Raw genomic sequence first — 72,089 nt, 5'->3', positions numbered from 1 at the left:
AGGAATCTGACAAGGTTACTTGTACCCTTTTAGGAGTTTGTGCTGACGTGCTGGATTGTAACAGTTAATTCAGCCTATTCTCTTTGATCGCAGGTATGCTGTGCAGTTACTGACACCAGCTAACCTGCTAGCCAAGATTAATGGGAAAGACAGCATTGAGAAGGAGCACATTGAAGAAATAAATGAACTTTTCTATGATGCCAAATCATCTGCAAAAATCTTGGCTGATCAACAAGAAAAGTACATGAAGTAAAGCAGCTTGTTGCACATCATGTGCTTTGGAGTAACTTTTAACCCTTCCAAGGGTTGGCTTAATTATTGAAAGAGAAATAGGCAAGAGAAACGTTAATGGTTAATCGCCATTGGGACTGAAAAGTATTTAAATGGTAAGATGCTTCAAGACATGAAGCATAACAGCCCAATCTTCCTACTTTGCTGGCAAGCAATAAGATGCTCCCTAATGCCTGTAACATTTTATTGTCCCTTCTATTGAGTGTACATGAAATGGATACACGGACCCATCATTTTGCTTGTCCTTTAGATTTGGTTACAAAAATGCTCTAGGCTCAGGAAAAGCCTCTTGATTTCTTTGAAGCTGATGCTTAAGAATAGTCTGTTTTCTTTATGAACTTTGTTTGAATTTGTCAGAACAAGAGTTCTTCCTTCTAAAAATTTTGCAGTGATGTTTGTCTGAAGTGCTTTTTAATAAAATATTTCAAATAATGCCTCTTGTGCTGCTTTCATTCTGCATGCTGATCTGCCTGAAGAAATGGCCTCTCGTTTCTTCTGACTGCAGAGCCATTGGCCATTATCTCTGAAAACTCATGGTGATCGGGGGAAGTCCCGGACGACTGGAAAAAGGCTAATGTAGTGCCCATCTTTAAAAAATGGAAGGAGGAGGATCCAGGGAACTACAGGCCAGTCAACCTCACCTCAGTCCCTGGAAAAATCATGGAGCAGGTCCTCAAGGAATCAATTCTGAAGCACTTAGAGGAGAGGAAAGTGATCAGGTACAGTCAGCATGGATTCACCAAGGGCAAGTCATGCCTGACTAATCTAATTGCCTTCTATGACGAGATAACTGGCTCTGTGGATGAGGGGAAAGCACTGGACGTGTTGTTCCTTGAGGCTTTTGACACTGTCTCCCACAGTATTCTTGCTAGTAAGTTAAAGAAGTATGGGCTGGATGAATGGACTATAAGGTGGATAGAAAGCTGTCTAGATTGTCGGGCTCAACCGGTAGCGATCAATGGCTCCATATCTAGTTGGCAGCCGGTATCAAGCGGAGTGCCCCAAGGGTTGGTCCTGGGGCCAGTTTTGGTCACTATCTTCATTAATGATCTGGAGGATGGTGTGGATTGCACCCTCAGCAAGTTTGCAGATGACACTAAACTGGGAGGCGTGGTAGATACGCTGGAGGATACAGAGGGACCTAGACAAATTAGAGGATTGGGCCAAAAGAAATCTGATGAGATTCAACAAGGACAAGTGCAGAGTCCTGCACTTAGGACGGAAGAATCCCATGAACCGCTACAGACTAGGGACCGAGTGGCTCGACAGCAGTTCTGCAGAAAAGGATCTAGGGGTTACAGTGGACGAGAAGCTGAATATGAGTCAACAGTGTGCCCTTGTTGCCAAGAAGGCTAATGGCAATTTGGGCTGTATAAGTAGGGGCATTGCCAGCAGATCAACGGATGTGATCATTCCCCTCTATTCGACATTGGTGAGGCCTCATCTGGAGTACTGGGTCCAGTTTTGGGCCCCACACTACAAGAAGGATATGGAAAAATTGGAAAGCGTCCAGTGGAGGGCAACAAAAATGATTAGGGGACTGGAACACATGATTTATGAGGAGAGGCTGAGGGAACTGGGATTGTTTAGTCTGCAGAAGAGAAGAATGAGGGGGATTTGATAGCTGCTTTCAACTACCTGAAAGGGGGTTCCAAAGAGGATGGATCTAGACTGTTCTCAGTTATAGCAGCTGACAGAACAAGGAGTAATGGTCTCAAGTTGTAGTAGGGGAGGTTAAGGTTGGATTTTAGGAACAAAAACTTTTTCACTAGCAGGGTGGTGAAGCTCTGGAATGGGTTACCTAGGGAGGTGGTGGAATCTCCTTCCTTTGAGGTTTTTAAGGTCAGGCTTGACAAAGCCCTGGCTGGGATGATTTAGTTGGGTATGGGTCTTGCTTTGAGCAGGGGGTTGGACTAGATCAGTGCTTCTCAAGCTACCTGATGTGGGGGACTGGCAATTCCGCCCCTCAAATGTGTGTGCAGACCAGCAGCTGGTGGCTCGTGGACCAGCACTGGTCCGTGGACAACCACTTTGAGTAGCACTGGACTAGAGGACCTCCTGAGGTCCCTTCCAACCCGGATATTCTATGACGACTTTTAAAGGTAAGGATGAGTGAAAGAGAATTTATATCTTGTTTGCTGCTTCATGACATAATTGTTTATCAGGATCTGATGTCTCTTTGCGGGGATGGGGGTGTTACTGCTTTGGGGGAACCAGAGATGTGGAGTGGAAGCTCTCTCAGTCCTGTCCAAAACCCTGGATCCTGTGAAGAGGCAGGGTATAATCTCTTTAACAAAGAACTCTTATTCTAGTTGTTAGGGGGTTTTTTTGGTTGTAACTCAATTGTTTTAAAACATCCTGATTAAAAATCACTTCCCTTACCAAGGAATACTTTGATGTGTCATCCTACTAGTTCTCTAGTCAACCATATTTTCTCCCAGGAATATAAGGGTACACAAGACACTAAATTTCTAACAAGAGGAAGAATTATCCAGTGGCTCGGGTGCTAACTTGAAACTCAGTGGACCTGTGTTTAATTCTCTGCTCTGTCTTAAAACTTCCTGACTGATTATAGGCAAGTCACTGACTCTCTGCCACTGTGTTAAGTGCAGATAACACTTAAGGGTGTTGTGAGGGCAAATGCAGTAAAGATCAAAGCTCAAGTATTATGGTAATGGAGGCCAGATAAGTACTTAAGATAAATAGAATGGGGAAAAAATTTAGAAAATTGTAAAAGCAAGCAAAAAGCAGTATTTTTTTTGCAAGTTGCCCTTTAAAATAATGGATTTGGCCACTTCATGTGCATTTGTTCAAATGTGTGGTTTACTCTGACACAAAGGAAGCTTGCTCAGCACAGAACATGTCAGCTACTGCACCTCATTTGAGCCTTTAAGCAGAGATTACTGGTTGTGCTATACATGTAATAGTTTCATAGTGAAAAAATAGGCCAAGTCAACCAGACTTCTTAGATTTCACCTAATTCAAACTTAAACCCACAGTTCTGAAAGTGAGAAACTGTTTTACTTCCAACCATCCAACAAATACCCCACTAATAAATCCTATATTAACCCTTGGCTGAAAGTCAAAGGATTTCCCTGTACAATTGTCAAATATAATACCAGTGGGATTCTTCCTGAATATGGCAATTCCCAAGGCCCTATTTTTAAAAAACAAAATGCAAAAAACAAACCAACTCATTAGTCTAGCTTCCTTGAGAATTTCTTCTATTTTAAGTGTTCTAGGTCTTGCAGGAGAACCTAAGATTAGTGGTGCCTTTAGAACAGTTGGAGTTTCCTGTTCAAGTCCATACAGACTAATACAATACATATAGTAGTTCAGTAGCACTGTGGGTAATAGGAACTTTTACATAGATTAGAACTTAATCCATAGGTGACAGTCTGGTATTGTGCACTGCCAATTCCTGAAGAGATTTAAACTAGTTTCTAAACAAAAAGTAACCTACCATCGTTATCAAAGTCATGTACTTTGGTTTTGTCGAAACAAAATTATTGTTCCTCTTTCCATTTTTCCTATGTGCACATGTATGCATTTTGTTCACAGCTTACAGTTGCAAGGGCAGGGTCAGAAGCTTCCTTGTAAAGTTACCTTGCACTTTAAATCTAAAACAGTCAGGCATTGCCTCACTCTTCTCTCTTCTGGCAAGGAATTCCATAGCTAGACTCCTGCCACTGGGAAGCCTCTGCCGCCAGCACCTGATATTATAGAAGATGCATCTTCTATAATCTCATCCCTGTGGTGAAGCACTGTTGTGGAAGATGAAGGATCTTTGGCGTAGTCATGTCCCCATCTATTAAGGGGCTTTGCAGCTCAAGCCTAGGACTTAGAATTCTGTTCTGTCTCTGCTACAAAGAGTGGACAAGCATTCACTGAAGACAAGTTGCTCAGGGTGAAGAGACGCTGAATGGTTTGGATTTAATACTTCTAACAAATGGTGCATGGCTTTACTAATGAATTTCCTGTACTATAGGCCCTATGGAAAATTCTAGCAAATTAAACTGCCTTGTGGTCAAAAGTACACTTGACCGTTTGCCCCGATTGGGAAGTCCCTCTTTATGGCAGTGGTAAACAACTATTTTGTAGGAATAAAGGTGTTGTTTGTCAGATATTTCTGAAAACTTTATGATGTTTCCTTGTGTGAACAGGTCAAGGACTGGCTAAAACCAGTCCTGAATAACCCTGAACTTCAAGGATGTTCTAAATTCACATCAGAACTTGATGGCAGGCAACCGTGACTGATAAATTTTGCTGTCCCCTCAACATGGCATCAAGAGCCCTACAGATGTATCAGAGATTGATGCCTAATGGGAATACTAACGCCGTCTCCCGTGTTATATTTCTAGGAAACGGCTCAGGAATTCACCTGGTCTTGCAGACTGATTATTTTTAACTTATAAAATGCCCCTTTCTATAAAATATTCAAGCTGCAAAACTGGGAAGAAAAATAGTTTACTACAACTTTTAAAAACAGGCATTCTCTCAGCCTGAATTAATAGTCCACCAGTCCTTAAACATCAGGCAAAAACCCTGAAAAGAGAAGACAAACCTTTGTACCACACCCTAAAAATCAACAGCTTCACGCTCTGTTGGACTAGCAGAAGAATTTAGCTTCACGGCTGATTTCTACTGCTGGTGGTACATCATTGGTGATTGACTCCTTAAAAAATTGGCACAAATAAAGCTTTTTAGATCTGGTTTTCTTGCAAATGTCCTTAAATATGTAAGTGGGAGAAGAAAGCAGCAGCTTTGGGAGAAATAGGAATCATTACCGTATCACAGAAGATCATCACCAGACCTGACAAGTGATCTATGTAGTCCAGTATCCTGTCTGACTAGATACATCAGAGGAAGAAGATGCAAGAATCCTTGTAATGGATAGTTATGGGATTGCCTACACAACCTTTTCAGTAAAGCTCTTATTACCAATTGCTACATAGCCAGTAAAGTCCCTCAGTTACAAATAAAACCTGGATATATTCTGCATCTGATAATGACATTAAACAGTAGAATGACATCAAATAAGCATGTACCTTTTCTCTTATTATGCACAAATTCTGGAAAACTATCTCAATACAGTGGCATCTCTCTTATGGCCAGAAAGTGTTCGAGAAAGACATAAGCCGGAGATAAAAGGGAAGATCTTTGCACACTAAACGATAAGTGAATGTTTATCTGGCCTATTAAGTGATGTCCACCAGACTTAGTGGTGTCAAAGCTTTGCTCATGAAAATAGTCTTCATATTACTGATAAAAACAGTTCTGTTGAAAGAATAATTGTAGCAGATACAAAGACGTTGAAGAGTTTAACAAAATAAAAAAATCAATAATCAAAACAAGATTGTTTTGTATTAGAGAGGAGGGATGATCTAGCAAAAAATACTCCCCCCACAGCAGGTTGGGTTTTGTTATTAAATGTGGAAAAAACAAAACATTATTTTAATTCTATTCTTCCCATTTCCCAGAAGGGCTGCACTTACTGCATTAATCTTCCGAGCGAAGTTTTTACGACCGATTGCCTGCAGACTATGAGAAGTTTCTCCATCCATTACACACAGGGAAACGGGTCCTGCTGGGTAGGAAAATATTTGTTACATCTTATCAGGGTGACACATAATCTAACAACAATTACAGCAGGCCCATATTTTGTCCTATTTCGGTTTCAATGTGAAAAATAGTTCTATATTAAACCTAGGATGGGGGGTGGGGTGGTTATAGTAACCTGTTGAATATTATAAGCTCTGCAGCTGTGATTTCCTTTGACACAGAATAGTGCCACAATGGGATCCTGCTCTGAGCAAGCGAATACACATAAATCCAGCATACGTGCCTCCTCTGCAAATGACACAATGTGTATGTCACTGGGAAGGGAACTTGAAAGATGATCCCCTCCTTGCACATACTGAGTTTTGAAATTACCTTCTTCCCATGTCTTATATTTTCTTTAATGTAAATGCTCCCCTGGCCAGGTCAGGTCAGCCTCCTTCAGATTTACTTGCTTCCCCCTACTTCCCCCCCCCCCACCCCAAGGTCAACTGCATCTGAGCAGCGAACAGCAGAGAGGCTAACAGAGGGAGTTTGGCTGGGATCTGTCTGAGAGGAGGTACGCTAAGGGCTGCATTAGGGAGGTTGTGTTGGTGAGTATCTGAGTGTCTGTTGTGGGGACAGTTTGACTGTGTGCTTGATTGGTTGTTTGAAAAGTGTGAATTGGGAGTGCTTTGTTCCAGGTGAGCCTTGAGTGGGCCTGACTGACTGTTATAAAAGTCCAGTCAGCTGAGAACTAGCTGAGCGGCGAACAGCAGAGAGGCTAACAGAGGGAGTTCGCCTTGGGGGAGCCCACTGAGGCTTACATCTTGCCGACCTCTCTGAGTAGTCCCTACAACTCCTGAGGAAGCTCACAGAAGGAAGGTAATATGGATGGTAAAGGTTCAGCTGTTGTGACCTGCACTGGATGTGCCATGTTTGTCTTTCTTCCACAGGACAGAAGCGACTTTGTCTGTACAAAGTGAAAGCTGGTCTCCATACCGGAAGAGAAGGTTCAAGGTCTGGAGAAACAAGTATCGACCCTGCGTTGCATAAGAGAAACTGAAGATTTCCTGGACAGATGTCAGGATATGCTTTTACGGACACAATGTTCTGAAGATTCAGAGCAGGCTGCGCAGCGGGGACAGGAGGACGGTGAAGAAATTTGGCAGCATGTGACCTCCAGAAGAAGAAAGGGGAGCGTCCATGTACCAGCAACGCAGATACAGGTAAGCAACCATTTTCATGTTCTCTCCACGGGTACTAATGCGGAGAGTGGACTAGATGATACCTCTGAGGGAAGGGAACAGAAGGAGACTCCACCGATTGGAAGGCATGAGATGCACTGTCTTAAGGATGGGGGTTCCATGACCACCACTCCCAAGAGAAGGAGGCAGGTGGTGGTGGTCGGGAACTCTCTCCTCAGGGGGACTGAGTCATCTATCTGCTGCCCTGACCGGGAAAACCGAGAAGTCTGCTGCTTGCCAGGAGCTAGGATTCACGATGTGATGGAGAGACTGCCGAGACTCATCAAGCCCTTGGATCGCTACCCCTTCCTGCTTCTCCACGTGGGCACCAGTGATACTGCCAAGAATGACCTTGAGCGGATCACTGCAGACTACGTGGCTCTGGGAAGAAGGATAAAGGAGTTTGAGGCGCAAGTGGTGTTCTCATCCATCCTCCCCGTGGAAGGAAAAGGCCTGGGTAGAGACCGTCGAATTGTAGAAGTCAATGAATGGCTACTCAGGTGGTGTCAGAGAGAAGGTTTTGGATTCTTTGACCATGGGATGGTGCTCCAAGAAGGAGTGCTAGGCAGAGATGGGCTCCACCTAATGAAGAGAGGGAAGAGCATCTTTGCAAGCAGGCTGGCTAACCTAGTGAGGAGGGCTTTAAACTAGGTTCACTGGGGGAAGGAAAGCAAAGCCCTGAGGTAAGTGGGGAAGCGGGATACTGGGAGGAAGCACAAGCAGAAGAGCGCGAGAGGGGAGGGCTCCTGCCTCATACTAAGAAAGCAGGACAAACAGCAAGTTATCTCAAGTGCCTATACACTAATGCAAGAAGTCTGGGAAACAAGCAGGGAGAAATGGAAGTCCTCACACAGTCAAGGAATTATGATGTGATTGGAACAACAGAGACTTGGCGGGATAACTCACATGACTGGAGTACTGTCATGGATGGATATAAACTCTTCAGGAAGGACAGGTAGGGCAGAAAAGGTGAGGGAGTTGCATTGTATGTAAGGGAGCAGTATGACTGCTCAGACCTCCGGTATGAAACTGCAGAAAAACCTGAGAGTCTCTGGATTAAGTTTAGAAGCATGAGCAACAAGGGTGATGTCATGGTGGGAGTCTGCTATAGATCACCAGACCAGGGGGATGAGGTGGACAAGGCTTTCTTCCAGCAACTCATGGAAGTTACTAGATCACAGGCCCTGGTTCTCATGGGAGACTTCAATCACTCAGATATCTGCTGGGATAGCAATACAGCAGTGCACAGACAATCCAGGAAGTTTTTGGAAAGTGTAGGGGACAATTTCCAGGTGCAAGTGCTGGAGGAACCAATTAGGGGCAGAGCTCTTCCTGACCTGCTGCTCACAAACCAGGAAGAATTAGTAGGGGAAGCTAAAGTGGATGGGAATCTGGGAGTCAGTGACCATGAGACGGTCGAGTTCAGGATCCTGACACAGGAAAGAAAGGAGAGCAGCAGAATACGGACCCTGGACTTCAGAAAAGCAGACTTTGACAACCTCAGGGAACTGATGGGCAGGATCCCCTGGGAGAATAACATGAGGGGGAAAGGAGTCTAGGAGAGCTGACTGTATTTTAAAGAATCCTTATTGAGGTTACAGGAACAAACCATCCCGATGTGTAGAAAGAATAGTAAATATGGCAGGCTACCAGCTGGATTAACAGTGAAATCCTTGCTGATCTTAAACACAAAAAAGAAGCTTACAAGAAGTGGAAGATTGGACAAATGACCAGTGAGGAGTATAAAAATACTGCTCAGGCATGCAGGAGTGAAATCGGGAAGGCCAAATTACACCTGGAGTTGCAGCTAGCAAGAGATGTTAAGAGTAACAAGAAGAGTTTCTTCAGGTATGTGAGCAACAAGAAGAAAGTCAAGGAAAGTGTGGGCCCCTTACTGAATAAGGGAGGCAACCTAGTGACAGAGGATGTGGAAAAAGCTAATGTACTCTATGCTTTTTTTGCCTCTGTCTTCACGAACAAGGTCAGCTCCCAAGCTACTGCACTGGGCAGCACAGCATGGGGAGGAGGTGACCAGCCCTCTGTGGAGAAAGAAGTGGCTCGGGACTATTTAGAAAAGCTGGACGAGCACAAGTCCATGGGGCCGGATGTGCTGCATCCGAGAGTGCTAAAGGAGTTGGCGGATGCGATTGCAGAGCCATTGGCCATTATCTTTGAAAACTCATGGCGATCAGGGGAGGTCCCGGATGACTGGAAAAAGGCTAACGTAGTGCCCATCTTTAAAAAAGGAAAGGAGGAGGATCCTGGGAACTACAGGCCAGTCAGCCTCACCTCAGTCCCTGGAAAAATCATGGAGCAGGTCCTCAAGGAATCAATTCTGAAGCACTTAGAGGAGAGGAAAGTGATCAGGTACAGTCAGCATGGATTCACCAAGGGCAAGTCATGCCTGACTAATCTAATTGCCTTCTGTGACGAGATAACTGGCTCTGTGGATGAGGGGAAAGCACTGGACGTGTTGTTCCTTGAGGCTTTTGACACTGTCTCTCACAGTATTCTTGCCAGTAAGTTAAAGAAGTATGGGCTGGACGAATGGACTATAAGGTGGATAGAAAGCTGTCTAGATTGTCGGGCTCAACGGGTAACGATCAATGGCTCCATATCTAGTTGGCAGCCGGTATCAAGCGGAGTGCCCCAAGGGTCGGTCCTGGGGCCAGTTTTGGTCAATATCTTCATTAATGATCTGGAGGATGGTGTGGACTGCACCCTCAGAAAGTTTGCAGATGACACTAAACTGGGAGGAGTGGTAGATACGCTGGAGGGTAGGGATAGGATACAGAGGGACCTAGACAAATTAGAGGATTGGGCCAAAAGAAATCTGATGAGGTTCAACAAGGACAAGTGCAGAGTCCTGCATTTAGGATGGAAGAATCCCATGCACCGCTACAGACTAGAGACCGAGTGGCTAGGCAGCAGTTCTGCAGAAAAGGACCTAGGGGTTACAGTGGACGAGAAGCTGAATATGAGTCAACAGTGTGCCCTTGTTGCCAAGAAGGCTAATGGCATTTTGGGATGTATAAATAGGGACATTGCCAGCAGATCGAGGGACGTGATCGTTCCCCTCTATTCAACATTGGTGAGGCCTCATCTGGAGTACTGGGTCCAGTTTTGGGCCCCACACTACAAGAAGGAGGTGGAAAAATTAGAAAGTGTCCAGCAGAGGGCAACAAAAATGATTAGGGGACTGGAAAACATGACTTATGAGGAGAGGCTGAGGGAACTGGGATTGTTTAGTCTGCAGAAGAGAAGAATTAGGGGGATTTGATAGCTGCTTTCAACTACCTGAAAGGGGGTTCCAAAGAGGATGGATCTAGACTGTTCTCAGTGGTGGCAGATGATGGAACAAGAAGCAATGGTCTCAAGTTGTAGTGGGGGAGGTTTAGGTTGGATTTTAGGAACAAAAACTTTTTCACTAGGAGGGTGGTGAAGCACTGGACTGCGTTACCTAGGGAGGTGGTGGAATCTCCTTCCTTGGAGGTTTTTAAGGTCAGGCTTCACAAAGCCCTGACTGGGATCATTTAGTTGGGGATTAGTCCTGCTTTGAGCAGGGGGTTGGACTAGATGACCTCCTGAAGTCCCTTCCAACCTTGATATTCTATGATTAGCCACTTTAAATAAAAAAGCCTTTTAAAAAGTGCACTTTGCCATTCCCAAGGAGCTTTGTTGTGCCTTAAAAAGACAAATTTTGCTCAATATTCCCTATTTGGTACAGAATAGGTTATAAAAATGTGAACAGATTACAATAGTATTTCATTCCAGCCTTTCTACAGGATTATTTTATATCACACTTCAAAACACTTTACGGACATTAATTCATTTTCATTTCACTCTGGTAAGGTAGATCAGTAACATCCCTGTTTTATGTGATGGGGAAAGCTTTGGAGTAGAGAGGTGAAATTAATTGGGCACAGCCACGCACAAAATCATTATCAGAAGCAGAATTAGAACTCAGGAGTTCCTGACTCACAGCCCTGTGGCTCAGATGTGATAATGCGGATAAATGCAAAGTAGTACACATTGGAAAAACAATCCCAACTGTACATATAAAATGATGGAGTCTAAATTCACTGTTACCACTCAGGAAAGAGATCGTGGAGTCATTGTGGATAGTTCTCTGAAAACATCTGCTCAATGTGCAGCGGTGGTCAAAAAAGCTAATAATGTTAGGAACCATTAGGGAAGGGATAGATAATAAGACAGAAAATATCATAATGCCCCTACAGAAATTCATGGTACGCCCACACATGCAATTCTGGTCACCCCATCTCACAAATAGACGTATTAGACCTGGAAAAAGTGCAGAGAAATGCCTAATCCTATTTTGTTGCCTATGGAACAGCTTCCAGAGGAGAAGAGATTAAAAAGACTGGGAACGTTCATCTCAGACAAGAGACAACTTGGGGAGATACGATCGAGGTCTATAAAATCAGGACTGGTGTGGAGAAAGCAAATAAGGGAGTGTTATTTACCCCTTCACATAACACTTGAACCGGGGGTCACCCAATGAAATTAATAGGCAGCAGGATACTGGCCTAGATGGACAATTGGCCTGACCCAGTGTAACTATTCTTATGTGACCCATATGAAATGTGTTTTACTTCAGTTTTCTAAAATATCTTCTGCTCTGAGCATCTATTCCAAACATTAAAAAAAAAAAATCACAAAATAAAGCACTGCCCATAAATACACCACCTCAAACCATTCCTTCCTCAACAGCATTAGAGAACACAGAAGAAAAAATTCTATAGAAAAGAAGGAGGGGAGGGGGAATACACCTGTTCCCATTGCTTGTATGCACATACACACCAGTCCACTGTGAAGAATATTATATTTGCATGAAGGGCACTATATAAATAATGAGGTATACAGCATTTCCTTAGGGACCTGCTATGCTGATGATGACATGGGATTGTTACTTCAATCCCATCTTATGGTTACTGTGTCCTCACCGGCTCTGGCAAAATAGACTACTTTCTTTTGGAAAATATGCATCTACAATTACCCCTACCTATAGTGTGCAAAACTCATTGGGATCCTTCAGGTTGAAAGCCACTCTATAAAAGGCTTAAGATGGTGATGTTATTCATTCCACCTGCTGACAAATTTTTCCTTAAGTTCAAAGCCATTACTAGCTGTGGCTAACTTCATTTTAAACTTAAGCAGGACTTTGCCCCCGTGAGCACTTTGACAATCACACATTCTGTGTTGAATTTCTCAAATATTCCCCCCGCTTCCACATCTCCAGGTGCATTTACATCCCTTTGGCAAGAAATCCCAAACATTTTTCTATTTGGTTTTTTACAAAAATGGAAAAATAAATCCAGGTTTACAGAAAAAAACAGACTGGAAACAAGGTCTTCAAGCCAACTCCAGATAATTAAAGCTGATGCTAAACTAATTAATTTCAAAGCCTGTTGGCAGTGTGTACAGTTTATATTTTGTCACTGGAGAAGTTTATAGGAGGGGGAACATTTAGAAATATAGAACCATGCCTCTCCCATTTCCTGCTGTGATAAACTTGTTAGTTACTCTTAGCGGGAAGGCTGGTGTAGACCACAGGCCTCTACCTTGCCCTGGTAACTCCTGGCAATTCAAAACACCCTCTTGCACACCACACATATCTAGCCTGGGGGAGCTTCAAGCAAGCAAACTTTTCTCCTGTCTGTGTGTAATATTTCTATACATTTAAGTGGAACAAATGGATGAGATTGGCTCCATGTTGGTTCTAGAAGTCAGCTATAAAGAGACACTTTGGGCTCAGTGCATCATCCCTATTGCCTTAGCTGATTGATAGCCGGGGAGCCTATGCATTATTTTATGTGTTTTAATCATGCATGTCCAAGCGAATGACTAGCCCCTTGCAAAGAGGGAGCACTAACATTCCAGGAGTGGATGAGGTTATTAAGCAAGATACACCCCACCCCAAATAGCATCAGCTAGCTCTTGGAATAATGCAGGTTTCACCCCCACACAGCTCTGATGATGCACCTCAGTCGTGACTGACAGGCCCATTTTCTACAGTGTTCATTGTTCCATCTTTTTAAAAGTGGTGGCAAATGTCAGTTATCAATAAACATGTTCTCTTTTGATTCTGTTGGATACATGCAATAAAAGTGTTTCTGCTTCCACCGAGATCAATGACTTCCACAGGAGCATGACTGGATCCAACACAGTGGTTGAGATTGTGTCTAACATTAGTAGAGGACAAAATATTCTAGACCCACTTGGGAAACTGCGAACATTGTAGTTCCCCCTGGATCAAAACAAAACCAGAAGCTTAAGAACAAAGATAATTGAACTTTATCCTCCAAACTACTGCAGGAAAGCACGTGTTTATGCCAACATTTTCAAAACTGTCCACTAGTTTTGTATGACTCAATTTTTGGGTAACTAGCTTGGGCCCGATTTTCAGAGGTGCCAAGCACTCGTTAATATTTTAGTTTGTATTACACTAGCACCTTGAGCCCCCAAATCAAGATTAGGGCCCCATTATGGCAGGCACTGGACACATTCGTAACAGGAGACAATTGCTCCCCTGAAACATTTCCAGTCTAAATAACCAAGACAGTTCCTACTTATTTCAGCCGGCGTTCTGGGTGCTTAGCACTTCTTGGGCCTGACCTTCCAGTTCCAAGTTGGGCACTCACAATCTGAGGGATTCAAAATGAAAAGCCATCTTTGACTTGGGCTACGTTGTCTGAAGCATCTAGGTCCCAAGTTTTCAGACAGCAATGTTTCCCCAACGCCAGGCCTAGGTGCTGGAACTAGGGGTGCTGCCGCACCCCCAGCTTGAAGTGGTTTCTACCATATACAGGGTTTACAGTTTGGTTCAATGGATCTCAGTACCCCCACCATAAAAATTGTTCCAGCACCCCTGACTCCAGCTGCATGTCCCGGAACTGGTACTTCAGGCTTTTTTAAATGGAGCTTACCAATAAGTCAGTCAGTCACTCACTCTTTTTATATTTATATGTATTTGCTCTAACCCAGGATGGCATTTGGGCTGCTCTTCTGACATGAATCCTTGGGGTTTGGAGCAGTTTAAGCTCTATGCTAAGTTAGTTGACCTCCCATGGAATGGCAGGCAGGGGACACGTACAGCTATGCTCTTAATCTGGTAAACTGCTACAGTTGCACTAAAAGTTGGGCACAAATTTCTTGCTAGCAGAGGTAGCTCAGACATCTATAGTGTTGGAGGAAAACAGCAAATAGAGCTGCTTCCTTTTCAGTCTCATGAAAACCATGGAGGGCAGGCACCACTGCACAACTCCGCCGTTAATGGCAATTTCAGTCTGTGGAGCACAGCCCACAACAGTCCTGGGGCTGCAGCTGCTCCACTTTTCGGGTCACAATTTGTGCACATGCATGCTCTTAGGCACCAGGGCTACAGCAAGAGGGGAAGGAGTTCTTTTCTTGCCTACCTAGTGTAGTGCTGCCATGCGCCGTACAAACTGCGAGGAAGTTGATAAGTGGGAGAAGAGGGGGAATCTTATTAGATTATGCAAACTCATAGCTCAGACCCAAAACTCTGCTTCCCCTGGGGAAGCACTGAGCCTCTTTTGCTTCCAAAGTCCATCCTGAGAGCGCAGAGCAGAAAGCTTGTTAGTCTAGCAGTGCTGTTGAACCAGAGAGGGATCCATTAGACTCCAGATGGTTCCTGGTGCAGTGTGCGGTATAAGACTTATGAGTTACCTTTTCCCAGCATTTGAAACCACCTCTGTTATCCTGTATATCCTCAGGTCCCTAAACTGCAGCCTGGGACAGTTCCTACTTCTGGTTTTCAAAGCTATAGATAATATGCAATCTACATCCTCCATCCACCCTCCCTCTCTGCCACACAGTGCAGTAGCTGCGGTGTTTGTGGACAGCTCCAGCAATCAAAAAAAGTCCAGGTTGTGGGGGAGAAATCATGTAACAGGTTGTTTTCACATGGGATGTCATTTTGCATCTTTGGTGCTTTCTGTAAAATGTCATAGGAGCTTATATATTAAGAATATACTCTGGCCATTAGAGCAGGGGACTGGAGTCAGGCTTCCTAGGTCCTATATCCAGCTATGCCCCATAGGTTTTGTTTACACTGCAAATTCTGTCATGCTGCTTTGTCCCCCCACTGTTTTAGAACAGGTTTCAATCTCTGGGAAATCAGACCAAGTTAGTTATACCATGTTAATGGAATGGTGCTCCAGCCTTCAGTCTTACAACACAATTCCTGTGGCAGGGTGTCATCCCAGAGCAAACTCCCTCATGGCCTGGGGTGGTCCTGTGGGCACCCTGTCTTAATTTCCTTTCTGGTTCTCCCAATAACTTAGTCACAGCCCAGAATACTTACAGTAACATTCCCCTTCCTGGGGTCTCATGTATTATGTTTTGTTATATAATTTCCTTTGTCCCTTCAGGCCCAACCCCTTCCCTCTTGTGGCTTCCAAATCACCCTTGTTCCAGGGCTTCAGTTTCCTGCTTCCCCTCCATTTTCCTCTGAGCCAGGGAGCTTTGTCAGTACCACTGCAGCCCTTGGCCTCTCTGCAGAACCTGTCCTACAGGTCACCTCCTGCCCTGATCCTTGGGCTCACAACTCTTCCCCTTGGTTAAGAGATTCCTTCATGGGGCTGTGCCATGATTCAGGCAGGCTGCCCCTGCTCACTAGTATCTCGGTTCCAGCCCTGCTCCACAGAGCATCCCTTGCTCCTTCGGCTCGCAAACGTCTTCCCTTTAGTTCCACAACCCTCCTTCTGAGGAATGGGCTGTAATTCAGGCAGGCTTCTGTAGCCCACCAATCTCTCTTCTAGTTGTGGGTTCCCCTCCCAGGGACCCTTCCTTCATACTCAATGCTCCCCTGAAATTCTCCTCTCCCCTCTGGGCAGTCACCTTATCGCTGGTTTTAATCGTGTTCAGGAGGTAGCTACCTGATTAACATCTCTCCCCCACCCTCCCAGTCCCTGGCCTTTCTGCTGCTCCGTTGAATGCCTGTTTCCTTAAAAGGGCCACAGCAGGGAACAGGGGTTGGCTGTTCCCAGTCCCCACTACTCCTTAAAGGGGGCAGAGCACCCTATTACAAATCTTTTAACATGAGTTCAGTGTGATTTGGTCCCATCTATGCAGGAAAAATATATATATATATATCCAGCTGCATTATAGCATGCTTGTGCCCCAAGACTGTTGTAGGGTAGATGAGAAGTGACCATGGGCAAGACATACCCAGGAAAGGTAGGATGTGTAACAGTATGTCTACACTGCAGCTGGAATTGTGCCTCCCAGCCTGGGTAGACAGACTCATACTAGCTTTGCTCAGGCTAGCACCCTAAAAATAGCAGTGTGGACGTTGGGGCATCGGGTCAGGTTATCTGCCCCAGTCTAAGTCTAGGCCCCAGGTCCAAGCTTGGGTGGCTACACTGCTATTTTTAAGTGTACTAGCTCAAGGGAAGCCAGCATGAATCTGTCTACCTGGGCTGGGAAGCACACTCCCAGCTGCAGTGTAGTTAGAACCTCTGTGTCTAAATTTAGACTTTTATGATACAGGGATTATAGTTGGGTCACACCTGGTGTGAAGTTCATTCAGGGTTTACAAAGCACTTTGAGACTGAGTCTTGCACTGCAGGAGCCCCAGAGCATTGCCTTTATTAAAAGGTTCAAACCCACACAACTCAAATCCTCACGCTTTTTAAAACAATGTTCACTGAGGAAAGGAGTTTCCCTCTTCCAAGGAAACCAGACACTGTGCATGTAAGCCCCAGCCCCATGTTAAAAGGACCATGGTGATTCTGTAGTAACAGACATTATGTCATGCCCAGTAATCACAGCACAAGGAGGCTGCCAATGGTGCTTCAGGCTAAATGTAGACCTGCTGACCATATATCTTCATTTAGCAACCTCGCTTCTCCTGAACAGAATTACTTCACATTGCTAGAGGAGTGAAAATTGCTATCGCTCCTTTCCCCTTCCGACGGCATGATAAAGATGTGATTGCTAAATGAGGGTGACTTCTGAATGAAGATTTAACATACTTGGAACAAAATGCATGCACATTACACCAAAATAACGCATGCTAGATGGGACAGACCACCACACCCAGGAGGTATGTGGGTTACATGATCATTCCTCTGAGGTCACTGAGGAGACAATCAAACATGACAGTGGTTTCTGGGATGTGCACATTTCCATATCAGAGACATGATTCAACTATAAAAGGGCAACCTCCTTTCCTCCCTGTACATCCCCCTCAGCTGCCAGGCACTCTCCTTTCAATGCAGGTCATCCAAGAGGATGCTCTGAACTGTGTCGAAGGCCAGCAAGGTTCAATGAGACCACCTCTAAGCCTGTCCGTCTGGTACAATGGCATGGAAGTTTTCGTAGATGCCAAGACCAGAAGGATCCACTGTGATAAACTAGTCTAATCTCCTGTATAGCACAGGCCAAAGAACTTCCCCCCCAAAAAATTCCTGGAGCAGATCTGTTAGAAAAACATCCAATCTTGCTTTGTAAATGGCCAGCAATGAAGAATCCACCACAACCCTGGGTAAATTGTTCCAATGGTTAATTACCCTCACTTAAAAATGTACATCTTATCTCCAGTCTGAATTCGTCTAGCTTCATCTTCATGTTATACCCCTCTCTGCTAGATTGACAAGGCTATTATCAAATATTTGTTCCCCATGTAGGTAGACTATAATCAAATCACCCCTTAACACTTTTGGTAAACTAAATAGACTTAAGGAGCTCAGTGTATCCTATAAGTCGTTTTCTAATCCTTGATATTCTCATAGCTCTTCTCTAAACCCTCTCCAATTTATCAACATCTCTTTTGAATTGTGGACACCAGCACTGGATGTGGAATTGCAGCAGGAGTCACACCCGTGACAAACACAGAGGTAAAATAATCTCTTTACTCCTACTCAAGACTCCCATTTATGCATCCAAAGATTGCATAAGTTCTTTCAGCCACAGCATTGTATTGTGAGCTCATCTTCATCTGATTATCCACCATGATCCCCAAATCTTTGTCAGACTCACTGCTTCCCATGATCAAATCTCCCATCCTGTAAGTATGGGTACATTCTTTTGTTCTCAGATGTATAAATATATTAAAACACATTGTTTACTTGCACCCATCTTACCAAACAGTCCAGACCTCTCTCTCTGAGTGACCTGCCCTCTTCCTTATTTACCACTCCCCCAATTTGTGTGTCATCTGAAAACTTTATCAGTGATGATTTTGTTTTCTTCCAGGGCATTGATAAAATTATTAAATATCAGAGCCAAGAACCACTCCCTGTGTGAGCCCACTAGAAACACATTCACCTAACAATGATTGCTCATTTACAATTACAGTTTGACACCTGTCAGTTAGCCAGCTTTTAATCCATTTAATGAGTGCTATGTTAATTTTATATTGTTCACAGGGGCAGGGGTGGCATTAATTGGCCTGGTCCTTTCGCTCAAGAAATTAAAGCCCAGGCACTAAGACTGGAGAGTGGAACAGGCCAGTTTTACATCTGTAATGAAGCTTTCAGAGCTGGCATTGCCAGCTCAGGGACAGGGATGAGAGAGCTCCCCCAATGGAGAATCAGATGGATACATGATGGAAATCTGTTATAACAGCTTGGGGACTGGAGAGGGTCAGGTACTTGTTTTCTGGGCTAACTCCTGGTTTGAATGGAAAGTCAAACTGGAATACATTCATGTGATGGAGCTCTGTTGCTAGTCATTTTCTCCTCCCCTAGGAGCTGCCCTATCACATGGGAGTCTCTATATACAAGGGGGCAGCCTGGGACATATTAATGCTAAAGATCAGCTGATTCTTCATGAAAAAAGCTTCCATAAAATGTTTAGCCTGGAAGCATTTGAGTTCCTATCTTGTTCATATTCTGTACTTCTACAAAGAGTGTGGTCTAGGGGTAACAGCCAGTGACCAGGAATCAGGACAGAACTGCTAGATTCAATTCTTCCACTGACTTTTAGTGTGGTTTTGAACAAGTACGTCACCCAGGCCAAAGTTTTTATGAGCATCCACTACACTGGGGCATTCAGTCGGATTTTCAGAAACACTGGGTTCTTTGTGACTTCAGAGTTGTAGGTGCTCAGCACCTCCAAAAAAAATCAAGCCCCATCTGTCGCAAGTTGGACACCCCTAAGCTGAGGCACCCGAAAGTCATGGAAACCTGAAAAACTAAATGGAACTTAGGAGCCTAAGGGCCAGAGAGCCTCAAAAGGTATCTAAGTGCTTGTAAAAGAGTGACTCACCAGCTGATGAGACCCATCATGCCTGGGCACAGTCTTGCACAACCTTCCCTTCAATCACTGCCTTCTGAGGGCCATTCAGGCCCTGTAGTGGTCAGGTTCTTTTAGTGATTCAGCCCTTCAGACTAGTCACATGTAGTCAGTAGGATTAGTATCCCAAAGTCCATCACAGTACTAGTCATCAGTACAGCATCTTCCACCATCTGGGTTCTCCCCAGCTCTCTTTTCCTCTTCCAGAACACCAGCCCTTAGAATTACTTCCCAGGAGCCTCACCCCTAATGTCAGGGCCACCACAGGACAAGCTGTGCTTCTGGAGCTTCCTTATGGTTCCTTTTCCAGCAACAGAAAAGAGGGACCTAAATTTCTTCTGAATCTCTTCCTATCTTTCTGACCTCACTCCTTTATGAAGGCCATCCAGCTGGTTCTGATAACTACTTGGCCCTAACACATCCTCCAGGTGCAACCAAGTAGACTAATTGAGCTCTGAAGCTTCTGTTAATCTTTTAGTTAACCAATGTGGGGTTTATGCACCCATCATAGTAACTCCCATTCAATGAGACTTAGGTGCCTAAATACCTTTGAGGATCTTGGCTTAAGTCACTTTTGAAAATGGAAGTTTGACCCCTTAGGCACTTGCACATTTTATTCTTAAAATTAGGGTAGAGATAGTCTATCTACTCAGCAAAATTGGTATATACTGCCTTCAAACTGGTGTGTAAATATTCATTCATTTATGTTCATGAAATGCCTGGATGGAAAGCACTGGAGAATTTCCCAGGATTATTGGCTCCTTCTCTTATGCTTTATTACCAAGGACATTTGCATGGAAACAGGATCTTCATTTCTCTGCCTTTGCCATTTTTCCTGTTTCTCCTTTTTCTATATGCATCTGTGGCTCTTTAAGGAGTATCTTCTCCACCAACCCTTATTCCTGATATATGGTGTAAGTAACTCCCATTACTGTCTTCAGAAGTTATGTATGTTCATGGGAGGTGGATGAAAGTAATCCCCCTCTTATGTTTGGAAACAGCACACAACAGAATAGCTTCTAAGCATATTCCACGTAACCCCCTGTCACTAGAGCTCCTTCCCTAGGGCATCCCCTAGGCTCTAGGCAGGGCCCCAGCACTCACCCAGGCTGCTGCACTGTGATGGTCATTTGGTTTTCCCACTCCACTTCCAATCCTAAGAGGCTCAGCCCTCTGGCTAGGCCCTAGGTAGTCCACCCCTTCCCTGAAGGTCAGTGAATAGATAAAGGGAAATCAACATAAATGAATCATCCCGAAGTTGGGTTAGGCTCTCCTCCCTCAGAAGAGCACTCATCAGTCTATGGCTGTAAATTGAATCCACACATAGTAGAGAGGAACAGTCCCCTCTCAAAGTGAGTCAGGATCAGACCCTTCCCTCCTTCCTTCAAGGAGGGAACTATCAAGCAGTAGTGAACCAAGGAGCAGCCCTCTCTTCAGGTGCTGAAGGCCAGCTCTCCTGCCTGGTTTGCTATGAACCAAGCTGGGTTTCTCCCTCTTAAGCTCCTCCCTCCAATTCCAACATCACTCAAAGGTGTGATGGGTCAGGGCCACCTGAGCTCATGTTAGCTTGTTAACCCTGTGGTGTGATGAGGCAGGGCCACTTGAGCTCATGTGGGCTTGTTAACCCTGTGTTGCCCAGTGTGGCATTGGTATACCCCATCACACATCCCCTTCTGTCCTCATGAGCCTACAATATTTGAAACAATGAGCTAAAGGGTCTGGCTTCTCCAGCCTTTGTAGACAAACTTACTTAAACCAGATCCACTTGCAATCCCCTCTTTTGTTGGGATTAAAACAAAAATAGATGCAGCTGAACAAATCAGCAGTAGGTACAAGACCAAGAATGAATAGAATAAGGGATTAGGCTGCCATACAGTGAAGCTAAAGAAATCCAGCCCGGGGGGTTCTTCTGAGGGCACCATTAACCACATGAGCAGATCTGGGTACAGTGGAATGCTGTTAAAACCACAGGAAAGAATTCTCTGCCAGGGTACTGTCACTTATTCACCTTCTGTCCTCCTCTAGCACTTCCTGGCGCAAGTGCTAGAGGAGCCAACTAGGGGGGGGGTGCTTTTCTTGACCTGCTGCTCACAAACCAGGTAGAATTAGTAGGGGAAGCAAAAGTGGATGGGAATCTGGGAGGCAGTGACCATGAGTTGGTTGAGTTCAGGATCCTGACGCAGGGAAGAAAGGTAAGCAGCAGGATACGGACCCTGGACTTCAGGAAAGCAGACTTCGACTCCCTCAGGGAACGGATGGCCAGGATCCCCTGGGGGACTAACTTGAAGGGGAAAGGAGTCCAGGAGAGCTGGCTGTATTTCAAGGAATCCCTGTTGAGGTTACAGGGACAAACCATCCCGATGAGTCGAAAGAATAGTAAATATGGCAGGCGACCAGCTTGGCTTAATGGTGAAATCCTAGCGGATCTTAAACATAAAAAAGAAGCTTACAAGAAGTGGAAGTTTGGACATATGACCAGAGAAGAGTATAAAAATATTGCTCGGGCATGTAGGAATGATATCAGGAGGGCCAAATCGCACCTGGAGCTGCAGCTAGCCAGAGATGTTAAGAGTAACAAGAAGGGTTTCTTCAGGTATGTTGGCAACAAGAAGAAAGCCAAGGAATGTGTGGGCCCCTTACTGAACGAGGGAGGCAACCTAGTGACAGAGGATGTGGAAAAAGCAAATGTACTCAATGCTTTTTTTGCCTCTGTTTTCACTAACAAGGTCAGCTCCCAGACTGCTGCGCTGGGCATCACAAAATGGGGAAGAGATGGCCAGCCCTCTGTGGAGATAGAGGTGGTTAGGGACTATTTAGAAAAGCTGGACGTGCACAACTCCATGGGGCCGGACGAGTTGCATCCGAGAGTGCTGAAGGAATTGGCGGCTGTGATTGCAGAGCCATTGGCCATTATCTTTGAAAACTCGTGGTGAACCGGGGAAGTCCCGGATGACTGGTAAAAGGCTAATGTAGTGCCCATCTTTAAAAAAGGGAAGAAGGAGGATCCTGGGAACTACAGGCCAGTCAGCCTCACCTCAGTCCCTGGAAAAATCATGGAGCAGATCCTCAAAGAATCAATCCTGAAGCACTTGCATGAGAGGAAAGTGATCAGGAACAGCCAGCATGGATTCACCAAGGGAAGGTCATGCCTGACTAATCTAATTGCCTTTTATGATGAGATTACTGGTTCTGTGGATGAAGGGAAAGCAGTGGATGTATTGTTTCTTGACTTTAGCAAAGCTTTTGACACGGTCTCCCACAGTATTCTTGTCAGCAAGTTAAGGAAGTATGGGCTGGATGAATGCACTATAAGGTGGGTAGAAAGCTGGCTAGATTGTCGGGCTCAACGGGTAGTGATCAATGGCTCCATGTCTAGTTGGCAGCCGGTATCAAGTGGAGTGCCCCAAGGGTCAGTCCTGGGGCCGGTTTTGTTCAATATCTTCATAAATGATCTGGAGGATGGTGTGGATTGCACTCTCAGCAAATTTGCGGATGGTACTAAACTGGGAGGAGTGGTAGATACGCTGGAGGGGAGGGATAGGATACAGAAGGACCTAGACAAATTGGAGGATTGGGCCAAAAGAAATCTGATGAGGTTCAATAAGGATAAGTGCAGGGTCCTGCACTTAGGACGGAAGAACCCAATGCACAGCTACAGACTAGGGACCGAATGGCTAGGCAGCAGTTCTGCGGAAAAGGACCTAGGGGTGACAGTGGACGAGAAGCTGGATATGAGTCAGCAGTGTGCCCTTGTTGCCAAGAAGGCCAATGGCATTTTGGGATGTATAAGTAGGGGCATAGCGAGCAGATCGAGGGACGTGATCGTTCCCCTCTATTCGACATTGGTGAGGCCTCATCTGGAGTACTGTGTCCAGTTTTGGGCCCCACACTACAAGAAGGATGTGGATAAATTGGAGAGAGTCCAGTGAAGGGCAACAAAAATTATTAGGGGACTGGAACACATGAGTTATGAGGAGAGGCTGAGGGAGCTGGGATTGTTTAGCCTGCAGAAGAGAAGAATGAGGGGGGATTTGATAGCTGCTTTCAACTACCTGAAAGGGGGTTCCAAAGAGGATGGCTCTAGACTGTTCTCAATGGTAGCAGATGACAGAACGAGGAGTAATGGTCTCAAGTTGCAGTGGGGGAGGTTTAGATTGGATATTAGGAAAAACTTTTTCACTAAGAGGGTGGTGAAACACTGGAATGCGTTACCTAGGGAGGTGGTAGAATCTCCTTCCTTTGAGGTTTTTAAGGTCAGGCTTGACAAAGCCCTGGCTGGGATGATTTAACTGGGAATTGGTCCTGCTTTGAGCAGGGGGTTGGACTAGATGACCTTCTGGGGTCCCTTCCAACCCTGATATTCTATGATTCTATGATTCTTAAATAAGGCAGAGATGTTTTTCCCCTGGTCCCTTCTCTGTCCCCATGCAGACCTGAACTCTGGCTTTTCTTTTAGACCTCAGTTTGAACATGTTGAATCTGAACTTTCCTGGTTTACCTTTCCTGCACCCCATCCAGAGGAGCAGTCATATATGTAGTTATACTGCAGCAGGCTGGATAATTGTGAACCAGTTTTATAAGGATGCACAGGTGCTTTAGGATGTAAGGTAGATGTGCTAGAGAGTCTAAACAATACATGCTCTAGGAGCCTCATAAAACTCTAAAACCAGGATTAAGCAGTGCTGTCTGGTGTCCAAGCACAAGAAGATAAAATGTTAATAATAGGACAAATCCTGAAGACTTAATTTAGTTCACTTCAATGAGAGCATGGATGGAGTAAGGGTTTCAAAATGTAGCCTAATCCACAATACCTTTCTCCTGAAGGATCCCAACTACATTACAGACCAGGCCGCAGATACATCCAACACCAGAGATGTATGGATCACCCACCTCCCCACTGGAAGGCAGCCACTTCCTTGGTGAAATATGGCAGCCACCACACAGCCGTTCTTAGAAGGGAGGATGGTGAGACTAACTCTGGCTACATCTGCAGGATAGAATTATTACCCAGAGCAAGTTATGGTTATCTGAACCACAAGGAAATCTGTGGACTCACAGTCCCAGAGTTTCCTGGGACAGTGGGAAAAGGGTACAGGTTCCGCCATCACTTACACGGGTGTGAATCCATTGAGTACAGTGGAGCTGCTCTGGTTTTACACTACTATAAGAGCAAATCTGGCCCGTTTCCTGTTGGGATGTTTCCCAGTCACTCCAGGCGCGACCCTCTCTTAGTGGTGCAGAAGGAAGAAGGTTTCCAAAGTTGATACTCCTTGGGGGTGGGAGGAGAGACCAGCTGCCCCCACTGTGGGTGCATGGAAATGCTGAAGAGTCAGGAACATGACAGGATATTTAAGGCCAAAGCGCCCCCTCTCCTGGCTGCGTATTGATAGCACTGTCACTCCGAGCAGCCAGCATCACCTCCAGCTTCACTTTTTGATTAATGTTCTTCCAAACTTTCCTTGGCTCCCCGCGCTCCCACTTTCTGTCACACTTCTCATTACGGATGTATCTTTGCATCAAGGAAAGCGGGAGGAAAAATTGTTCTTTCAGGGTGACAGCTGAGCGAGGGCTATATTATTAAAGGTACCAATCATAGGTGCCGAGCTATCATCGCACGATGAATGCACTTGTCAGGAGACCGAGGCAGCCGGGGGAGAGAGGGAGGGAGGTGGCGGGACACCAGCACTCGCTTTCTCTCTTTTTTTCTCCTCTCCTCACCCCCACTCTCTCGCTTTCTCTCTCTCTCCTTTAACGTTGGCCACCTCTGCTTGCCTGAACTTGGACCTTCAGCGGCGACAATTTCTCTGGCCTCGACAGCACGATTAATTTCTCCTGCCCTCTGCGGGGCCTCTGAGTGCTGTGGAAGTCCAGCTGGCCTGCTGCTGATAAGATGTACCTTTTGATTTGTTTTGTCTTTGATTGCCTTTTCTGTCACCTACAATGGCTGGCCGCCTAGAGACCTCCACATTGCCTGACTGACGGATCTATTTATCTATAGGCTGCTCCCCAGCTTCTCCTCCCCCCCCCCTTCCCACCCCCACTCCCCCCTTTTGCAAACCACCACCTTGTACCACTGAAGTCCCAGCCTAATAGAAGCCGTGAAGGCTCATCCACCATAAAATACATCTGCCATCCTCCTTCTCTCCAAGATAAAAGCCTGTCAGTGTTACTTTCCAATTCCAGGCAGCTTGATTAATGGTGAAAAGCCACTGCAAGATCGACTTCTGGTTTTTACAAGCGCTGTCAGTCGGCCCAGGGTTATGCGAAACACACACTCGTACAAAACAAAACAAAATGAGAAACGGTTGGGTAGGGAGGAGGGGGGCAAGTGTAACCAAATCATATTAGGCTCAAGACTAAATAAAATAGGAACCTGGAGCCATCAAATTGCTGTCACCCGGGTGCAGAAATACGTGCTGCAGCTCATTGTACCAAGGCAAATTATGGCAATAATAAATCATTGTTGAAGGAAGATTGTTGATAATTTTTTTTTTTGGATGGTGGCATTCAATAGGGGCACTGGGACACCTGCCACTGGGCTCGGAGCAAGAGCTGGAGCACGTTATTACTCTGTCATTCACACCACCCCCCCTGTAGGAATCACAGGGAGTGGGACTAGAATAAAAAAAGTCTGGAGAGAGAGACATTCAGAATTATTTGATTAAATAGTGAAAGTGTTCTGAACCGAAAAAGGGGCCGATGAAAAGAATCTCAGCATCGTTTGCAATATTTATTTTTAATTAATAATATTTTATAGCCATACTGTGTCTTCCATCTCAGTATTGCTTCACTAGACACAGGGGATCACATAACCAGCCACTGTAATGTAGCTAAGTCTGGAGCGGACCGTAGCAACAGTTTAACAGGGCACAGCAATGCTGCACAACAGTTTAGAAAAGGAAGCGAAGAACCCTATCTCCATCTGAAACCACAGGGGGATTTAGAGAGGAAGAATGAAATTATCTAGACTGGAATTTCAGCAGCATATCCATGCTGCTGCGACTCACCCTCTTAGAACAAGTGACATAGGTGCTTTAACAGCCACAAGTGATCAGGGCTCTGGTTTTGTATCTTAGGTGAAAGATGGCACCTCCAGCAATATAGTCCCCTGACCAACATGCTGGGGCCTTGGTTCAGTTCTGACACAGAGGGAAGAGTGAACTCTACTAAACCACTTACTAAGGCACCTAGAGCTTTGTTGGAAGTCTCCTTTCCAAGTGCTGACCAAGCCAAACCTACTTAGCTTATGAGATCTGACTGCATCACACTCAAAGGTGGAATGACTGCAAACCACCTACCACCTCCTCTATCCCCTTCAACGCTCAGTATTCAGAACATTAAAAGGGGCTTCTCCTAGGCCAGGAATAGTCAAACATGGACTGAAGAGCTAACAAATGCGACCAGTGGCTACCTTCTCCCAGTAACCAGAGTGAGGAGAAAGCTGGTCAATTACAGATTTTATTGCTGGTGACCTAGCACAGTCAAAGGCTATTTCTGTGCAAGTGTCAAGGATAATAAAAGAACCAAAAAATTAAGGGTGGTTCTCAGGAACCTAGCAAGTTGTCAGTTCAGCTCCCAGGGGTGGGGCCCGGGCCAGGGACCACGCTAATCTATCTGCTGTATTGGCATAGTCCTGGAGACAGAATGCCACTGTCACAATGCTTTATGCTGTATCTACTATCTGGTGGCAAAATGCCAGCATGGACTTGTCCAAGAATTAGCTCACTCCCTCAGTCTCTGGCTAGGCGCAACTCATGTGTATTCCATGTGTTACTACAGCCACAATGGATCTCTTCTCAGCCATAGGCAACAGCTCTGCTAGTTGAGCCCAAGGGAATCCTCCTGCCCAACGAGCTGGACATTGCTCTTTGCAGATCTCAGAGGCCTAGATTCCGTTGTCTCTTCCACTCATGCAGCCCCATCGACTTCAGGGGAGTTGCCCACAACAGGATTTGCCCTGTAGAATCATCAAAGCCAAATGTACATTCTGCTCCATGTCTCAGTTCCTGGGGGCTACATGCTGCCAGGAAGGAGCACCATCCGAGAGAGTGGACTTGGCAGTCTGGCAGGAGTGCGGAGGTTCTCAAAATGGGAAGGTCATTGTGAGGCTCCATGTGTCTAGAACCCAGGCCTGCTGAGCTGTCACCCAGCAGCAGCTGTAACCAGCCTGCACTCCACTGCCCATGCCTTGCTGTGGCCACCAGACCATGAGAAGTCACACCTCAAGGGGTCTGACAGGCAGCAGCCTCATGGCTCCTGATTGGGTCCCCACCCTATATAAAACTAAGGGGCATTCCAGGAACTGTCCAGGCAACAGTATGGATCTCCTGTAGCTACCATGACCATTCCTGGCTTGATTTGGACTTCACCTTCTGATTCTGACCCTCTGGCCTGGATCCTGACTACAAACTCCTCTGCTACTCCCAAGCCTCAGGTTTGCCCCTGCTCTGACCCTTGGTCCCGACTGCCCTTGTTGAGATCCTGACAGTCATCATACCTCTCTCAGGTTGTTGTGCACTGTGTGAGTAGCATGTTGGTCTTGCTCTTCAATATGGGTGTGAAGGAGATAAAGCAGAGAAGACCTACAATAACGAAACACAAGGAAGTTATTCTGGGCTTGCTCACCCATAGTCTTTCCTCAGTTATCCTCACTTCATTACAATGGTGCTGAAGATATGGGAGAGAATGGAGGGCTTGGTGTGACGAAGCAGGACTGTTCTTAACGTTTCCTCTGAATATTGTGGGGGTGCCTCAGTTTCTCCTATGCAGTTCTTAAGTATCTAGGTGGTGGGATAAGGGTGTATGATCGTTGCAGAGCCTTAGGGGGCAGGTGTGTGCAGGGGTCTGGACACAGAGAATGGCCAACACCCTGTTTCCTGGCAACTGATGGCCTGGCCCTTCCCCCCCTGCAAGGTGAGAGCTAAAGGGTTGGAGAACAAAGGAATCAGGTGCCCTCCTGGCCTGGGAAAGGGACAAAGCCCAGAGGAGGAGGGGCTGGAGAGAGTCAGTTTGGGGCGGGCTAGGGATATTGAGTGAAGTGCAGACATGGTTGTCTGGCTCACTGCCCCCCAAAATGGACCCAGCTGAGGGGTCCTGTTCTCTGCACCTACAAGCTCTGTGTTAGACCATGTTCCTGTCGTCTAAGAAACCATCTGTTTTACTTGTTGGCTGAGAGTCACGTCTGACTGCGTAGTTGGGGTGCAGGACCCTCTGGCTTCCCCAGGAGCCCCGCCTGAGCGGACTCGCTATGGGAAGCGCACCGAGGGGCAGAGGATGCTGAATGCTCCGAGGTCAGACCCAGGAAGGTGGAAGTTGTGTGAGCTGTGTGTCCTGAAGACAGTCTGCTCGCAGAAAGGAGACTTCCCCAGAGTCCTGACTGGCTTTGTAGGGAGCAGTTCCAGAGCATTGCCCAGGGATTCCTTGACACTTGGGAAGAAGGTAAATGGAAGGAGAGAGTGAGAGAACAGTGAAATTAAGTTGTAGGGGGTAGAATTAAGAGAATGCAGGTAGCTAATGAGAAAAGGGAGAGATGGGGTGGGGAAGGAGGGGTTGAAGAAAGATTCAGATGGAAGGAGAGAATACAGGAAAGGGGAAAGAAAATCTAGAGAACACAGAAGAAAGAGGGAGAGGAGGGAACTAGGTTAACAAAAGGGAAGGCAGGGGGGAAACCAAAAGGGAAGTAGTGACAGTGTATTGGACATGATACCACAAAGGAGCAAGCAACTAGTGTGGAGAGAAAACAGAACAGGAATATTTCAAACATGATTGAATATTATAGGAAATCCAAGAGGGGAAGAGACACAGGAGGTAAAGGAGAGGAAAGATGGGATGGAGAAGAGGGCAAGAGAAGGAACAACATTGCTAAGGAAGACACAGCTGATATTCTTTCCTAGAAAGTTCGAGGCCTGTAAAACACAGTGAAGTGTTTGACTAGGAGACAATCAAGAAAGAGAGCAGATGGAGGCTGCTCGTGGAGCTATGCGTTAGATCTACATTCATTTTACAGATCTGCACACACACACACGCTTACCAACCCATTTCGGAAACGTGCACATAGGGCCCCAATCCCTGCACTCTCTGCTATCATTTTACAGTTGGCTTCAGCTGCTTTGTATCCTGCAATAATCCCAACTGGTGAAAACACTGTGACAGTTACTCTGAATGCCTTTTACATTTTATATTCATGGCTGTGACATCATGAATCCAGCCTGCTGGGATACAGGGACTCTCTCACTAGCTGGCAATGCGGGGGAGGGGTGGTCTCGCTACTCTGTAGACCAGACAGTACATACAGAAACCTTGACATAATGTCCCCATTGTCAGAGAACGCCTTGATCTTCCTGATTCACATACCAACGATGAGAGAGTCTCAGCAACAGCCATCCAACTGGGACCGTGCCGTACCCTGAAGCCTGCACAGATGTAAAGGAGCTTAAATGAGAAATGACAGAGGAGTCCAGTGGAGCAAGGGAGAACAGAAATGAGAGGAAGGAGCCAGAGGGCCAACAAAAGGGAGCAGGGCAAAGCCACCACTGCATGTGTTCTCCATGCAGAGGAAATAATCAGAGTCAGCCCCTTCCGGAGCAGGAGCACAAGCAATTTTTCATTGGGGGGAAAATTAACAAATTCCACACATAAGGGGGTGGAGAAGAGCAGCTTGGGACCACCGGCCTGCAGAGATCCCACAGGGAAAAGTTCCCCAATCCATTCTTCCTTTCTCCAGTCCCATGCACTAGAAGCTAGACATGGATCCAAATTTCACATCCTCTCTGAAGCTCAGGGTTGCTTGGATCCAGAACATGATTCACATTTTCCCAGATTCAGCCTGAAATACTCACTTGAAGGTTTTTAACTCTCTTGGGTGTGTGCAGCCAGAGCTCCTACATCCAGGTGGAGAAGGGAAGCATTTCACTATAAACTTGTGGTGTCAGAGCTGAGCTCAGAACCCGCTGAGCCTCTCACTTGGCCACCTCCAACTCCAGGGTGCGAATGTGACACAATCACCCTTGCAGCGCTGGAATTTAGCATGCAATCAGGGCCATGAGACTATCCGCTGCAAAATTAAAACTCGGGGGCAAATTCATCCCACGGGTAAGCTATGAATTTGATGCTGACAGCTTGTAGTATATGGCCCCACGTCTTTCTCCCAGTGGTTTCAATGAGAGCAGGAGCAGGCCTGCACCACAGTCACACAAAGGACAGAAAAAGGTGATGCTGGTGTTTCCACCACATCTACACAGGCTCCTCTAGTAAGGTTTCTGCTAAGTGCAGTTCATTCCTAGATGAAGCTGCTTTGCAGTGTCACTGAAACCACAAACTTACTGTCTGGAGCATTAGAAATAGAAACAATAACCAACACCTGACCAGTGGCTCTTTTGTCTAATCCCTTATCAAAAGCAATACTAGCATCAACCATCCATAACATTTTTAGTTGGCATTATTGGAACCTGCAGTGCCAAATGCTGCCCACAGGACAGTTCTCTAGCAACAGAGGAATGTCTAAATTCTGGGTCATGGGCAGCTCATTGCCGCTCTGACTAGACTATTGTCAGCAGCTGGGGTCCTTTCCTTCTCTATCCCAAACTCTACCGGATTCTTAGAGCTGTATGTTATCTCCTAGACCACTGGGAGTGACATGCTAAGGCTCAGTATTAATGTAAAGAACTATAAGAGCAGCTTTATTGAATGCATCCACTCTGTCTGGCCATCTATCTTGTACTAACTTGGATTTCAAGGTGTTAGGCACCTGAGATTAGAGAGACAGATAACTAAATACTCCAACAGAGTCCTGTCCCGCTGGGTAGATTTTTCACGGGCTGTATTTATTTTGCTCAGTCCAGAATGCAGCAAGGCTCTTTCCAGGAACATTCAGAATCTTCTCACTTCCTCCCACTGCCCCTGTTGTTGCCCCCACCCCCACCCCAAATCCTCAAATCTTGTAATTTTAGTTTTAGAAACTCCCACCCCCCCAGTCTGCCTCAGGATCAAAGAATGAACCATCTCTCCCCCCCCCCAGGGGTGGAAGAGGAGGGAATTTTATAAAAGACACAGAATTGGGGGGGGGGGGGGGAATGGAGGAGACAATTCCAGGCACCTCCCAGAGGGTTTCAGACCTGCATGTGACAGAACAGAAACAAAAGAATTAACTCAGTCAATTGCTCAGTGTCTGGGTGGGGGGGTGGCATGTCAGGCTAGTTGCAGGGCGCCTGTCTCTCCCAGGACTTATCGACTAAGGGGATGAAGCTCCTGGTGCTTTCCAGTGCACATTGTACTCTCCATTTTGTACGGGTGCAAAGGTCTGATGTGTGATGAAGAAAGGCCGACTCTGCCCTCCATCGATCACCTGTCAGGGCATTCATCTCCACTCCCTAAATCCCCTGGGACTTTCAGGACACGTTTGGCAGGAAGCTTACGTGCTTGCCAAATGGTTTACAAGAGACACGCAGAGAGGCCGGGCTGTCAGAACTGCACATTATGGCAGCAATAACTACACTGCACATAGAGTCTCTCTCCAGAGCAAAGGCATCCTCCCTCCCACAGGGCTGAGACTGGAGGACATCGCAGGAGGGAGTCAGCATGTGTAGTGCTCACCTTGAGGAGCCTGCAGAAGAGCTCCGGCCACACAGAGCTCCAGCCACTGACCGATAGGAATGAGGCTTGTCTAAGCACAACCTACAGTATGTTCTTGTCCTCAAATTTAACCCTTCACAGGCTTGGGCCTGGCTATCTTAGAGACTGCCCTGTTCTTGGCAACAGCTCTGTTCACTGGAGACGCTGGAGCCAACACAGCCCCAGGGAAGGGAAGGGGATTTGGGAGTCATAGAATCATAGAATATCAGGGTTGGAAGGGACCTCAGGAGGTCATCTAGTCCAACCCCCTGCTCAAAAGCAGGACCCATCCCCAATTAAATCATCCCAGCCAGGGCTTTGTCAAGCCTGACCTTAAAAACTTCTAAGGAAGGAGATTCCACCACCTCCCTAGGCAACGCATTCCAGTGTTTCACCACCCTCCTAGTGAAAAAGATTTTCCTAATATCCAACCTAAACCTCCCCCACTGCAACTTGAGACCATTACTCCTTGTCCTGTCCTCTTCCACCACTGAGAATAGTCTAGAACCATCCTCTCTGGAACTACCTCTCAGGTAGTTGAAAGCAGCTATCAAATCCCCCTCATTCTTCTCTTCTGCAGACTAAACAATCCCAGTTCCCTTAGCCTCTCCTCATAAGTCATGTGTTCCAGACCCCTAATCATTTTTGTTGCCCTTCGCTGGACTCTCTCCAATTTATCCACATCCTTCTTGTGGTGTGGGGCCCAAAACTGGACACAGTACTCCAGATGAGGCCTCACCAATGTCGAATAGAGGGGGACGATCACGTCCCTCGATCTGCTCACTATGCCCCTACTTATACATCCCAAAATGCCATTGGCCTTCTTGGCAACAAGGGCACACTGCTGGCTCATATCCAGCTTCTCGTCCACTGTCACCCCTAGGTCCTTTTCCGCAGAACTGCTGCCTAGCCATTCGATCCCTAGTCTGTAGCTGTGCATTGGGTTCTTCCGTCCTAAGTGCAGGACCCTGCACTGATCCTTATTGAACCTCATCAGATTTCTTTTGGCCCAATCCTCCAATTTGTCTAGGTCCCTCTGTATTCTATCCCTGCCCTCCAGCGTATCTACCACTCCTCCCAGTTTAGTATCATCCGCAAATTTGCTGAGAGTGCAATCCACACCATCCTCCAGATCATTTATGAAGATATTGAACAAAACCAGCGCCAGGACCGACCCCTGGGGTACTCCACTTGACACCGGCTGCCAACTAGACATGGAGCCATTGATCACTACCCGTTGAGCCCGACAATCTAGCCAACTTTCTACCCACCTTATAGTGCATTCGTCCAGCCCATACTTCCTTAACTTGCTGACAAGAATACTGTGGGAGACCGTGTCAAAAGCTTTGCTAAAGTCAAGATACAATACATCCACTGCTTTCCCTTCATCCACAGAACCAGTAATCTCATCATAGAAGGCGATTAGATTAGTCAGGCATGACCTTCCCTTGGTGAATCCAAGTTGACTGTTCCTGATCACTTTCCTCTCATGTAAGTGCTTCAGGATTGATTCTTTGAGGACCTGCTCCATGATTTTTCCGGGGACTGAAGTGAGGCTTACTGGCCTGTGGTTCCCAGCATCCTCCTTCTTCCCTTTTTTAAAGATTGGCACTACATTAGCCTTTTTCCAGTCATCCGGGACTTCCCCGGTTCGCCACGAGTTTTCAAAGATAATGGCCAATGGCTCTGCAATCACAGCCGCCAGTTCCTTTAGCACTCTCAGAAGCAACTCATCCGGCCCCATGGACTTGTGCACGTCCAGTTTTTCTAAATAGTCCCTAACCACCTCTTTCTCCACAGATGGCTGGCCATCTATTCCCCATGTTGTGATGCCCAGCACAGCAGTCTGGGAGCTGACCTTGTTCGTGAAGACAGAGGCAAAAAAAGCATTGAGTACATTAGCTTTTTCCACATTCTCCGTCACTAGGTTGCCTCCCTCATTCATTAAGGGGCCCACACTTTCCTTGGCTTTCTTCTTGTTGCCAATATACCTGAAGAAACCCTTCTTGTTACTCTTAACATCTCTCGCTAGCTGCAGCTCCAGGTGCGATTTGGCCCTCCTAATTTCATTCCGACATGCCCGAGCAATATTTTTATACTCTTCCCTGGTCATATGTCCAACCTTCCACTTCTTGTAAGCTTCTTTTTTATGCTTAAAATCTGCTAGGATTTTACCGTTAAGCCAAGCTGGTCACTTGCCATACTTACTATTCTTTCGACACATCGGGATGGTTTGTCCCTGTAACCTCAACAGGGATTCCTTGAAATACAGCGAGCTCTCCTGGACTCCTTTCCCCTTCATGTTAGTCCCCCAGGGGATCCTGGCCATCCGTTCCCTGAGGGAGTTGAAGTCTGCTTTCCTGAAGTCCAGGGTCCATATCCTGCTGCTTACCTTTCTTCCCTGTGTCAGGATCCTGAACTCAACCAACTCATGGTCACTGCCCCCCAGATTCCCATCCACTTTTGCTTCCCCTACTAATTCTTCCCGGTTTGTGAGCAGCAGGTCAAGAAAAGCTCCCCCCATAGTTGGCTCCTCTAGTACTTGCACCAGGAAATTGTCCCCGACGCTTTCCAAAAACTTCCTGGATTGTCTATGCACCGCTGTACTGCTCTCCCAGCAGATCTCAGGAAAATTAAAGTCACCCATGAGAACCAGGGCATGCGATCTAGTAGCTTCCGCGAGCTGCCGGAAGAAAGCCTCATCCACCTCATCCCCCTGGTCTGGTGGTCTATAGCAGACTCCCACCACTACATCACTCCTGATGCTCACACTTCTAAACTTAATCCAGAGACACTCAGGTTTTTCTGCAGTATCATACCGGAGCTCTGAGCAGTCATACTGCTCCCTTACATACAGTGCTACTCTCCCACCTTTTCTGCCCTGCCTGTCCTTCCTGAACAGTTTATAACCATCCATGACAGTACTCCAGACATGTGAGTTATCCCACCAAGTCTCTGTTATTCCAATCACGTCATAATTCCTTGACATCACCAGGACCTCCAGTTCTCCCTGCTTGTTTCTAAGGCTTTGTGCATTCGTATATAAGCACTTGAGAGAACCTGCTGATCGCCCCTCATTCTCAATATGAGGCAGGAGCCCTCCCCTCACAGACATTCCTGCCTGTGCTTCCTCCCGGTAACCCGCTTTCCCACTTACCTCAGGGCTTTGGTCTCCTTCCCCCGGTGAACCTAGTTTAAAGCCCTCCTCACTAGGTTAGCCAGCCTGCTCGCAAAGATGCTCTTCCCTCTCTTCGTAAGGTGGAGCCCGTCTCTGCCCAGCACTCCTCCTTCATGGAACACCATCCCATAGTCAAAGAATCCAAAGCCTTCTCTCCGACACCACCTGCGTAGCCATTCGTTGACTTCCACTATTCGACGGTCCCTACCCAGGCCTTTTCCTTTCACGGGGAAGGAAAAGTCACTTACAGGATAGTCTCAATGGAAGGACCTCTTCAGTGGAACCTCTGGCCCAATCTGCGCTGTCTTCAGGGTACAATGCAAGACCCAATGTAACCCACACCTCCTGGGTGTGGTGCTCTGTCCCCTCTCGTGGCACTGAGACCACTTAGAGATTAATAAACCTGCTACAGCCTTAGCTAAGAGCCATGTGGCTTTTAACTCATGCAGTAGAGGCTCATGCATTTAGCTCCAGAGTAGGTCCCAGATTCTATCCTGCCCACTGACAACTGGGATCTGTCGGTGTTACACGGACTTTTACCACATACCTGCCCAACAATGATGGCAGCAAATTGGCCCTTTGATGTGTAATGGAGAAAACACAGAAAATCACCTCCTCCATCAACACGAGCAGCTTGAAAAACCAAAAGGAAGGTGAAAAGATGATGCCTTTTATGGATACACTCTACCATTTTAATGTTGTCTCCGTCATCTAGATACCACAGGGATGGGTGTATTAGAAATTGGAGAGATCAGAGATTAGATCATGTAGAATTACATCGATATCCGTCTTCCTTTAAATATCCCTGTTCTTGATCTGCTTATGGGTTTACATCCGTGGTTTTCAACCTGGGGTCCACAGACCCCTGGAAATCTGCAGACTATGTCTAAGATTTCCAAAAGGACTGCACCTCCATTTGAAATTTTTTGGGGGGGTCTGCAAATGAAAAACGGTTGAAAACCACTGGTCTACATTAACATAACGAAGATGTGCGTACTGTTGGCTTATGCAGACACAAGGTCACTGCTATCCCTTGCTCTCTCCCATTTGTTTGTCACTTGTTGCAACTTGTCTTAAATCAAGACTAACATTTTTTAAAAGTTCCTAAGTGATTTAGGAGCCCATATCCCATTTTCGAAAGCAACTTAGATAAGCGCCTAAGTCTCATTGAAAGTTAATAGGATTTAGGCACCTATGTCACCTTTCAAAATGGGATGTAAACTCCTATGTGACTTAGGAGCTTTTCAAAATTTTATCCTAAGACTGTAAACTCTTCATGGCAGGAGCTTCTGCTTAGTGCAGTGGGGGTTTGATCTGGCTGCGGGGGCTCTTGACACTGTTGTAATACTAATAATATAGTAACTGCATAATTTCCAGTACAATGTTGTTCAGCCTTCAGTAAAAGACCAACTTAAGAAAAGTGGCCACTTAAGAAAATTCACAGTGGAAGGAGGAAGTGACTCCATTTGAGTCATTCATTAAAACAACACATTGCTTTTTTATCCGTGTTTTTCCACACTGCAAGTTTCAGAGCACTTCATACCACTCATGAACGAAGTCTCGCATCCTGGCTTGAGGAAGGTCTGCAGTATCCCCATCTCACAAGCAGGCAGTTATTAAGTGACCTGCCTGTAAGCTATCACAGTGAGTCTGTAGCAAAGGTAGACCAGAACCTGGAGTCCTGACTCCCAGATCCCTGTCTTAGTCCCAGAGAACACTGCCTTCTGTTAACTTTGGGAATGCAAAACAAATTCCATTTCCAGCTCAGTATCTCCAGCATTAGACATACTAGGGAAGATTTTCAAAGGTTCAAGTGAGAGGTAGGCACCAAACTCCCATTGACTTTCAGTGCCTCGCTGGGGGTCTAACTATCATGAGTGCCTTAGAAAATCTCCCCCTCATTTTTATATAGAGAGTGAAATGTGTCTAGTTTCCTGAGGTATCAAGTGATTTCCCCACTACAAGGCATCAGAGGCATAAGAGAATGAATCCTCTCACACTACTTCTGTGTCTAACTAAAGACCTGGGGGTGTTAGCAGAATCCCTCACACACATACCATGTACTAGTCAAAGCCACAAAAGAATGAATCCTCCAACAAGATCTATCATACTTACAAGGTCTCTATTACCACAGTATGTGAGCGCATCTTTGATGAATTTATCTTCACAACATCCCTGTGAGGTATTATCCCCATGTTACCGTCAAAAAAACGAAGGTAGAGAGAGATTCAGTAACTCACCTGATGTCACAGGAAGGGCAGAGCATTGAGATGGTGTCCCCCAAGTTTTAAGCTCACCCCTTACCACAGGACCACCATTTTTCCTTATTGCTAGAGAACCCTTCTACTTCATTCTACTCATCATATGAGGCTCCCACCCGAGTTGTCACCTACCACCCCACAACTGTAACCCATACAGGGTATCATCAAACAACTACAACCCACGCTCAAATACCCCATCCTGAAATAAATCTTCCCTAAACCTCCTCTTCTGGCCTTCATACAACCTCCCAACCTCTCCAAACACATCATCAGAAGCAAACTCCCCACAGACCAGGACACACCAACTCAAAGCGGCACCATACCCTACCAGAACAACAGATGCAAAACCTGCAGACACACACTATACATACATATACCACAGCAATAATCAACACTGCTTCTTTCCCCCCACAACACACCTTGGAAGTTCCATGGGTCCTCCACAGGCCTATCACAACATGTCGTCTACTTCATCCGGTGCACTAATGCCCCAACAACTATGCAGGTGAAACCAGACAATCATTATGCTCTTGAATGAGGTTACACAGGAAAATGGTAAAATACAAAAACACCACTTCACCTCTGGGTGAATACTTTTCACAAAGTGCTCACTCTATATCTGATCTATCAGTCCTCATCCTCAAAGAAGCCTGCACCACACTTTCAAAAGACAACCCTGGGAGCTTAAATTCATAACTCTGCTAGACACTAAAAATCACATACTGAATAGAGACACTGGATTTATGGTTTATTACAACAATCTATAACCTGCTAACAACCCCACCCCACCCCCCGGAGCTGCTTTCTCCCCTTCCTTCCTTTCCTCCCTATGAGGGTGTCAACTGCATCCTCCAGGGCTAGCAGGCCTATGAGGTCAAGAATGGGGTCTTCCTCATTCCTTCAGTTCTGTTTGCAGAACCTTATAGCCAGTTCCACGACTGTCGCCTCACTCCAGCCATAAGATGAGGCTTTTTAAAAAATATATTTTTAAGACAAGAAAATTGTTTTTCTCTTCTCCTTTAGTAAATATAACGTGTTGATGACTCACAAACACTCAGAGCTCTGCCCATCACCTACTGGACTCATCAAAAGGAAGCACTCTCCCTGCTGCTGGGGACATTCTGCATGAGTCAAAAACGAGGCAGGACAGCGATCAGATAATCAGCCAACGAGAACAAAGACATGACTATGCTGAGGCACTGACAGCGCTCTTACCTCACCCCCCTTTTGACTCTCTGACACACCACCCCTTTGCTTCTTACAGTCTGGGGCTCACTGCAGAAGTAACAAGCTTAGGGTTGAGGTGGAGAGAATATAGTTTATCACTGTCCTGTTACAGTGGTCTCCTGACTGTAAGTTCAAATCATAAGGAATGTACTGCTGCACCACAAGGTAGCTAACTACTAATGATCCTCACTATTTAAGCTATGGAGTAAGCAGGACACTGCGGCTCTGACTAGCTACCAGGGATGGTGAGAAGAAACTGAATAGTAGCTAGGGCTGCTCTGCCTTTATACCCCCCGTTGTAAGGGGAGTTATAAGGCAAATGTACAGACCTAAATGACACTGCTAGCTAAACGGTTCCCAGCCTTGCATGCCTATGGCACCTACAGTGGGATCCGGGTGGAGAAATGCTCAAAGAGCCTCTTTTGTTTATTAAGAAGAGACTAACAGACCAAAGGCCTTGTGCTCTCTACACTGTCATGTGGGAGACCTGGCTCAGGGCAGCATCTCTCCTGTTCCAGGGCCCAGCAACGGAGGCAGCAGGTTTGCTCTCTGCAGGAGACAGTGATCCCACTTCACCTAGTTACAGCACTCACAGTGGAGTCCAGATCAAATCTCCTCAGCTGGGAGAATGATGGAGATGATGTGGGGCCTGAGGTACTAGAGATGCATAAAACAAGTGGAAAAATTGAAATGCCCCCAAGCTACATCAAGGAGCTGAATATTTATCCTAATTCTTCACCTTATATTTACCCCTCCTTCTCCCTCCATACAAACAGAATCAAGGGCCAGGACCCATCGAGAAAAGCCCTGTTTACACATGCACCCCTTGGTCTCCAGCAGAACAGACTGTCTCCAAAGGGTTAATTCTGCAACTTCTTTTCCATAGAATGCTCTTGAACTGAGCTTCAAGGTAAGATAACACAAGGATTTAATTAGAAAGGAAAATTATTTTTTTAAATTATAGTTTATATGGACCCAAGTTGAATTGTAAAAATGTGTAAATATGTAAATTATTAAAAAGCATCCTCTTCCCCACCTTTGTCTTTTTCTAGTATCTTGCAACTGAGCATCTCAGGGCTTCACCAACAAAAGGTGAAACCTTGGCCCCACTGAAGTTAGTGGCAAGACTCCATTGAATTTAATGTGGCCCGGTAAGTGGTTTAAGAAAAAGGAACACTACTTACTCTTGATCACTTATTGGCACAGTCCCTCCCAGTGACAAATTAACCTCTCCTCTTGCCCATAGACTAAAAATAGTCTCCAATATGCATCACAGGAAGTAAAGAGCTTGTCCCACCTCCTCGTCAACTTGGTCTAAAGCGATCATCAAAGCAGCCAGGCAGCCATTATAAAAAACAAACAAAAGAGCTTGAAGCAGAATGAAAATATAGAAGTTTATATTTCTCTCAACTATGGGCAGTTGTCTAAGGCCATGCTCCATAATTAAACCATTACTGGTCTCATCATTTAAGGAGAAAGTTTATTACAAATTCTGGCCTGCTTTCACTATCCTGGACTGCTCCAGAAATGCACAGCACTGAACAAATCAGAAAAAAGCTGAAGAGTCTTGCTCTTCTTTACCCAGCCAGAGGGAGACTCTGTCAGGAAAACCTGCATATGGTCTTCTCTATACCACAGAAAGTACGGCTACCACAGAAGAATCCCATGCACTGCTACAGACTAGGGACTGAGTGGCTAGGCAGCAGTTCTGCAGAAAAGGACCTAGGGGTTACGGTGGACGAGAAGCTGGATATGAGTCAACAGTGTGCCCTTGTTGCCAAGAAGGCAAACGGCATTTTGGGCTGTATAAGTAGGAGCATTGCCAGCAGATCGAGGAACATGATCATTCCCCTCTATTCAGCATTGGAGAGGCCTTATCTGGAGTACTGTGTCCAGTCCAGAAGGATGTGGAAAAATTGGAAAGAATCCAGTGAAGGACAACAAAAACGATTAGGGGGCTGGAGCACATGATTTATGAGGAAAGGCTGAGGGAACTGGGATTATTTAGTCTGCAGAAGAGAAGGAGGGGGGATTTGATAGCTGCTTTTAACTACCTGAAAGGGGTTCCAAAGAGGACGGATCTAGACTGTTCTCAGTGGTGACAGATGACAGAACAAGGAGCAACAGTCTCAAGTTGCAGTGGGGGAGGTTTAGGTTGGATATTAGGAAAATCTTTTTCACTAGGAGGGTGGTGAAACACTGGAATGGATTGCCTAGGGAGCTGGTGGAATCTCCTTTCTTAGAGGTTTTTAAGGTCAGGCTTGACAAAGCCCTGGCTGGGATGATTTAGTTGGGTATTGGTCCTGCTTTGAGCAGGGGGTTGGACTAGATGACCTCTTAAGGTCTCTTCCAATTCTGATTTTCTATGATTCTATGATCTGTAAACCAATGAGTGGCTAGACACAATAACATTCAAAAACAGATGTTTCAGGTTTCAGATAGCTAGTGTCTTCCTCAGTGCTCACTTCATACGTGGGAATCATCAGCTGCAGCTTGTCTACAGCATACAGGACAGGGGGTCTGGGACAGGATCCATACAGGTCATTCTTGTGATTTCACTAAAGCAATGCAGAAGTGTTTGAATCATAGCTTATCCAATGGTATTCCTTCTGTTCTTAAAACTAGTACATTCAGATCAACAGGCCTGATGCCTGGAAGAGGCCTTCTTACCCCCCTCATCCCCGATCACCTGTGTCCCATTTTGGACAATGAGCATCCACTCCATGGTGACAAGGTGTGGCAGTCTCTGTCCCTTGCAGTCCTTAGCCTCTCCTTAGCCTTCGGAAACTGCCAAGAGAGGTGCCAATTGCCACGGTATTTCCTTTCTACCAAGTGCTGCCAACTTGGCTAGTATGATATTTGTAACAGCCAGAGGGTCAACAAGAGACTAGACCCTAGAACACAGCCCCGTTTTAGTGGGCCAGTCTGTTCTCATATTGTGAAATGGAAGCTTGAAGTCTTGCTGACTAATTAGGACCCGAACATAGAATACATTTTTGTTTTGTTTTTAAGATTGTTCTTCCCCCTGCAATTTCATGTAATAGTGTCTTCTCAATCCTGTAAAAATTGTCCCAATCCAGACATCAATTTCCCACAGATTGTGTGGTAATGTTCAGCAGATTAAGTGACACTAACAGCTACGGCCTCCCTGGGATGCAGGTTGTGTGGCCCAAATGCTTTCATTGATTGTAAACACTAAAATTGGACTATAATTTTATGCATTTGTACAGCTCCCGCAGTGGGGCATCAATTCTGATTCTAAGGGGTATGCCAATATATTTGATAACACCGTTCCCTACATTTTACCCTGTACTGCAAATCAGTGCAACACATCGAAACAAACAAAAAAAAAGTAAGAAGACAACTACACCTGTGATGCATGTTTAACTGCGTTTTCAACATCAAGGAACTAGTGCCTTGAACTGCAGTAGAACAGCACCCCCCAGTGGGAAAGCTGCCATTACAATTTCAAGAGAGTTCTTCAGGGATGTTTGGATAAACTGGAAGATCCTCTTTCACAGAACAAAAAGTTTCAACAAGCAGTCATTGTTTGAACACCTGCAGATGTCCCTGGACAGCTGGGAGGATGCCAGCGATGTTGATCCTTGCTGGCCAAAGTTCAAACTGCGACCTTTTTAGGCAGGAAGTAGGCAAAGGCTAGAATTTCATGTAAAAAATCTGGCAAAGAGAAAGGTAGAAAAACTCTAAAGGTAGACAGTCCAAGCAGCATACGAAATAAGAGAGCTTCAAAATTTTGTTAGCTTTCCTCCATATCCTTGTACACTTCTTTGTGAAAGCCTCGTCCTCCATCAGTGAGTACATCCACTGGGCCATAATGCCCTTCCCAAGGGCATAAACTTCAGTCAGCATACTGAGAGATATCAGGAAACTGCGTTAGCATTCCAGACACCCACAAAGCTGACTGAGCACCTGTCAGTTATGTCATACCCTGTCAATAAGCAAACAGCAGTGCACAAAAAGGTGCATGCGACTTTGTGAAGCTGGAGGGAACTGAAGGCCACCAGAAACATGTCAATGCTTACCGACACTGACTGAAAGGGAGATCAAGTGGGAAAAGCAGAGGCTGGAGTCAAGATTCCACATTTATTGAAGATTTACCCTAACTAGCATATTGCGCAAGTCATAATTTGTCTTACACCGCAGTGACAGACACAGAGGTGCTCAGTAGCTGAGTTGCAAAGTGCTTTGCCACTGTAAATAAATTCTCCATAGTGCTAGCTACAGTTGTACCAGGGACTGGCCCCCTCTCCACACAATCCATTTAGAATATTGCCTACAACAGGGGTTCTGAAGATTTTCCTTGGTGAAGACAACTTTTTAACAGAAAAAAACAACCACAAAAAACGAGTACTTGTGGCACCTTAGAGACGAAAATTTGGGCATAAGCTTTCGTGGGCTAAAACCCACTCCATCGGATGTATGCAGTGGAAAACACAGTAGGAAGACATATACACACATATATACATACACACACAGACACACACCACGAAAAATGGGTGTTGCCATTTCAACTGTAATGAGACTAATCAATTAAGGTGGGCTATTATCAGCAGGAAGAAAAAAAACTTTTGTAGTGATAACCAAGATGGCCCATTTCAAACAGTTGACAAGAAGGTGAGAGTAACAGTAGGAGGAAAATTGGCAAAAAAACTAATTTCCCCATGCTAATTTTCCCCCTACTGTTACTCTCACCTTCTTGTCAACTCTTTGAAATGGGCCATTCTGATTATCACTACAGAAGTTTTTTTTCCTCCTCCTGCTAATAGCTCATCTTAATTGATTAGTCTTGTTACAGTGGGTATGGCAACACCCATTTTTTCGAGTTCTCTGTGTGTGTATATCTATCTACCTACCTTCCTACTGTATTTTCCACTGCATGCATCTGATGAAGTGGGTTTTAGCCCACGAAAGCTTATGCCCAAATAAATTTGTTAGTCTCTAAGGTACCACAAGGACTCCTCGTTTTTTTTGCTGATCCAGATTAACACAGCTACCACTCTGAAACATTTTTAACAGCGATTACCTTATGGACGCCTCCCCTCATATCTACAATTGTGTGGACCACTTCCTCTCATTTGTGATCACAAAATATCCCTCTGGCAACTACAACTATTGCTTACGAAGCAAGTATTTACATAATTTCAGATGTCCTTTTTTCCAGCTGCTAAAGTGCATTGAACAGCACCATAACCCCATTCTGCTGCCCACACCACTTTTAAGAATCTCTACTCTACAGTGGCATTACAAATGACAGCACAGGTTGAACTTCACAAGAGCAGGGAGAAGCGTATTTTCAGGGGAAGGAAAGAATGCCTCCTAAAAGGCAAATTAACGTCTTCCTTCCCCACCACATCAGAAACATGCAACCTCAGAGGACAGGGCAGAAAATAGTCTGAAACCACTCACCCCTTGATTCTTTTAATGAAATAGGGTTATGCTACAAAGAACGTTGGTAGAGACACACTTAGTAACATTTAGATATTGGGCAATACTTCAGCTGTTATCAACCTCTGTTGGTTTTTTCACCTCATCATCCCCATCTTGATTCTCATTTGCGTGTCTTAGACACCTGCTGAATCCTGCTTTATACCTAGATCTTAAATTCTCTCTGGGGCAGGAACTGTCTTTGTATACTCTTTAGTACGCATCAGTCTTACCATTCATTTTAAGAGTCTTTTAGGCATGCACTTGCAGCAGTATTTAAAGCACTAAAAGTCAACTGTTAGTTCCAAAGATGTACTTTATTTAATTATAAAGCAGATTAGAATAAAAACAAAAAGCTAATGCCTAACCAAACATCCACTGTATGATCATCAGATCCTGCCTTCAGGACGTATCTGCTTGAAGATGTACAAAGTTCCACCACTAGGCAACAAAATACAGATGCACAGAACAAGTGCTATTCACCAGAAACTCCAGAACTGTTGGTCTAAACTGCAGCCAGTTCTAACTGAAAACGCAAATACACTTCTAGCCCAGCCAGAACTGTGTGCCCAGAAGTGAGGCCCTTGACTGGTCTTTCTGAAAGACACCCCCTTTCCCCCACATCAAAAGTCACCTCTGAACTCTCTCAGATTTTGCATCAAAAACTCTGTTGTCACATGCTGCTATACCAAAACAGACCCTCGATAAAAAAAACAGACGAATGTAGTGTGAAGTTAACAAGTGGACTTTTATGACATTTTCTTTATTCATGGCTACTTTATTCCATTACTTTTGCCCTTTTTCTAATTCAGGTCCTTGTCCCATTTTAAGCGTTTAAGTTTCTATTGATAGGTACATAGTATACAGAGCCTGCAGCATTCTCATACATTTGTTAGAGCTTGGTGGCAAATACAGCAAGAGTTTCTGGCTCTGGCTCTACTTTTCTCAGGAACATATAATAGAAAAGATTCTGTCACTCAAAGCACAAACCATCTTTTACGTTTTCAGAGTAACAGTAGAATATACAGTCATATTGGTGCAGTACAGAGAAACACTTCAACACTACCCCTTCCCATTCTGGTTCCCAGGTTGACCAATACTGTTTGAGGAAGAAACTTTACTTGCAGGATTCCTTTGCACACAAAATGTTTGCATTTGTCAACATTTAAGGTGCCAAGGATCAATCTAACTTAAAATTAGAAGTTGAGGATTTTTTCCCCAGTTTCCTTTAAGCCTTTTAAGGTGACTTCTCCATTTTGATAGGAGCGGCCCTCAAAACGAAACAGGAGGCCACAGGTGTCCAGGCAAGTGTTTTCACTCCACACTATTCAAGTCAGCACGGGTATATTTTAAACATACTTCAGAGATGGCAAAAGGATGCCTTTTACATGGGGAGTGACAAAGTTATCAGACTAATCTCCTGTCCAGGACCATAAATTAGGTACTTTGGGACAGATATGTCAATTACACTTGTGGCATTCTGTAGCAATGAATCTCATACAATTCACTAGAAACAAGCAGTCAGATGAGGATATCCTCATTGCTGCTAGACTATTACTTATTTTTAATGAGAGAAGCCTTGGTTTATCAAAAGACAAAATTAAGATTTGCCTCTAAAAAGTTGTGACATGCAATCCCCAACTAGTTTCACTGCCAGAGCTAGAAATCACTGTGGTCAATGGTAGTTAGAACATTTACAAGGCTTCCCCATATTACCAAGTTTTAAGGTTACAACTCCTAGGCACAGTAATTGCTTCCCCCTTGAGAAACCTAGACTGACCTGAGTTTTCAGCTTACGGAAGGGAAAGCACTTCTAACCTCTACAGAAGCTAGGCAACAGTCTCAAGCCAATATTCAGCATTTGACAAGACCTAGCTTAGTTTACAAGACATTTGGAAGTAGAGACACCTTTGTAAAAATACACTGAAAATGCTTCACCAAATATGCCATATTCCAAAAAATATACAAAACTGAACATATTAAACATTGTTTGTGCTTACAACCATAATTAATGAACTCCAGCATCAGAGGAAGAGATTTCTCTCAGCTAATCCACTGCAGAGGAGTTGCAAACACAGTATATATAGAAAAAACATCCCTTCCAATACATAGCCCTCCCCCCATGTCTATTTATCTAAGCCTACAAAGGCTTGATTCATTCATCCATCTATCATTCCTGCAAGGGGATGAAAAATTAAAGTGTCAAACTAAATCCAATTCAGGAAGTTGGTTTTCCTAATAAGTAATTAAAAATAAACAATTTTCTTTAAAAGTGTTTTTGCACATTTTCCAACAATTTATAAAAACACAAACAATATGCTAAAAAGTGAACAAAAGGAAATGTACTTTGGAAACATTATTAAAATACATGTTCCTATAGCATGATGTGCCCGAGTTTGTTTTATTTCTTTTCACCTGACTGGATAATTCAAGAATACGCCTCCCCCTTTCCTAGGTCCATCAGAAGCTGGGTTTAGAAAAGAAGAGCTCCCATGCTCCCAACTTCACTCTGTTCCTTTACAAAAATTTCAAAGTACTGGTAAATGATAGTAACAGCTAGTAAGATTCCAGTTCCAGACCCAATTGCCCCAAGGAAGTCTGCCAGGACAGAGAGAGCACCAATGCAGAGACCACCAAACGCAGCAGCTGTGGGAATGTACCTGTAAAATACAATGGTAAAAGGAAAAGCACAGTCAGACATCATGCTACCTTTCGCACCAGGGATTGGTATTCCTGTAGGACAGTAGTCCCCAAACTTCAGGGTCATATTCCGCCCCCACCCCCACCAGCACTGTATCCCTGTCCATTCCCCCCCGCAGCCCGAGAAGTGGCCAGTGGTAAGGGGGCCAAGGCTGGGGCCATGGGCCAAGGCTGGGGGCAGGAGTGGAGTTGCAGCTAGCCTGCAATGGGGGCTGGCAGCTGGGCCCACGGCCAGGTGCAGCTCTGCTCCCAGCCTCAGCCCCAGACCAGGAATGGAGCCATGGCCAGTGGCCGGTACTGGTGCGGCGCCGGGAGCGGAGCCAAGCCAAGATTGGGGACAGGGCTGAGGACGGGGAGGGCCTGGGTGGCACTCCCTCCCCACCCCCATGGGGGCTGGCTCAGGCCACACCATGCCGCCCCAAAGGTTCCTCCATGCCCCCCTAGGGTGCCGCACCCCACACTTTGGGGACCTCTGCTGTAGGATATACCTATCTGGGAGAACAGTCTGAATCAACGAGGTGAGTGTTTTCTATGAGGGAAAAAAATCAATCCCTTTAAAAGAACAGGAAGCTAGACCTCATACAACTAGGCATCTTAAATACCTTTTCAGCAGCTCCCCTGCAGCTTAAGGTAACTATTACAAATAAAAACAAAGGCCCTCAGTAGCAAAACACCCTCTTCCTCCCTGGTCCAGCAATCCAAGAGGAGGAACATGCACTAGGCTCGGCATACTAGGTAAGGAGCCCCAAGCATGGCCCAGCTGAGGACAAACATCACCAAGCTGCCTGGGAATGGAATGGACTAGACTACAACCAGCCACATCTTTAAACACAGCGGCAGCCAATGGCAATTCGATCCTAGAAAATGCACCATCTCATTTCAAGTGACTTGGAGCAAAGCAGGCTGGGACCTGTAGTCTCTCCACATATTACACCTCCATATTAGAGGTGAGAACTGCAGTGGGAAGCGCTGCAGAACTAAAAGGGTCACTGTGCCCCACCTCTGCACCAAGTAGTTTATTAAATACTTATTTGGGATTCAAAACAACATTATTTAGCACACCGTAGCTCTTACCCATAGAGGTATGTAACTGAGACATCTGCAAATGATTAATAATATTTCCTGTAACAGGTCACATTTTCAAAGCGTTGCAGAAACATTAAAGTGCTATTTAAGTGCTGAATATATTACTGATGATGCAGTAAAAATGCATGAAAATTGTTGCGTGCATGCAACCACAGCTCTTAAATTTTATCTTTCAGGCTTTTGCAATCCTCACAGCCACCAGCAGACTCAAAACCAATCAGAAAAGACAGTTACCTTTTCCGTAACTGGTGTTCTTTAAGGTGTGTTGCTCATGTCTATTTCACAGTAGGTGTGCGTGCTCGCCATGTGCACTGGTGTTGGATGTTTTTCCCCTAGCAGTACCCGTAGGGGAGCACCCCTAGCAACCGCTGGACCGGCGCCTCCATGGTGCGGTATAAAGGGCGCTGCGCACTCCCCCCACCCTCAGTTCCTTCTTGCCAGACAACTCTGACAGAGAGGAAGGAGGGTGGGATGTGGAATAGACATGAGCAACACATCTCGAAGAACACCAGTTACGGAAAAGGTAACTGTTTTTTCTTCTTCGAGTGATTGCTCATGTGTATTTCACAATAGGTGATTCCAAGCTATATCTGTTGGAGGTGGGTAGAAGTTCACAAATTCCCAGCACGGAGCACAGCCTTGCCGAACCCAGCATTCTCCCTCATCTGGGAGATGATCGCATAATGCGACGTGAACGTGTGAACTGAAGACCATGTGGCAGCCGTGCAAATGTCCTGAATGGGGACATGGGCTAAAAAGGCAGCAGACGAGGCCTGCACCCTAGTCGAGTGCGCCCGCACAATCGATGGCGGCGGAATTCCAGTCAGATCACAACAGGCACGAATACACGAGGTGATCCAGTTGGAGAGCCATTGAATGGAGATCGGCTGACCTCTCACGCGTTCGGCCAAGGCAACGAACAGCTGCGAAGACTTCCTGCACGCTCCAGGTAAAAGGCCAGAGCCCATCTCACATCCAGCTTGTGGAGGCAGCGCTCCTTACTGGACGCATGGAGCTTGGGGCAAAGGACCAGCAGGAAAATATCCTGACCTATGTGGTAGGCGGAGAACCACCTTTGGGCGGAGCTGTACCGTATCCTTATGGAACACCGTGTACGGGGGCTTGGAGGTCAGGGCCCCAAGTTCCAAGACCCGCGGTGCCAACGTGATCACAATGAGGAAGGCTACCTTCCATGAAAAGTGCAAGAGCACATAGCTAGTGGCTCAAACTGGGGGCCCATCAGCCAGGCCAGCATCAAGTTCAGGTCCCACTGCGGGACAGGGGGCCTAACGTACGGAAAGAGACGATCCAATCCCTTAAGGAATCGGCCAGCCATAGCATGGGAGAACACCACGTGCCCCTGCACTGGTGGGTGGAAGGCTGATAAGGCAGCCAAGTGCCCCTTGACGGACGAGGGTGCCAGGCCCTGGGCTCTAAGGTGAAGGAGGTAGTCCAAAATGAGCTGGATCGGGGAAGTCATGGGGGAAGCGCCCTGCTCATCTGCCCATTAGGAGAACGTAGACTATTTTGCCAAGTAGGCTCGGCACGTGGAGGGTTGCCTGCTTTCCAAGAGGACACAGTGAATCCTTTCCGAGCACATACTTTCCTCCCGGCCTAACCATTGAGCAGCCACATGGCATGGTGAAGTGCCACCAGGTTGGGGTGGGGGAGGCAGCCCTGGTGCTGGGAGAGCAGGTCCGGGCGGGACGGTAGCGGCCATGGCGGGGCAACAGCGAGGCTCATGAGGGTCCTATACCAATGCTGCCTGGGTCATGCTGGGGCATTCAGGAGGACCTGGGCCCTGTCCATCTTTATCTTTTCCAGGACCTTGCTGATCAGTGGGAATGGGGAAAAGGCATAGAGAAACTGGCCTGACCAGGACAGGAGGAAGACATCAGAGATAACACCCTGCCCCAGCCCCCCCAGGAGCAGAACCGGAGACAGCGAATCTTCTGTCAAGTTGCGAACAGGTCCACCTGGGGAGTTCCCCACTCTTGGAAAAGTCTGTGTTCCACCTCTGGGTGAAGAGACCACTCATGCTAAGAGGAGAAGTCCCTGCTCAAGTGATCAGTCCACAAGTTCCGGGTGCCCGGTAGGTGGTAGGCCTGTAGGCAAATGTTGTGGGCTATACAGAAGTCCCACAGCTTGAAGGATTCCAGGCAGAGGGCAGAGGATCAGGCCCTGCCTTGCCTGTTGATGTAAAACATCGAGGCCGTGTTGCCCGTGAGAATCCTGACCACCCTGCCCTCCAGGTGCGAACAGAAGGCCATGCATGCCAGGCGGACCACCCACAGCTCCTTGACATTTATGTGGAGGGCCAGGTTCTCTGCAGAACACAGACCTTGGGTCTGAACATCTCCCACATGGGTTCCCCACCCCAGGTCCGATGCGTCGGACACCAGTTCCAGCAACAAGGGCCTGCCTTTGAACAAGTCCCCATAGACCATGTTCCCTGCGGAGGACCACCACTGAAGGGAGGTGATCACCAGTTTGGGCACAGTGAGGACCTGGTCCATCCTGTCTCTGGCCCAGGAGAATGCAGAGGCCAACCAGAGCTGGAGGGGCCTCATACTGAGCCTGGCGGCACGAACCACATATGTGCACGCCAACACGTGACCCAAGAGCTGGACACACGCTCTGACTGTTGTCATTGTGACTCTGTTGATGAGCCCTTTCAGGGTCTCAAAACTGTCCGGTGGGAGGGAGGCTCAGGACCGCCCTGATTGTACTGGGACTAATGTGACTTGGTGTCATTCACTTACAGGCCCAGAGTGGTGCATGTGAACATAAGGAGCGCCATGTGGTCCCATACCTGCGATTGGGTGCTGCCCTTGACCAGCCAGTTGTCCAGAAAAGGGAAGATCTGGACCCCACGGCGCCTGAGGTAGGCCGTCACCACAGACATACACTTCGCAAATACCCTGAGGGCAGTGGACAGGCCAAATGGGAGGACTGTAAACTGGTAGTGTTCCCATCCCACCGTGAAATGTAGGAAGCGTCTGTGCCCCTCGAATATATGGATGTGGAAGTACACAGCCTGCAGATCGAGGGCGGTGTACCAGTCCCCGGGATCCAGGGAGGGAATGATGGAGGCCAGGGAGACCATGCAGAACTTGAGTTTCATCATATACTGTGTGACAAAGTTCCTCCTGTGCCTTGTGAGTCCTGCACTTATTGGTGGATTTTCTCACCTCAGAGGTTCATGGCAGCCCTCAGTTTGGCCACTTTCGTGGCTCAAACCTGCCTTTCACTCAGTTAGCCTCATCACTGGCCAGCATGGGGAAAAGGAAGAACAATCCCCACAGTCTCTGCTGATCCACCCAGTGGATTGGGGAACAGGCCAGAGACCTTCCCTTCTGGTGGAACCCACAGTCCAATTCAACTCCTCTGGCATCAAGTAGGGAGTTGGGGGGATTGAGGGAACCCGGGCTCAGCCTCTACTCTGGGTTCTAGTCCAGGGCCCTGTGGATTGCAGGTGTCTACAGTGGCTCCTGTAACAGCTGCGTGACAGCTACAACTCCCTGGGCTACTTCTCCATGGCCTCCTCCCAACACCTTCTTTATTCTCACCACAGGACCTTCCTCCTGATCTCTGATAATGCTGGTACTTCTCAGTCTTCTAGTAGTACGCCTTCTCACTCTCAGCTTCTTGCGCCTCTTGCTCCCAGCTCCTCGCACACACGCCACAAACTGAAGTGAGCTCCTTTTTAAACCCAGGTGCCCTGATTAGCCTGTCTTAATTGATTGTGGCAGCTTCTTGATTGGCTGCAGGTGTTCTAATCAGCCTGTCTGCCTTAACTGTTTCCAGAAAGTTCCTGATTGTTCTGGAACCTTCCCTATTACCTTGCTCAGGGGAAAGGGACCTACTTAACCTGGGCTAATATATCTGCCTTCTAACACTCTCCTGTAGCCATCTGGCCTGACCCCGTCACAACTGGTTCAAGCCTCGCAGGTCCAGGATGGGCCTGAGCCCCCCTTTGTTCTTCGGGATAAGGGAGTAGCGAGAGTAGTACCCCTTGCGCTTGAACTCTGCTAGAACCACCTCCACCGCTCCTAGGCCAAGGCGCCACCCCCCCTCCTGATCGAGCAGAGCCTCGTGAGAGGGCTCCCCCTATGGGTACTGGGTGGGAGAGTGGTTGGGCGGGGTAGAGGTAAACTGGAGGGTGTAGCTCCGAGAGATAGTGCTGAGGACCCATCGGTCCAAAGTCAGCTGCGACCATTCCGGGAGAAACGCACACAACCGGTTTGAGAAAGGAAGCTTTGAGGATGGATCCCTGATGTTAACTGTTAAGTTGCCCCTAGGCGTACCATCAAAATTGCCGTTTCCCTGCCTGTTTGCCCTTGGAGGACCCAGGCTGGGGGGCAGACTGAGACTGCCTCTGTGGGTGTTTTTTTATAGTCCTGCGACTTTTTATAAGGGAGCTCGTATTTAGAGTGGGTGGCCTATCTTAAGAGTCTTAAGCGTAGTGCGGGAGTCTTTCAGGCCACGCAGTTTTATGTCGGTGCCGCAGCAGGTGCCTCAATGGACAGCCCAGACAGCAGGAGCCATGATGCCCTTCTCATGGACACCGCGGAGTCTATGGACCACGCGGCTGTGTCCGCCACATCTGATGCTGCCTGCAGAGTTGCCTTGGCAGCAGCTGTACCCTCCTCCACCAGAGCTTTGAACTCCTTCCTGTCATGCTCCTGAAGGGAGTCCCTGAACTTGGGCAGAGAGCTCCATAGACTGAACTCATAACAGCCCAGGAGAGCCTGATGGTTTGCCACCTGTAACTGGAAGCTCGAGGACGAATAAATTTTTCTGCCAAATGAGTCCAGCCTCCTTGAATCCTTTTTTTTCGGAGTAGGGGCTGGTTGGCCCTGCTGTTCCCTGTGGTTGACCGACTCGACCACCAGGGAGTTAGGAGCAGGGTGGGTGTATAGGTATTCATGTCCTTTGGTGGGTACAAAATATTGCATTCCGCTCTCTTCGAGATGGGGACCAGTGAGGCCGGGGTTTTCCACAAGGCATTTGAAATCTTCACCACCCCTTCGTGGAGTGGCAAGGCCACTCTGCCCGGTACCGAGGCAGACAGGACATTAAAAAGAGAGTCCAAGGGCTCCTCCACCTTCTCTGCCTGAAGGTTGAGGTTTGATGCCACTCTTTTCAATAGCTCCTGGTGGACATTAGAGTCCTCCTGTGGGACGGAGGGAGGAGGGACCATAATCACCTATCCAGGGGAGGGCAAGGAGACAGGCGCAGTACTTTGCGTGTCCACCAGCACCGGAGGATCCACCACCTGGTCGCTCTCTGGGCACAGCACCAAAGATGTGCGTCCTGCCAATTCCTTCCTCAGAGGCCAGGAGAGGGTGGCCGATGGCTGTTCTGAGGCTCCTGCCACAGAGCGAGCCCCCAGTAGGAGATGCATCGGGGACCATGGTGCCCACTGGTACCACTTCACCGGCCACAGGGCCCAGAGCCACTGCACCTGCTGTGGCACCGACGGAACTGGCTGTGGGCCTAGCTGGCCTGGCCCATCGGTGGACGACTATGAAGAAAGGCTGGGGCTGACGTATGACCTGCCGCTGTCCCTGGACCGGGAGGAGCGCCGACCACAAGACCGTGACCCCGACGTGAGGGAACAGTACTGCTGGTAGCAGCTGCTCTGAGATCAGCTCCGGCAGGTGGATCCGAGCCGGCAATTGACGCCTGGGGCTGTGGGAGCAGTGTCATGGCGGGGTCCTGGAGCGCGACGATGAAAGGGAATGGCGTCGATGTTCATGTCACAACTGGCTACTACAGCCCCTCTGAGATGAGTGTCATCTGCCTCAGTCTCATCGGTGTCCATTCCTCGAGGTGGAACGGTGCCTGGAGTCTGTCAGATGGAACCCAGCCAGACAGCCTGGTGGGGAGGTTGACAGCAACCTACGTGGACTACGCCCGGGATGGTCACTGAGCGGCGAACGGCGTCGGGAACATTCCCTGGTACAGAGTCGAAGGCAACTGCAGAGATCCCAGGAGCAGCTTGCCTCTGGACCGTGGGGCCAACATTGGCGGTGCTCCTGGTACTGGCATGGACATAACATCCTGGGCTGCTTGCAGGGCCTCTGGGGTAGAGGGCATCCGGATATCTGGGGAAGCCTGCTCCGAACGGGCCAGGCTACTCAGCTCAACCTGAGTCGGAGGCCTACCCAACACGGACCTAGCCTCTCCCCCCAGTCTTGCTCCGGTGCAGCGGCAGCGAAGGCCTCTTCTTAGCCTTCTTGGCATGCCCCACAGACAGGGAGCGGTGCCAACTGGTAGATGGCGCCGGGAGGTCTTCACGCACCGACACCACGGTACCCCGTGCCAACTCGGAGCGGTGCGCCGGAGTCAGGGTCAATGCCGACTCCAACAGGATGGCCTGCAGCCGAACGTCTCTCTCTCTCTCTCGGTCCGAGGCATGAATGACTTGCAAATCTTGCAACTATCGCTAAGATGGGTTTCACCCAAACTGCAGAAACAGTCTGCATGCGGATCACTCACAGGCATCGGCCACCTACAAGTGTCACGCGACTTAAAACCCAGGGCGCAGGGCATGCCCCAACCTGGGCACGCTAACTAAACCAAACCTAACTACAGATACCATACACTGAACGAACAAGAGTTCTGGGGACGAGCTGCAGCAAAGCTGGAGCCGAGCAGTTCCAAAGCACCTTCGCTGACGTCAAGAAGGAACTGAGGGTGGGGAGAGCGCGCAGCACTCCTTATACCGCGCCATGGAGGCGCCACTCCAGGGGTCGCTAAGGGCGCTCCCCTATGGATACTGCTAGGGGAAAAACTTCTGACACCGGTGCACGTGGCGAGCACCTGCACCTATAGTGGAATACACATGAACAATCACTCGAAGAAGAATAACGGCTTACGAAGTTAAGTGATTCCATACTCATCACCCTGCAATGGAGGGCTTTTGGAGGTACCTTGGCCAGCTGATTGCTAGCCTGTTTGTGTGAGAGCTTTTATATTAGTGCGAGGACCCATATGTTTGCATGCTCACACCATGGCTGTCAGCAAGGACTGAACCCAGGACCTTCAGCACCAGACACAGGTCTACTAGAGCTAAATCCTTCAGCTGTGTGGTAGCAGTAGATTACAGTGTTTATAGGCCCAGCCTCCAGCAGGAGACATGACCTTATGCAGTAGGCTAGCATGTCACCCTAGAACTGAGCTTGAAAGGACATCCAAGTTCTAATCTTCTGAAGACAGTGCCTATTGTAGCACTGATATTACATGAACATTTGGTACATATAGCCACGGACATATTTGTAGCTCACCTGTTTAGTTCATGGACCATGGAGGTTTCTCTATGGCCCCTCATTACCATCTGTTGCTCTTTTAGTTGTTTGGCAACCTGTATTGAGCCAAGAAATTTAGTAAAGAAATTCAGTCTCATTTTTTTAGGTTAATTTCACAGAACCACCTAGGTATCTGGAATTGAAAGCATGACATTTCTGTGGTTACATGTCAGCCATCTTCCAAGAAACAGAATAAAAACAAAGTGGAGCTTTTCCCAATTATTATGTTTAAAGCGTAAAATGCCTTGTTCCAGTATTCTAAGCCATGATTAATAGAGTGACACACAAGCAAAACCCAGCCAAGATCTGTACAGAGTTCCAAGCAGGACCTCGGCCACATTTGGCAGCAAGCAGCCAGATCCATCCCAAATGAAAATATTCATTGTGCAAAACCTATTTCTTCCTAACTAAAACCTGCCATACTGTTAGCCACTTTACCATCTCCAATAGCAACAAGCAATTCAATTTAAGAATGAAATATTTTGTTCTTGAGTGTTACACATCTGAATGATTGAAGTTTAGATAGGCCAGCTACTGGTATATAGATGTGCTGAACTATTTTTAACATACCACCAATTAAGCAAGTTTGAAACACAGCTACTTCCAGTTATCAGTCCCTACAAAGATCCCATGAGAGCTTGTTTTTTTTCCAGGCACAGAAGTATTAAAATACTGTGTGTAGGTATTTAAGGAGATAATTACCCTCACACAGTGCAGCTGTCATCTGACCGCTATGCTCCATATGTAGTGCTCCAGGCTACACACTATGCTCCTTATGAAGTTTCTCTTTCATATTGTTCTGTTTCTTTCTATGCTACTCAAGTGATATTCAAGCATCTCAGATACATCTCTATTCCTACACCACCCACCTAGGGTTTTTTGGTGTGATCCAGTGAATAGGGCCCCAAATGGGAATCAGGAGATCAGGGTTCTACCTGTGTGCGTGTTTTCCCCTCTGTAAAATGGGGACACAAATGCTTGCCCAGCTTTAAGTGCTTTGCAATCCACAGACAAAAAGGCACTCCACGTAAGTAGTGGTATTACTAAGAGGCAAGGCTGGCACCAGGCTATATTGTCCATTTCACAATATTACTGCTGAAGTAGTAATTACTGCAGGATAATTCTCCTGGTTTTATCCTGTAAAACAATTTCTTTAACTTACATCTTTGGCAGAGGAGCCAGAAACTTCAATCCATGTCTTGGAGAAGAAAGCACAGGAGCCCAACATAAACACTATATAAACAACTGCATGGACAGGGTCTTCTAACACTGAACCAAAGGACTCAGGGGGTGAGAGATAGTAGCAAAGTCCACCGACTGGATAAGAGCGAGCAGGGCCTCCAGATGAAGTATCCTGAAAAGAAACAAATAAGTTTGTACTGTTTAGTTTTGTGTCCCTATTTATTAGCAGTTAGACTAACCCTGGTTAAATGCATCATCCCTTTTTTAATAGGTAGAGTTTGTGTGTGCACATGGGCTGCACAAGGGAATTCAAGTTTCAGATTATGAGCAGTTTCTAAAGATGGGAACACAAGGGACAAATGAAAAAATAAAAGATACTGGGTTTGCAAGGGAGGAAAAAGTAATAGCAAGCCACAGATTAAACACACACGGTAAATGTATTCCACAGTCAATAATGAAGGGAAAACATCACATGTTGGGCTGTTAGTCTCAATGTGCATAATTTTGCCAGGGAAAGTGTCACTATGTTTACAGAGATCATGTCGGAAGCTGGGCATTCTAGTGGGGCCCCTGTGTGGTGTAAAACAGGCTACAGAAAACAGGTGGATACTTACAGACCAGGTGCCCAGCAGGCTAACCAACAAGTTGCCACTGAAGCGAGCAGACAACATCTGGGAGATCACATACAGATTAGATACCAAGGCAGACTGAAGAATGATCGGAATATTGGAAGTATAGAACAGCTTGATAGGATAAGTGTTGTACTGGCCACGGTAGCGGGCAGATTTGATGGGGAGGTCCACTCGGAAGCCCTGAAAAATGCCAAGTGAAAACCCCACTGTAACTCTGAAATAAAACACAGACAGCAGAGGCACCACACAACTGCAGCACATGCAAGGTCTCCACAAAAATCTTGCCGTGAAGCATGTGAGTGTCAAAGACTCTGCTAGCTCAGCCCTTTACTTAAACCCTTCTGCCAAGACCTCAGACCCATTTAGATCGTTGCACAGGGCAGCTTAAATATGTGAATTTATGAAATGCCAAGATATTCAAAGGTGAGTCTGAAATTACAGGAAGAACTCAGCATAGTGCCCAGAGGTGGAAATTCCAAAGGTACACACAAAAAAACGGTTATTTACTACTTATTGGCCATTTTGCTGCAATAAATTCCAAAATGAACTCAGGTTTTTATGGGCTCATGGTATTTTCAGCAAAACGTTGAGGCATTTTTAGCAAGGTCTGTTAGTACACATCCATCATCTCTCTCAGTCTACAATAGTTCTCAAGCCTTTCAGGGGCCACAGAAAGCCAAGGGTGGAGTTCCAGCCTTTTCAGATCAAGTAACTGAAGCCCTGGCTGTTGCATGCACACCCAGAAGTCATTAGGAGTCTTCTGCATGCACTAAAAAGGTGAAGTTTAACTCTTCAAGCTGCAGAAAAAAAATCAATTTTTAAATACTCAGCCATGTCAATTCTGATTTAAAGCCACAAAAGAGCCAAAGATTTTGAACGTCTTAAATTCATATTTATCTTCACAATTGTCAGCTTTTCTATGGAAGTGCTGTCAGGATCTGTACTCAAAATTTATCAGACTGCATTTGTGAAACAGGTGACTTTACTACATCTACCAGCAGTGGTTTTAAACATTATTTTAGATTCTGACTGACCTGGAAGTAAATGACAACAGCAAAGACAAAAATGGTGGCAATCAGGTTCATGAGGTTAGGGAGGTTCTGGCGGTAGAAGGCCTCTCGGAGAGCTCTGACTTTGTCCGTACGAGTAGCCAGCAGATGGAACAGAGCAATAATGGCTCCTTCAAACTCCATTCCTTAAATGAGAAAGGGAGAGGGGAAGGACAATGAGTTCAGGTATCTTAATACCTGAATTAAGACATTAACTAGGCTTCTGAAATACACTATTTAGGGTGGGATTATCAGAAGCACTTGCTGTTGTCCTAACTCTGCTCCCACTAAAGTCAGTAAGGGTTTTACGATTGATTTCTATAGGATCAGTTAGGCCAATGCTGAGCACTTTTGAAAAATCACACCCTAAAGGCAATTCCTTCTATAAGGAACGTGTTAATACAGGGAAGAATGCAATTGTCTTCATAGCGTAAACTACATCTGCTAATTTCATACAGGTATGGATTCCACACCATTTGACTATTTTAGACAGTGCCAAAGAACATACTAGAAGACAAAACAATGATTCTATAAAACACAGGGAACAAGAGAGATGTAAACAGTACACTTTAGACCCACAGAATTCAGAGCATCCTGAAGCACTGAATTATCCAAAGAAGTTCAAGCAATTTGCACCTGAGAACACATTTCTTGTTAGAAATTTAGGTTTTCCAGAGTACTTATCAGCAACACAGAGCAAAACACAGCAGCATGGGATTAAAAGGGAAACAGAGTTGTAATCACTTTTTATGACAGAGTTACATTTCAAAGAAATGCATTGGTCTGTTTTCCTACTTTGAAGTTCTGTGCTTTGAGAACTCGCTATCACAAAGCAAGCGATTTTGACTCTCCTGTCCTGCTGAAAAATCACACAGAAAGAAGAGCGTTCAAAATTTATGGACCCAAGATTCTTAAGCAACAGCTTGGATTCTGCTATAACTATGAATTCTGTAGGACAAAACCACTGCCCTTTAAATAAAAGTGACATTTTGAAATGACCGACTCTCATGCCTCCCAGCAACCAATTCTGAAGATTGGGAACCATTAAGAAAGGGATCGATAATGCCACTACATAAATTCATGGGATGTCCACATCTTGAATACTGCACACAGTTTTGGTTGCCCAATCCCCAAAAAAGATATATTAGAATTGAAAAAAGTACACAGAACCGCCATAAAAATGACTGGGGTATGGAACACTTCCATCTGAGGATGTATTAAAAAGGCTGGGACTGTTTAGCCTGGAAAAGAGATGACTGAGGAGGGATATGCGAGACATCTAAAACAATCGTGACTGGTGTGGAGAAAGTAAATAAGGAAGTGTTATTTACCCCTTCACAGAACACAAGAACCAGGGGTCACCCAGTGAAATTAAAAGGCAGCAGACCAAAACAAACGTAAGGAAGTACTTCCTCACACAATGCAGTCAACCTGTGGAACTTGTTGCCAGAGATGTTGTGCAGGCCAAAAGTGTAACTGGGTTCAAAAAAGAATTAGGTAAGTTCATGGAGGATAGGTCCATCAATCTCTATTAGCCAAGATGGTCGGACCCATGCTCTGGGTGTCCTTAAGCCCCTGACTGCCAGAAGCCAAGACTGGACGACAGGATCATCAATAACTGCCCTGTTCTGTTCATTCCCTCTGAAGCATCTGGCACTGAGCAATGTCAGAAGACAGGAAACTGAGCTAGTTGGACCATTGGTCTGAGCTAGTATGACCATTCTTCATTCCAGAGTCTGACTAAAGCATACATTTAAGGAGACAGTAAAGATCTGGTGGAGGTATTCTGCATACTTACAATAAACAATGTAAAGTAAATGGAGAAAGCTGTGGACTGAACACTTGATCATCCTAGATTATAGAGTTACAGCTTATTTGCACAAATGAAATTAGTTGCCTTCCTGTGAGCACTCAATACTTCCATCTCCTCTCTCTACAGTTCTTCATGTCCCCTATGGAACCTCATTCCCTATCCTTGCAACTGAGGATGATTTGATTAGTCTTTGGAAAAAGTGCCACTCAAATCAACAATAGGGGTAGCTGCTGAGTGGCAGGAGGCACTCCCTCCCTCAAGAAAGGTAATATGCTGCTTATATACCATTCATCTTAAACCTCTGGAGTCTTCCCTCTCAGTATTTGCTTTACACATGCATTTCTACCTTGCATACAAACATCTCTATTATAATTAGGATTCCACTTGAAAAAATTACAGGAGTTGAGAGGTCAAGAGCAATATTTACTATTTAACTTAATTTCCTTATTTTTTTTTTCTTTTGTGCATAGAAACAACTTTTCTGTTGCTGAAATTCTCTGTGCTCTGGAAGGTTACTGTAGAAATTGCTATGTATGAGTGGAGCTTTAGAATGTGGGAAAAGAGCACATGAAGCTACTCAGATAATCTAGTCATCTTTCATATTACAGAATACTTAAATCTTAACACAAGCAAAGAGTCACCTCGGCCTGTGTTCACAGTGGTGGGGCTGAATGCCTTCCATACAATAGTCTCACAGATGTTGGTAGCAATGAAGAGAGAGATGCCAGAACCAAGACCATATCCTTTCTGTAGAAGCTCATCCAATAGTAGAACTATCAACCCAGCTACAAAAAGCTGCAAGAAAAGAAATAGCATTATTTACTGGAGACTTCATCCCTTTTTATTTTTTGTAATAATGCTGACTTAATGGAACAAAACATTTGTATCAACAATAACAAGGAGAAGATCAGATATCCTCTTTAGTTGGCAGACATGTGCGCTTTCCATTCTCCTCGCTCCTTTCCCATCACTCCATGGGGGTGCAGTTATGCAACAGGGAAGTATCGTTTTGAGGAGTGATGTAGAGGGTGTGGTATAAAAGTTACCTGAATTGTGATAAGCAAACAGATACCAGCACCCATCTCAGATGGGTCTCCATACATCCCTGTCATTACATAGACGATAGACTGACCAATTGTAATAATCATGCCGAACACTGTAAAAGACAACAAAAAATACTGTCAGTTTATAAGACATTTGCAGACCAGTGAAAAAAGGGTAGCAGGGGGAAGGAGTATACAAAAAACTAATGAAATAGACATCTAAATGCAATGTCAAAATGAAGTTTGAGCACTGAAGTCGGTCACTGGAAACTCTAGGATCAACAAAAACACTGCACAGCAGCAATGAGAGAAAACTAATCTAAACCTAAAAAAGATGAAGCAACATTCTCAATGTTAAACACTCTTGTTTGCAGGAAATATTTTTTTTAAATACAAAGTAAAACATTAAGCTGATACGTAAGCAATTTAGGTGAGTTTTTCTTCAGTAAACAGATTTTGGAATTTAATTGTTCCTTGTACAGAAACAAGTTGTAGAGAAGATCTGACTAAAATTAACTGAAATCTGTACATTACAGAGATATCTAGCAACATTTACTACTGAAAAGAGTCAACTTTGATGAGACTCAAGTCCTTTTAAAGTTCACACAAGAAGGACAGCAGCAGCACAGAATTGCCTCACCATTCTACCACATCAAATATGCCTCAATTACATTTAGAGGTCTGTGCGGTATTGGTATCTCCATGGTCCATTTAATATTTGGCCTCTCTGCTGAAACTGCAGCAGGGACACCATCACATGACAACCACTAAGAACTCAACTGAAACCCACCAGAAAATTTCAGATGGGCCAAGAAACAGCAGACAATAAATCAGAGTATTGAAGTACTAACAAATTCAGAATCAAGAAAACTAACATCTGGGGAGGCCTACACGTGCGATTTCAAGATTTTTCAGGCGATCAAGTTCACAACATCCATTGTTAATGTCAGGCCTCATTCTAGATGAGCCTCCTTGATATCAGCTGCTACTTACATTTTTGCGCCCCATTGAAGAGAGCTCTGTCTTTTGGAGTGTCCCCAACCTCAATTATCTTGGCACCAGCCAAGAGCTGCATGATGAGCCCGGAAGTGACAATGGGTGAAATACCCAGCTCCATCAATGTTCCTGTCAGATGCAGAAAGCCAATTGTTGCAGTTCACCATTTCCAGACCCCCATAAAGTGCAAAGTTTGACTGTTCATTCCTCCCACCTCCTCATGGTACAGACAGAACAATAAGAGACACGTGGCACCTCTTTCTCTGAGTCAGTTTAAAAAGAAAAGTTTTAGAAGCTAACTGAAGTTTGATTAAAATTAATTTGCAAGACAATGAATCATGCCTTAGTATCATGTGCCCTGCATTAAAATTATTGCTTTCTGGCGTACCTATGCCAGATATAAGATGGTATAGAAATGGTAAAGCTTCACTCTCCTCCTTTGAAGGATGACATTCTAATATTTTTTGGTATAATCATGTTTCTCAGTTACATGCACATCTCTGCACTTCCCATTTTGCTATAATCAATTGATTTGACCAGATACATATACACATACCTGAACTAGTATCAAATGGTGCACCGAAGTGATTGATACTGTATCTGATTTACATCAGCACAAAAAAGCTTCAGTGAGCAACTGGACAACTGAGCAGCCAGCATAGGTTTTACTCTGTGTGACCGACCAAAGGTGTCCGTAAGAAAAAAAAAGTACAAAGTACTTATAGCTGGGAATGTGCATCAGAATACATGGAATGTACTGCAGGAGTTTTATAATTTCTATTATATATGGGTATTTATGAGCTGTCTTGTTCCCACTTTCTCTCCAAAGGCTATTTTTCCTCCACTTGGCTATATGCAATTGATAATGTGTCTATTCATATATAATTTTAATGCATTTGTGCCAAATTCCAATCCCCAGATTTATCATTTTTTCTATTATACCATGTTTATTGCTCCAATCCAGATGTTCACTTCATTAGAAAAAAAAATCTATAAACAGACTAAAATCCCAACTGTTCAAACAAGCCAAGTTACACAGCCAGTGGAAGAAACCCTACGCTGGCAATTAAGTTATCTGAAGCAGGATCTTACCTCTATTTGAAGCCAGAATCACTCTCATCCAGTAGAAAGGATCTGCCGAGTCTGATGACATGATACCAAACAGGGGAATCTGAATTTCCAAGCAATGAAAGTGAAGTGGAGTTAAATTAAAGCGCTGACTTTGTTCTCCTCTTTATTTGAAAGGAAAATGAAAGAACATTACAAACATACCTGGCAGCATACTAAGAAGATGAAAAGCGTAATAGCTGTCCATAGCACTTTTTCCTTAAATTGAATCTGAAGAAAAAGACAGGAGTTAAACTGAATGGGTTGTCACTGGTCACAACAGCTCGTCTATTAAGCAAGTCAACTAAACTCTATCATGTAACTGCATACTTAGAGTAAAATACTAGAAAAAAGCAAATTATCAAGTCCCTTTTCATCCCATCTACACTATATGAAGTCTAGAAGGAAAGATGGTAAATCTTTAATGAAACTTTCATCCAAGCAAACAACCTTATGCAAGCAGTATAAGGTAATTCCAGTACTGATCCACTGAAATGGATTCTTAGTTTAATGGCCTACCCAAAAAAAAGCTCTCGGCAAAAATTCCAATCTAAGATTATTTGTTCAAATCAGCTGTCTTTAAGGGAGATGGGGGAAAAAGAAGAAGAGTATTTTGAATTTTAAGATACCATTTTTAGCTACTCTGAAATTAATTCTCTCTCATATATATATCATCATATACCTCAGGCCTTGCCGACACACAAAACTTGTACTGCTTCAATTGTACTGCTATAATTACAGCAGTACAACAACTACCATGGATGCACTCATGCCAGTGTAAAGATGATTTATACTGGGTACAACTGTTCACACTAGGGCTGCAATGGTGCAACTATTTCAGTTAAAAGTAACCGCACTGCTGACAGTTACACACCTTAGGCTTAGAAACCTTATCTCTTACAAATAGAGTTCTGAAGAACATCTCAAAAACATACCTTCCTTTCTGGCTTTTGAATTTCAGGCAAGATAACACAGAAGGGCTTGATCACTTCAAGAAATTTAACTGTAAATAAAATAAAAAGTTAGATGGTAAAGTGAACATACAGATATGGAATTTATGGCAATCCTGATGATTAGTCACTGACATGTTAAAAAAATGGAAATTTCTAAATTTGCAAGGGCTAGGGACTAGGTGGTCACCTCACCCTTACCTGTCCTAGGTACATCTGGCTAACTGCGCTAACAAGGCAGTTGCACCTTTGAACGAGTGTGATAACAAACAGCAAACTTATTATACATGGCTGATCTGGATATTTTGTAACTCTTTCTTGAGAAGGATGAGGAAGAGAATGTTAGTTTCATTAACTTATTTTGTCTTCTAGAGATATACTCTTCCACATCCTTCCAACTTCTATTTGATGGTGGTTATTTGAGGCATAAGGTGAATAACTGAATTTATGTGGAAAGGTGAAATTACTTTGGGGATGAATGAATGAACCCCTTAAAGGCACTAGTTAAACAGTTACTCAAACAATCCCACAAAATGTGTGTGAAACTGCTCACCAGCATGAGGAGGTTTATCCTTAGAAAGCCAGTGAGGTCTGAAAGTTACCATTTAAGGAAATGGGAGGTATCTATAATACAGGCCTGAACTATGAACTCTTCTTTCAGATTTAACAGTTATAAAATAAACTGTTTTTCCAAGACAGGAACATAAGGTCCAAGGAAATTCAAAGGGAGGTAGGCTGAATCTCTCAGGACAACAGTCGAATCTCAGACTGCAGAAATTATGTGGTAGGATTTACTTCCTTTATATCCATTTCATGGAAGACAGCACAAGAGCACTGAAACATGAACGCTTTCAGTAGCTCTGTGGAAATATGAAATTGATACTAAATGTACCCTGTTTAAGTCTAGACCAGAAACAGTTTACTAGATATTAAGCTATTAATTTCCAACAGAAATTTCTTAGATTGTGGTTTTTCACTTTCTGTAAATACCGCATCTACCTTTTACAACAATGAAACCAAAATTCTTTTCCAGAACCTGACCAGTTCCTCCTCCTCAAACAGACTATCTTGAAGCTTCTATTAACTAGGGACATGAACATCTTTCATTGCTGTGGGTTTCTGTTATTCAGGAAGAATGACTGATTTTTAGCTTAGGCCATGATCCACTCAGCTTGCAGTTTCTTTTACTATGGCACTCCTACTAAACTTTAGATGATCCACAGGCAAGTGAAGCCAAGAGTACCTGTCAAGTAATCTAGCCTGACCTCCTGGAATCATACAGAGCCTTCCCTACCATAAGAAAATTTGTATTTGCTACTTTGCATGCTGCTGAAAATTTCTTTCCTGATGTCATCAAAATTAGAATGCCCAGCTAATAAGAAAAGCCTAAGCAAGGGTAGAAAGGATGCCAACATGAGAAAGCTAACCCTGATCCTAATACGAGCAAATTTACAAGGCAGCAGAAACAGGAAAGGAAACGAGGAAAACTGTGTTTGACTGCTCAGCGTGCACATTCATATTACAAGAAGATAATCTTGTTTTAATAGTTTGATAAAAAAATAAGACCTATAATGTGTCAAAAACAGCATTATGAGCCGAACACGGCTCTCAGAAATGTAACCACTCCAATACCCCCCATAGGGCCTAGAGCCAAACACAGGTTAGTGGGGAAGAAAAGGGTCCTGGATGGACCCTGGGATAGCAGCAGATTTCAGGAAGCAATAGCACCTCCCAGCCCCTGCACAAAGAGTACACTGCCAACCCGGGGCACAGCTGGGGGGGGGGGAGAGGGAGGGCAGCGGGGCGCCGCCAACCCGGGGCACACCTGGGGGGGGGAGAGGGAGGGCAGCGGGGCGCCGCCAACCCGGGGCACACCTGGGGGGGGGGGAGAGGGGAGGGCAGCGGGGCGCCGCCAACCCGGGGCACACCTGGGGGGGGGGAGAGGGAGGGCAGCGGGGCGCCGCCAACCCAGGGCACACCTGGGGGGGGGGGAGAGGGAGGGCAGCGGGGCGCCGCCAACCCGGGGCACACCTGGGGGAGGGGGAAGAGGGAGGGCAGCGGGGCGCCGCCAACCCGGGGCACACCTGGGGGGGGGGGGGAAGAGGGAGGGCAGCGGGGCGCCGCCAACCCGGGGCACAGCTGGGGGGGGGGGGAAGAGGGAGGGCAGCGGGGCGCCGCCAACCCGGGGCACAGCTGGGGGGGGGGGAAGAGGGAGGGCAGCGGGGCGCCGCCAACCCGGGGCACAGCTGGGGGGGGGGGGAAGAGGGAGGGCAGCGGGGCGCCGCCAACCCGGGGCACAGCTGGGGGGGGGGGAAGAGGGAGGGCAGCGGGGCGCCGCCAACCCGGGGCACAGCTGGGGGGGGGGAGAGGGAGGGCAGCGGGGCGCCGCCAGCCCGGGGCACAGCTGGGGGGGGGGAGAGGGAGGGCAGCGGGGCGCCGCCAGCCCGGGGCACAGCTGGGGGGGGGGGAGAGGGAGGGCAGCGGGGCGCCGCCAGCCCGGGGCACAGCTGGGGGGGGGGGAGAGGGAGGGCAGCGGGGCGCCGCCAGCCCGGGGCACAGCTGGGGGGGGGGAGAGGAAGGGCAGGGGGGCGCCGCCAGCCCGGGCACAGCTGGGGGGGGGGAGAGGGAGGGCAGGGGGGCGCCGCCAACCCGGGGCACAGCTGGGGGGGGGGGGGGAGGGAGGGCAGCGGGGCGCCGCCAGCCCGGGGCACAGCTGGGGGGGGGAAGAGGGAGGGCAGCGGGGCGCCGCCAGCCCGGGGCACAGCTGGGGGGGGGGAAGAGGGAGGGCAGCGGGGCGCCGCCAGCCCGGGGCACAGCTGGGGGGGGGAAGAGGGAGGGCAGCGGGGCGCCGCCAGCCCGGGGCACAGCTGGGGGGGGGAAGAGGGAGGGCAGCGGGGCGCCGCCAGCCCGGGGCACAGCTGGGGGGGGGAAGAGGGAGGGCAGCGGGGCGCCGCCAGCCCGGGGCACAGCTGGGGGGGGGAAGAGGGAGGGCAGCGGGGCGCCGCCAGCCCGGGGCACAGCTGGGGGGGGGAAGAGGGAGGGCAGCGGGGCGCCGCCAGCCCGGGGCACAGCTGGGGGGGGAAGAGGGAGGGCAGCGGGGCGCCGCCAGCCCGGGGCACAGCTGGGGGGGGGAAGAGGGAGGGCAGCGGGGCGCCGCCAGCCCGGGGCACAGCTGGGGGGGGGAAGAGGGAGGGCAGCGGGGCGCCGCCAGCCCGGGGCACAGCTGGGGGGGGGGAGAGGGAGGGCAGCGGGGCGCCGCCAACCCGGGGCACAGCTGGGGGGGGGAGAGGGAGGGCAGCGGGGCGCCGCCAGCCCGGGGCACAGCTGGGGGGGGGGAGAGGGAGGGCAGCGGGGCGCCGCCAGCCCGGGGCACAGCTGGGGGGGGGGAGAGGGAGGGCAGCGGGGCGCCGCCAGCCCGGGGCACAGCTGGGGGGGGGGAGAGGGAGGGCAGCGGGGCGCCGCCAGCCCGGGGCACAGCTGGGGGGGGGGAGAGGGAGGGCAGGGGGGCGCCGCCAGCCCGGGGCACAGCTGAGGGGGGGGAGAGGGAGGGCAGGGGGGCGCCGCCAGCCCGGGGCACAGCTGAGGGGGGGGAGAGGGAGGGCAGGGGGGCGCCGCCAGCCCGGGGCACAGCTGAGGGGGGGGAGAGGGAGGGCAGGGGGGCGCCGCCAGCCCGGGGCACAGCTGAGGGGGGGGAGAGGGAGGGCAGGGGGGCGCCGCCAGCCCGGGGCACAGCTGAGGGGGGGGAGAGGGAGGGCAGCGGGGCGCCGCCAGCCCGGGGCACAGCTGGGGGGGGGAGAGGGAGGGCAGGGGGGCGCCGCCAGCCCGGGGCACAGCTGGGGGGGGGAAAGGGAGGGCAGCGGGGCGCCGCCAGCCCGGGGCACAGCTGGGGGGGGGGGAAAGAGGGAGGGCAGCGGGGCGCCGCCAGCCCGGGCACAGCTGGGGGGGGGGGGAGGGAGGGCAGCGGGGCGCCGCCAGCCCGGGGCACAGCTGGGGGGGGGGAGAGGGAGGGCAGCGGGGCGCCGCCAACCCGGGGCACAGCTGGGGGGGGGGGAAAGAGGGAGGGCAGCGGGGCGCCGCCAACCCGGGGCACAGCTGGGGGGGGGGGAGAGGGAGGGCAGCGGGGCGCCGCCAACCCGGGGCACAGCTGGGGGGGGGGGAGAGGGAGGGCAGCGGGGCGCCGCCAACCCGGGGCACAGCTGGGGGGGGGGGAGAGGGAGGGCAGCGGGGCGCCGCCAACCCGGGGCACAGCTGGGGGGGGGGGAGAGGGAGGGCAGCGGGGCGCCGCCAGCCCGGGGCACAGCTCGGGCACCCCTCCATCGCTCCCAGGCCCCGGCTGCGAGCCGACACTCACTCCCCATCTCGGCCGCTGTTGCTGTCCAAAGAGGGAGCAGAGGCCGGGCGAAGGCTCCTGCTCACTCCGAGAGACACGTCAGTGCTCGAGCCCCACCGGCCCCCTTCCGCTTCCTGCCACGCACGGGGTCGCCGGCCGAGCGCCTCCGCGCAGGCGCTGCAGACTTCCGGCAGCCCCAAGAACTACAATTCCCTGGCAGACTCCGCCGCCGCGTCCCGCCCTGGCCAGAGGCGCTATCGTTCCCATCATGCACTGCGCCCACCAGACACCACAACATCCAGCATGCACTACGGCAAGACGCACGGCGCAGACTATTCCCTTGTACCTATTGGACCCAGGGGACTATAAATCCCAGCATTCCATGCGCCTCCTTGGGTCTAAACGATCCCTCAAGGTGACCCATGGCCTGCTGGGACTTGTAGTCTTCGCGTGTTTAGTCTCCATCTTAAAGCTGGTTTCAGAGTAACAGCCGTGTTAGTCTGTATTCGCAAAAAGAAAAGGAGTACTTGTGGCACCTTAGAGACTAACCAATTTATTAGAGCATAAGCTTTCGTGAGCTACAGCTCACTTCCTCAGATGCATATCGTGGAAACTGCAGCAGGCTTTATATATACACAGAGAATATGAAACAATACCTATTCCCACCCCACTGTCCTGCTGGTAATAGCTTATCTAAAGTGATTTCCAGCACAAATCCAGGTTTTCTCACCCTCCACCCCCCCACACAAATTCACTCTCCTGCTGGTGATAGCTCATCCAAAGTGACAACTCTTTACACAATGTGCATGACAATCAAGCTGGGCTATTTCCTGCACAAATCCAGGTTCTCACATCCCCCCCACCCCCATACACACACAAACTCACTCTCCTGCTGGTAATAGCTCATCCAAACTGACCACTCTTCAAGTTAAAATCCAAGTTAAACCAGAACATCTGGGGGGGGGGGGGTAGGAAAAAACAAGAGGAAACAGGCTACCTTGCATAATGACTTAGCCACTCCAAGTCTCTATTTAAGCCTAAATTAATAGTATCCAATTTGCAAATGAATTCCAATTCAGCAGTTTCTCGCTGGAGTCTGGATTTGAAGTTTTTTTGTTTTAAGATAGCGACCTTCATGTCTGTGATCGCGTGACCAGAGAGATTGAAGTGTTCTCCGACTGGTTTATGAATGTTATAATTCTTGACATCTGATTTGTGTCCATTTATTCTTTTACGTAGAGACTGTCCAGTTTGACCAATGTACATGGCAGAGGGGCATTGCTGGCACATGATGGCATATATCACATTGGTGGATGTGCAGGTGAACGAGCCTCTGATAGTGTGGCTGATGTTATTAGGCCCTGTGATGGTGTCCCCTGAATAGATATGTGGGCACAATTGGCAACGGGCTTTGTTGTGTAACCCTTCTGCCCGTCAGAGTTGGCAGCAACAAGGGCCGGGTTCAATATCTAGGGGTTCCATTCCAATAACACAATGCAAACCGGCTCAAGCCCCCACCCAGTGACCTGGGACAAATATATACCACCCCCGCTGGGCGCCTCCAAGAGGCAATACTTCCCCTCTCGCAAGCACATAGTCTGAGTGTAGCAAAAGTCTTTTAATAACAGAGAGAAACAATGTGGCATTATGTTGGGGAAACACCACCAACCGGATTCATAACACAACCCATGAGCAAAAACAACCCCACCCCAGGCAAATTGGGGTATGCCCTTTTCCCTTTGGTTCTTGAGTCCAGCAACCCCAAAAGTCCAATGCCCCAAAAGTCTCTGTCCCTGGTCAGGGCAGCCCCAGAGTTCGAAAGTTTATCGGTGGAGCTTTTACCTCCCAACCTGGGTGGAAATGGGACGGGGGTAAGAGGCACCTTACATGATCTGAAGCTGACCGCCCCATAGCTCCATAGCGGCGCTCCGCTCCGCCAGCCGCCCCACAAAACTCCTTCGCGCAGCTGCGCTCCGCTCCGCCAGCCGCCCCACGAACTCCTTCGCTCAGCTCCACGGCCCACAAGCAGCTCCTGCCATCCACACACTGCTCCATGTTGAACTGCTTCACCAGCCGTCCCGCAAACTGCTCCACAATATATCTTCAGGCTCCCCCACTACTTAACACAACACTCAGTGATTTCAGCGCTTAGGTGAATTCAGCTTATAGTAGGGGAGCCCCAGTGCTGGTGCACTGTCAGCCCAAAGTGAGCTCAGCAGCCTATAACTAGACTTCTAATGAAACCAAAATTAGCTCTGATATTCCACAGTGGAGAGAGGAGGAAGTGCAATCAGCATGTAAGGCCCTCACCAAGGGGCCCATGCCACCAAGTATTAATACTTGTCCCCAGCCTCTCTCCATTCACACAGTTTTGGAACCCATGACCCTTGCCTAGCGAGTGCTACTTAGATGATGGTGAATCCCTCCATTGTAACAAAAGGCCACGTACAGTTCCAAGCACAGTTCCCATAATCAGGGTAATAACAATTTATTCTTCCTGCCCCAATAACAGAGACACTGGGGATCCCACAGCAGCCAAAGTGACCATTTGGGCAGCTATGGTCTCATTCTAGGCGTGGTGGGTGTGCCTATGCAAATGAGATCGGCCCCTGAAGTTCTTTTCCACAACTTGCCACACCTCACCACCAGATGTCAGGGTGGAGCTCATCCTGACACTGCTTACAGTTGCAAGGATAAGTTCCTGGGTTAGTGGTTCTGTTGTGTGGTATGTGGTTGTTGGTGAGTATTTGCTTCAGGTTGCGGGGCTGTCTGTAGGCAAGGACTGGCCTGTCTCCCAAGATTTGTGAGAGTGTTGGGTCATCCTTTAGGATAGGTTGTAGATCCTTAATAATGCGTTGGAGGGGTTTTAGTTGGGGGCTGAAGGTGACGGCTAGTGGCGTTCTGTTACTTTCTTTGTTAGGCCTGTCCTGTAGTAGGTAACTTCTGGGAACTCTTCTGGCTCTATCAATCTGTTTCTTTACTTCTGCAGGTGGGTATTGTAGTTGTAAGAAAGCTTGACAGAGATCTTGTAGGTGTTTGTCTCTGTCTGAGGGGTTGGAGCAAATGCGGTTGTATCGCAGAGCTTGGCTGTAGACGATGGATCGTGTGGTGTGGTCAGGGTGAAAGCTGGAGGCATGCAGGTAGGAATAGCGGTCAGTAGGTTTCCGGTATAGGGTGGTGTTTATGTGATAAACCAGTCGGAGAACACTTCAATCTCTCTGGTCACGCGATCACAGACATGAAGGTCGCTATCTTAAAACAAAAAAACTTCAAATCCAGACTCCAGCGAGAAACTGCTGAATTGGAATTCATTTGCAAATTGGATACTATTAATTTAGGCTTAAATAGAGACTTGGAGTGGCTAAGTCATTATGCAAGGTAGCCTGTTTCCTCTTGTTTTTTCCTACCCCCCCCCCCCAGATGTTCTGGTTTAACTTGGATTTTAACTTGAAGAGTGGTCAGTTTGGATGAGCTATTACCAGCAGGAGAGTGAGTTTGTGTGTGTATGGGGGTGGGGGGGATGTGAGAACCTGGATTTGTGCAGGAAATAGCCCAGCTTGATTGTCATGCACATTGTGTAAAGAGTTGTCACTTTGGATGGGCTATCACCAGCAGGAGAGTGAATTTGTGTGGGGGGGTGGAGGGTGAGAAAACCTGGATTTGTGCTGGAAATCACTTTAGATAAGCTATTACCAGCAGGACAGTGGGGTGGGAATAGGTATTGTTTCATATTCTCTGTGTATATATAAAGCCTGCTGCAGTTTCCATGATATGCATCTGAGGAAGTGAGCTGTAGCTCACGAAAGCTTATGC

General features: G+C 47.1%; 2 protein-coding genes across 2 annotated transcripts in view; one reads left to right on the top strand and one right to left on the bottom strand.

Moving 5' to 3' along the window:
• The window catches only part of RUVBL1 (RuvB like AAA ATPase 1), a 25,715-nt gene extending 23,939 nt beyond the window's left edge, over positions 1-1,776 (top strand). Inside the window, exon 11 of the mRNA XM_073351379.2 lies at positions 94-1,776. Within this exon, the coding sequence (XP_073207480.1) occupies positions 94-253 (160 nt within the window). The 3' untranslated portion in view covers positions 254-1,776. The remainder of the gene's footprint in view (positions 1-93) is intronic.
• Positions 1,777-44,804: 43,028 nt separating this feature from the next.
• SEC61A1 (SEC61 translocon subunit alpha 1) lies at positions 44,805-68,435 on the bottom strand. The gene is made up of 12 exons (XM_073351378.1): positions 68,298-68,435; positions 63,932-63,999; positions 63,162-63,227; positions 62,982-63,060; positions 61,887-62,018; positions 60,897-61,006; positions 60,492-60,645; positions 58,023-58,183; positions 56,971-57,168; positions 56,337-56,528; positions 55,154-55,230; positions 44,805-46,735 (listed from the first exon to the last, which is right to left on the bottom strand). The coding sequence occupies exons 1-12, from the start codon at positions 68,302-68,304 to the stop codon at positions 46,549-46,551; spliced, it is 1,431 nt and encodes a 476-aa protein (XP_073207479.1). The 5' UTR covers positions 68,305-68,435; the 3' UTR covers positions 44,805-46,548.
• Between the last annotated feature and the right edge of the window lie 3,654 nt (positions 68,436-72,089).

The sequence above is a fragment of the Lepidochelys kempii genome, chromosome 7, assembly GCF_965140285.1.
Source record: "Lepidochelys kempii isolate rLepKem1 chromosome 7, rLepKem1.hap1, whole genome shotgun sequence".
Lineage (NCBI taxonomy): Eukaryota > Metazoa > Chordata > Testudines > Cheloniidae > Lepidochelys > Lepidochelys kempii.
This window is presented reverse-complemented; position numbering and strand designations above follow the sequence as displayed.

What these genes read in the sequence shown, in the direction of transcription:
- SEC61A1 (XM_073351378.1), bottom strand. An exon ending in TTCAAAAGCCAGAAAGGAAG is followed by an intron (nt 63,228 to 63,931) that starts GTATGTTTTTGA and finishes CTTTTTCTTCAG; the next exon opens with ATTCAATTTAAGGAAAAAGT. An exon ending in CTTCAATGGGGCGCAAAAAT is followed by an intron (nt 61,007 to 61,886) that starts GTAAGTAGCAGC and finishes TGTCTTTTACAG; the next exon opens with TGTTCGGCATGATTATTACA.